The sequence below is a fragment of the Heteronotia binoei genome, chromosome 21 (assembly GCF_032191835.1).
Source record: "Heteronotia binoei isolate CCM8104 ecotype False Entrance Well chromosome 21, APGP_CSIRO_Hbin_v1, whole genome shotgun sequence".
NCBI classification, from domain to species: Eukaryota; Metazoa; Chordata; class Lepidosauria; order Squamata; family Gekkonidae; genus Heteronotia; species Heteronotia binoei.
In genome coordinates, this window is record NC_083243.1 from 169,131,614 (window position 1) to 169,202,928 (window position 71,315).

General features: G+C 45.2%; 2 protein-coding genes across 3 annotated transcripts in view; both read left to right on the forward strand.

Moving 5' to 3' along the window:
- CDK2AP2 (cyclin dependent kinase 2 associated protein 2) overlaps positions 1-4,893 on the forward strand; it is a 6,001-nt gene extending 1,108 nt beyond the window's left edge. For both annotated transcript variants that reach the window (XM_060262100.1, XM_060262101.1), the window contains exons 2-4: positions 3,042-3,142; positions 3,225-3,357; positions 4,307-4,893. In XM_060262100.1, the coding sequence (XP_060118083.1) occupies positions 3,042-3,142; positions 3,225-3,357; positions 4,307-4,374 (302 nt within the window). In that variant the 3' untranslated portion in view covers positions 4,375-4,893. The remainder of the gene's footprint in view (positions 1-3,041; positions 3,143-3,224; positions 3,358-4,306) is intronic.
- Positions 4,894-9,707: 4,814 nt separating this feature from the next.
- PITPNM1 (phosphatidylinositol transfer protein membrane associated 1) lies at positions 9,708-40,599 on the forward strand. The gene is made up of 24 exons (XM_060261697.1): positions 9,708-9,726; positions 14,701-14,793; positions 15,014-15,228; positions 15,362-15,483; positions 15,956-16,177; positions 18,275-18,586; positions 19,843-19,938; positions 20,554-20,661; positions 21,320-21,372; positions 21,960-22,201; positions 22,756-22,945; positions 24,370-24,477; positions 24,812-24,993; positions 27,442-27,641; positions 27,741-27,911; positions 30,373-30,525; positions 31,510-31,658; positions 32,220-32,330; positions 33,775-33,891; positions 35,217-35,365; positions 36,986-37,135; positions 39,378-39,561; positions 39,720-39,848; positions 40,014-40,599. Exons 2-24 carry the CDS (start codon positions 14,716-14,718, stop codon positions 40,266-40,268), a joined length of 3,696 nt encoding a protein of 1,231 aa, XP_060117680.1. The 5' UTR covers positions 9,708-9,726; positions 14,701-14,715; the 3' UTR covers positions 40,269-40,599.
- Positions 40,600-71,315: the final 30,716 nt, after the last annotated feature.

Consider the following 71,315-nt stretch of genomic DNA (forward strand, 5'->3'; position numbering starts at 1 on the left):
GGGTTACGCTGGGATGCTAAATAAATGAGAAATATCAAAAATGTTGCTTAAAAGGGGTAAAACATCAAAGTAATAGTGCAATCCTTAGCATGTCTACTCAGAAGTAAATTTCACATTTCAGTGACACTTATAATTCTTAAACTTGCAAGCTTGGTCTTTCTTTTTTCCCCTTAAGTGAAGGGTCTTATAGAACAGGTTTCAAAAATAAATACTCCAGAAAAAGTCCTCATTGCAGTGAACAACCAACTGTATATACCTGAAGGAGTTGGATTGGAGTATTGGGACCTGAATTCTTTGTCAGAATCACTGGCTGTTGTGGAAGATCCTGGCTTTTGTTCAGAGTCTGAACAAATTCCCTCCTGTTCATTTTCCTACATTGGTTGCTTGTTTTTAATCCTGTTCTTCACACATTCCCTTTTGCTCTATGTCAATCTTCGTATGGTGTTCCTTAATCTTGTTAGCACATTTCTTCATCATAGGTTATTAGTATGGTGTTGGTTTGTGTAATTATGTGTGAAGGCAGGAGGCTCAGTTCTGGGTTCTTGTGACCTTTTGGTTCTTAGCTATCAAGCACCTTTGCAAATTAATAAACAAGTAGGGAGGGGTTTGGAGGGCAGAACTCAGTAGTTCTGAGTTGATTTTCTGACATCTTCTAATTAACTGTAGTGGTTTTATGTGGATGAATGGTCTAACTCAATTCAAGATACTTTCATGTGTTCATATGTGCTAGTTCTTACAAAATATTACTAGCCCATATGCCCATGCAAGCCCACCAGTTATCTGTAGTGCACTGACAGCCTGAACTTTTAAAAGTCTGATTTCCTTTCAGTTTATGAAAGGTTCTCTTTTTGGTCACCTAGGAATTGTTGTTACTTGCCACAGGGGAATGAGTGTTTGCAGCCGAAGATAAGCAGCTTTTTCTTTCATTGTATCTCAAATTAAACTTCCTTGGGGTGAATCCAGTAGTTGCTGACAGTGAACAATTCTCTTCTGTATGTAGTTTAAATCAACTGTAGACTAGTCAGCAGTTTGTGGATTTCATTGTCACTAAATTAAAAGGGCGTGTATTTTTTGTGAACTAGCTTTGGAAGGCTTTGTGAGAGTATTTTCTTGTAACCTTGTGCTAAGGTAACTTCTGCAGTTTGTGTATAGCTACTTAACTTTGAGAGCTGTAATTACATCTGCTTTGCAAACAAAAAAACAGCTAAATGGAGATGAAAACATGGATTGGACTTCACAGAACTAAATAGGGTTTAACCAATAATCTTTAAATGACCCAATCGCTGGTTCAATGAAGTAATCCTCTTAATAAATTAACTACTGGTCCTCTCTTTCTGGACCTGTCAAATCAAGGGAATTGACTTGTTTTCACTCTTCCCACCCTTTCCCCTAGAAGTTAATTTCAAATGCTTCACTTAGACTTATTATTTGCATAATAACTCCCATTCTGTTTCTGAAGGATCTGAAAAGGGAATTTTCTCATTGACGAACTTGCTGTCTACAAGCTTTTTATTTTTAGAAACTTGCTCACTGTTTATTAATTCCAATAGTCTTCAGCCTGATTGGAGCAGCATGCACACACGTCTGTACACTATTAAAATGTTAGAATCATGGCCTGCTGCTGTAGTTTGAATAAATAGGATGAGTGACACAACATGAAGGTGACAGGGTAGATGCTGAGGTTAGGGGCAATGAAAAGTAGCAGTATTAGTGTCTGGAGGTGACTTTCTCATTTTGCCTGCCCCACCCTTCTTCCAAGAGATCTTATATGTTGATTTACAGGAAATTAAGGCAAAACCACCAGCTTCTGTGGTCAAGGCTGACAGAGCCTGGGGAAGTGATATGTGCTCTTATGAATAATAAATTTTCATTGTTCATTCTTTTCTTGTCAATAAGCTTCTTCAATTATAATAGTCTAAAACGAAAGGCAAGCTGGATATTTAACGTGAAGTTTAGAATGGATAGGCTTTTGCTTCAGGTTTAACAAAGAGAACACAGTTGTGAATTCAGAGAGGTACATGGATAATTGTTGTGATGCATGAGCATCAAAAATGAGACAGAATAAAACTACGTTTGGATCTTTACACCAAAACATGGAGTAAATAGCTTTGAAAAAACGTGTGTGTGAAAGAGTTAACTGGTTAAATTTCTTTTTTCATTGCTGTTTACTTGTTCCCCTCTTCTTGTGTTGATCATAAAGTAGACTATATATGCATAATTCTGTGGCATCATTGAGGCTACATTTTTACGAAAAAGTGTTTTATGAACCATATATTTGAATCAAGGCACTTCCTTGTTATTGGTCCTAAAGTGGGATGTGGGTTCCTTTTACACAAATCATAGTTCCTATATGGTCCATGGTAGCAGTAGGATTCACTTTGCTCAGTTCTGTTTGTGAAAATGTTGTCTCCTTTTGTTTCCTTTGTGTGATATAGCAATCTGACAGTTATTTAGACTTCCTGTGTCAGTGGAAAATGTAGTTTGGTCATGTTTGATCTGTCTTGCAATAAAATCTCACAAAGTACAATACCCTTTGCTCCCGAGACAATAGGGAATAAAGGTCTAATTAAATAATACACGGAGCACCAGAAACCAGTCCCTTATTTTGCCAGTTAAGATTTCTGTGACAGGCATATCAGATTGGGTGGTGTAAATGTACCATGCCCAATTTCCTTTCCCCTTTTGTAGATTTGGCAGAGAAATTGCAGTGGAGACATCTTCATTTTTCAGCTGTGTGGTTTATGCCACCTATATTGCACAAGTTCTCAGGGAGAAGCCTGGGATGATCATTTGGGAGGCAGAAATGGCAAATGTTTGCCAAGGATAGTTTGGAAGGTGTTCAGAGCTTTAATACACCCAGTATTTGTCTATTTTCTTGTAGTTCCCCAACTTAATCTCAGTTGGCAGTGGCCTTGATCACATCAGTAAGGGAAAGGTATTTAGTACTGCCTCTTAGAAGAGCCTTATGAGCACTGTGAATCTAATGTGTCAGGGAATCCTTTCTTTTTTAGCTAAAATAACATTTCTTCTGTTACTTTCAGCCACAAGTGTCCCATCTCCATCTGGATCTGTTCCTGGAGCTTCTGCCCCCTTTCGACCTCTCTTCAACGATTTTGGGCCCCCATCAATGGGCTACGTGCAGGTGAGTTTCTCCCTTGCCAGCTATTGAGAATAACAACAGAAGAAAATTGTCTTTGACATTTACTGTGGCCTTGATCTTACAGGCTATGAAGCCACCAGGTGCCCAAGGTTCTCAGAGCACATACACGGACCTGCTTTCTGTCATCGAGGAGATGGGCAAGGAAATCCGACCTACTTATGCAGGCAGCAAGAGTGCCATGGAGCGGCTGAAGCGAGGTAGGAAGAAGCTTCTGATAATGAACTATGGGCACATATAGTAAACCAGTGTGGCTTATAACAGATTTTGGTGCAGAAAAAGGGACTGTCTGGGGCAGTGATGCTCCGTATTCTTGATGTTTGGGAGGCAACAGTGGGAAGGATTCTGGAGTTCTGGCCCCATTAGTGGATCTCCTGATGGTATCTGGGTTTTGACCACTGTGTGACACAGAATGTTGGACTGGATGGGCCATTGGCCTGATCCAACATGGCTTCTCTTATGTACTTACTTATGTACAATTTCCAGTAGATGACTTATTGGTGTTTTTATTGCATCCCCGAAGGCATTAGAAATGACAGTTTCCATGCCAGATACTGCAACTTAATCTTTAGTAGATTGTTGATAAGTTGTGATGGTCATGAATGTTATGATTCATAGCTATGTTTGATAATTATCCATTTTTTTTGGCATATTCTGTCCCTAGTAGAATTTAAAGGAACTTCTGTCAGTGCACAGCATGCAATAGGCAAACATGCCTTCCTAGAATTCCCATCCTAACTGGCCAGTGTTGCAAATGTTACTGGAGCTAGCTGCAACACAGCTAAAACCAGTAGAACCTGCTTGGTTAGAACTGGCATCCCCCAGGGGAATAACCCTTGATTATGCTGAAGAATTGTCCTACTTCTGGGTAGCTAGCTGTTCTTCACTTTTTTTTCTTCTTACAGCTTGCTCCAGCAAGCACTTTATCTGCATGTCCTGATTTACCACTTGTATCTCCATCTTGCCCAATAAAAAGTAATTTTAACAATACATTTATCTTATTTCAGTGCAAGAAAAGCATATGATGGGTGCCCCCCATCAACATGGGTGAAGAGAATACAGTTGTACATTTTGACAAGGCAGCCTGCTCGAATGATTTTATGAAACTTTCTATCCACTATGTTTTAGCTTTGTGCCCTTCCTTCACAGGGATTATCCATGCTCGTGCGCTGGTAAGAGAGTGTCTGGCAGAGACAGAGCGCAATGCTCGTACGTAACAGTTGCTTCCTTCTGGCACCTCCCTGTGGACTTTCTGGCCAGTCATCACCGCTTTGAAATCTGGAGATCTGCCCTTTATCTTTTCTGTCAATCAGTGTTGTACATACTGGAACTACCATTGCCTTCAAAGACCTTTATACCAATTGGCACCTAAGAATCTGAAGCATCTCCTGCTGCATCATAGCAACTTCCCATCAATTGGCATTCTGGGAATTGATGCAAAAACATTTTTGTTTCACACACCTGATCAACCAATGAGAATAATGGCTGGTAGCAAGTCTGTCTTTATAAATTCTTTGGGGGTTATAAATAAAAGTAATGTTTGGAATTGAGATTCTCTTCCCTGTGTGTCTTTAAAATCCCATATGATGGAAAGTAAGACATTGGGGGTCTGTATTGCAAGATGTGCTTCCATAGGAAAGCAGTATGTGGCCCTCTGCCCTGCTTGCAGTGGAAGCTTCAGCGAGGAGTCATTGAGCCAATACTGGAAAACTTGTAATAAAATATTTCTACTCTTATGTGTGTTGCCTGAATTATTACTGTCAGGAACTGGCAATATATTGCTGCTAAAAAGGCATATCCCTAGTATTGATCTTCAAAGAAGAGGTTGGATTGTTACCCTAAACACGTTTCTTTGTTGGGATGGGTTTTTAGGGCTTCTTGGTGTAGGTTACTAAGCAGAGTTACTTTGAAATTTCATAGAGACCTATTTGTATGATTTTAGAACTCAATACCTTTTAATCTCAGAAGAGATGATCTCAGGAACAGGAATGAGACTATCATCAGTGTATTGGTACAGATTTGCCTTTTTGTTCATCTCCTACTTAGGTGGGTTACTACTTTCTGCCCAAGAACTGTCAATGGGACAGAGTATGGCACTTCCCTTTTTAAAGCAATCCCATGTTTGTTTTATTTGTTGCTTATAGTCTCCCTTTCTTACTGAGACTCAAGGCAGATTACACAGTGTAAGTCAATGCAATCAGCATTTACCAACTGGTTCTGTAACCCCTTGCCTGATCTTTCTGTGCTGTGTTTTGCTCAGTCTGTTCTGAGACCACCAATAAACTTTGCAAAACAGAAAAGCCTCTGGGGGAAGCAGATTGCAGGAAAGAATCTGCAAGGGAGCGTGAAACTGTGTTTGCTTATTTTTCCGCTATATGTCTTGTCCCTGTGCTAACATTGGGGATAAACATGATTGTAGGTGTAATCTATAAATTGGCCCTAAAGCCTGCTAAATGATGATTGTTCCTACTATCTCAAGTGAGATGGATATATTCTATATTCCTTAAGAAAACCTTGTTTTCCCCCCATCTTTAAAATCGGGGGAGGGAGTGGTTTCAAGTCATATGTTCCAAAATAATTTATTTTTGTATTTGGTAGAGAAGAAGGGATGATGGGGTGGTTTCAACCAGCTTTTCTTCTGGTGAAAATAGAAGGGATTTCTTTTATCATGGGACCCTGTATGGACAAAAGGCAAGTGGGACAGGTTTATAGTAAGGAGGGGAATTAGGTAACATTGAGTGGGAAAGTTGCCTGGACCTAACCCAGTGATTCCTAGGTCCTCCTAATAATATGCTTATGAGCAGCCTTATGTTCCCAGGCCATGATTATCTGTGGTAGCTTTATTTTTAAGTTTGGTAATTAAGGATTGACTGCTTAAGCCAGTTTGGTGTAGTGGTTAAGTGTGCGGACTCTTATCTGAGAGAACTGGGTTTGATTCCCCACTCCTCCACTTGCACCTGCTGGAATGGCCTTGGGTCAGCCATAGCTCTGGCAGAGGTTGTCCTTGAAAGGGCAGCTGCTGTGAGAGCCCTCTCCAGCCCCACCCACCTCACAGGGTGTCTGTTGTGGGGGAGGAAGGTAAAGGAGATTGTGAGCCGCTCTGAGACTCTTCAGAGTGGAGGGTGGGATATAAATCCAATATCATCTTCTTCTTAATGTTTAGATGAATATGACTGAAATATCCTTTTCTTTTTGTTACTTCTATATTTCAGTTTTATTTATTACTTGATATATGCCAATAAAGGTTGGCTATTGATTGATTATCTACAAATAGTCGAAAGCCAGTGAGAGCTAGGTGCCAGATGTACCTTGACCTCTATTAGGAAGTTAACTTACACTGTAGTATTTGTAGGTATTGGGGATATAGAGCTAGGTTTGGATGTTTGGGCAAAACAGCATAGTAAATTTTGATAGTTCAAGTAAATATATGTAGAATAGGGAATATTTTGCTATTATGTTTGAGTAAATATTAAGTGAACCTTCTTGAAACTCATCCTTCTAAGAGTATGCCCCATTTGAGGTATATTTGATTAGTCCTTGCTGTATTTTCTGAAAATTTGTATATGGTTAGAGATAAATTAAAGCTTTCAAAACTATGCAGGCCTTTATTTAATAATTGCCTGCAATGGCATTTTGGTTTGCTGAAAGCGTATCTTGGATATATTTGGTATTATGTGCATGTCACAACAATTTCAGTATGTTATCTGCCTATAATGGATTTGAGGGGAGGGACAGTAATTGCAGTTCTGTATATAAATTTCTTTTTAAAATATTCCAGTTTAGAAAAGGAAGAGGTCTCCAACTTGCAAAGCGCACTAAATAGCGGAAATATTTGGGCTAGAGCTATGTGTAGTTGGTAGTCATCAAACAAAAGTAGATGTCTAACATTCTTAAGCCTCATTGCATATAGATGACACAGGAGGAATGGACCATTCAGTAGGGAAGTATCACATTTCCTCAGCTTCAGGATATACTTTGAATGTTCAAAAATGTATCTGCAACAGAACTGCAACTTTTAAGAGGTGCACGAACGCAAAAGGTAGTGTGTATCATGCTATATGAAGTCTGAAGAGGAAACAGTTGCATAAAACTGGCCTTTGTGGCAGAGTCTGAAGTTGATAAGAATCGCCATCTGCCTTCATTGACCCTTGGCCAAAAGGGATCAAGCCCGCCCTTCAATTTACAAATAGTTCCTGAGCATGGAATACTTTTGTATAGAGGATTTTATTTTTAGAATTTTAACTAATTTTTTTTTGGTAGTGGAGTAAATTGGTAGTTGAAAAACTTCCATAGAAGAATAGAGACATGGACATGCAATGAATGAGTTACTTGGCTCTATTCCTTGCTGATATAGAAATCTGAAAATAGAGAAGGGGAAATGCAAATAAGAGTTTTGCATTTTTGTATTTGTAGCTATGTGTATGCAACTCCCTGGAACTTCTTTCTGATTAAAGATTGCAAGGATCAAGCTGTACGCCGCTTTGTGAGTTGCAGTGTCGAAATATTTCCAGCTAGTATGACTTTGTACTGCTGTGTGCAAACTTTTTATTCAAAGTAACAAAATGTAGGCCTTACAAAAAAAGAATCATTTGTTAAATCAGAACTCATACATGGAATTATTAGCCCAATATTAGCAATTGGTTCATTAGACTTAGGCACAGAACAAAGTGACCTGCCAAACTCTGTCTTCATAGTGTTATGTGCAAAACTAATGCATATGGGAAAGCGTATGACAAGAGACAAAAGTCCAAAATTGTGCTGTACTAAATGGAAGCTGACTTTTTAGAAAGAGAGCATGTTCCTTTTTTTTCTTAAAAAAACTTTCCTAATTACTCTAGACTGTTGCTGTTGTCCACAATAGAGATTGACCAGTAGAGATAGGTGCAGAGCCTATTTGGCGGAAGCAGGTGGTTTCATGGCCTGCTCCTACAGCAGTGATGAACATTAAATCGGGGAGCCAGCTTAAATGGTGGATGAATTTTGACAGAGGGTACTTTCTACTAAAAAGAGCCCCGTGGTGCAGAGTGGTAAAGCTGCAGTACTGCAGTCGGAGCTCTGCTCATGACCTGAGTTCAATCCCAGCGGAAGCTGGTTCAGGTAACCGGTTCCAGGTTGACTCACTCTTCCATCCTTCTGAAGTCAGTAAAATGAATACCCAGCTTGCTGGCGGGTGGGAGTGTGGATGACTGGGGAAGGCAATGGCAAACCACCCATAAAAAGTCTGCTGTGAAAACGTGAAAGCAACTTCACCTCAGTCAAAAATGACTGGTGCTTGCACAGAAGACTACCTTTACTTTCTCCTGCACACTGCGGCAAGTTTTGTGGAATTTGTTTTGCCAATACTTTACATTGAAATGTAACTGTAAAAAAATTACATTACACACGTCACAATAATTAAAGCAATTTTCCTCTAAAATAGCCCATTTCAATATGAAATGCTTCATGCAGTGTGTTTAAGCAGAGCTTGCGTGTGGTGGGGAGACAAGCTTCTTGGCGATCAGTTCGATTTAATTTATTGGACTGTGATGGAATGCTAACGTATTTGCGCTTTGCTTCCCTCTCTCCTTTTGTTCCAGAGCTGAATATCCAAATGCTTTGCTCATAATTTTGTTCTCGAGGTTTCCTTGTCTGGGACGCTCACGCAGCTGGTCTTGATTCCTTGTCAGCTACTGACGTCCCTAGCATCTGACGTCACCAGTGTTTCCCTGGTTATGGGCTGTGATGTCACAGAAGGAAGCCGGAGAGAAGGCAAAGAAGCTTTGCGGGCGTCGGGGCTCAGTTTCTATGGAAACCGGTTCGACGGCTAAAACAGCCTGGTAGGAGGCCTCCGTTTCCAGCAGTCCTGAATCGAAGCCGAGAGGGAAACCCCGGGGGAAGGGGGTGCAGGATACGGCTCAGTGTCCGCTTCCCTCGCGTCGCACGACGTGGTTTGCACCACCCTGACCCAGCAGTACCTTGAGTTGCCGCCTTCGCCTCTTTACTTTTGGGGTGGAGGAGGCACCCGCAATCTCCATTAAAGATAATAATACATTTGACCCCCGGTCTCGTTCGCTGTCCAGCCCCGAACAGCAGGGCTGCGGCACTGAGAAGGCTCCAGTGCCGCTCATGCAAGCTACGAGGAACTTCAGTAACCCTTCGAGCAACACCCGCTCCACGCACGGAGGCTCGCGGCCCTGCCTTCCCTCGGCGCCCCTACCTCTGCGCTCCTTCACACGAACCGCGTTTCCTTTTCTTGCCCGATCCCCTCCCAGTCACGCTCTCGCCTTCCCCTCCTCCCCCCTCCTGCAAGGACGGCGAGACTGCGGCTGAGCGGGCTCCTCTGCTGTGCTGACGCTGGAGGCAACGGCTCGGCGCCGCTATCTCTTCTCTGTCCCTGTCCGAAGAAGCCCCCGCCGCACCACCGAGACCATGTTCCCGCCGCAGGAGCCAAGCCATGCCATCGCCCAGGCAGTCCCGGACGGCGAGAGGGCGGGAGCGGGGAGGACATAGGGAGGCCGGCGGTCCCCGCGGCTCTCACCGTCGCAGCATACCGCTGCTTGCATCGCTGGCATCCCCACAACGAGCCACAGGTCTGGGCCCAGTAGGTGTGCGCGCACAGCGGTGGGGCCGGCAGAATCGCGGGAAGCATGCACACTGCATGAGCGGGTGGGAAGGCACGGAGTGGGAGCGCGCCGTTGCATGTCAGCAGGAGAGGGAGTGGAAGCGAGGCTGGGCGGGGAGGGGCGTATGAGCTCGGCTTGCAAAGCAGGGGGTGATGATGAGAGGGGCGCAGTATGAGGGAGATGTGCGTAGAAAGAGTGGGGGGGGGGCATTGCAAAGAGACTGATCGACTCGGGGTTTTTCGAAACCATGTGGCCCAGCGGGTCTCCTTTCCTCCCTCGCCTGTGTTCATTCGTTGGCCACCTGTCTTCCTTTCTCCCCCCCCCCCCCTCCTCCTTTTGCTGGTCGGGAATGGGGCTATGTGCCTTGGGATTCCGTTCCCACGTTTTGCTATACCTAAAGTGGCAGTATCTCGGAGGATCTCTTTGAGAGAAGGCATGAGAAGATGTCAGCCCCAGATGATATGCAGGCTTCTCATGTTTCCGAAGGCTATTGCTTTTCTGTCCCCTTAGGGGCTTGGTTAATGAGACCTAGAGGCTTGGTTTGTGTTGGGTTGGGGAGTTGATTGGAGTTCCTTGGACATAGAACTTGGACTTATGGGACCCTTGGTCAGAGAGCGATGTATTTCAGCCCAGTGTGTTATTATTTCCCCCTAAAGGCTCCTATGCCTTTAATGGCTATTCAACAGATATAAATTAAATAGATGAAGCTTTTCAGATCAAGGAGCAGCGATAAGGGAAAACACAGTTTGCTAAAGTTATCTGCCCAGTGTCTTAAGGTGCAAGATTTCTACCTGCAAAAAAGATGGCAACACTTTCATCCAGTGGAACGATATTGGGTCTGAAATGTAATGCATTTTTGGCTGATGAAAATTTAGCTTATCACTTAAGGCCAGTGTGCTTTGCGGATTGTCACTTTGCTGTTTTATCCTTTTAAAAACAAAATATTGGGTGAGGGCTATCAAGTTGTAAACAAAATACTTTATTTCACCTAAAGCTCCAAATGTTAGATACGGTGTACTCAGAAGTATATCCCATTCAGTTTCATCCTAGTTCAGTGTGCTTCAATTTTCATTTATGCAACATAGTATAATGCATGTTTACCTGGAAATAAGTTCAGTTGTGCCCTTGGGGATTATAAAATGAGCATGAAGCCTTAAATGTGTTGCATCTAGTTCACTACCATCCTCTTGCTATTGCTCACAAAGCTGACTATTATTGTTTTGGATGTGAGAGCATTTTCCCTGCAAGAGTATGTGAGTGTGTATGTAGGAATTTGGATAGCTGAGGCTGGAGGAAGAAGGTCTGGTAGAGATGGCATGATGGGGTTATACAATGCACAGCTGAGAGAGACGTGAGAATGTTTGGGCATTAAATTATTGCTGCTGGACATGGCTTTATAAGGGAGTGAAAGTCTGGAATAGCCTCCTCGGTACATTAATGAAAGCAACTGAACTTCATTTGTGTTAAATACGGAATGGTTTATGAAAGATACATATTGTATATGACCTTAAAATCTTGTGAATAGGATAGTTTATATAGTTGGGATTTTTTTTCTTGTTTTTTTGTATGTATGCTACAGCTGGGTGAGAATTTTGTGTGAAGTGAGCATGACATGGTTTGTTCTTTGGTAGTTCTGTGCAGGGCTTTTTTTGGTAGAAAAAGCCCAGCAGGAACTCATTTGCATATTAGGTCACACCCCTTGATACCAAGCCATCCAGAACTGCGTTCCTGCTAAAAAAAAACCCCCTGGTTCTGTGGAAGGGTATTCAGAATTTCGCTGACAGACATATTTGAGCTTGGGAGGAAGTTTCCTCACATATATGATTGGTAGTGGCCTTAGAGTATGTGGTTGAAGCTTCACCTCCCCATATAGTGAGTAGTCCAGCTTGTTTGCTTGAGTTTATCTGACTGTGTTGGATTACACCAATCGTGTTTCTTATATAACAGCTACGTTATTGAACATAAGATAAGCCATGTTGGATCAGGCCAACGGCCCATCCAGTCCAACACTCTGTATTACACAGTGGCCAATAATTTTTATATATATATATATATATATATATATACACACACATACACACACACACACACACACTGTGGCTAATAGCCACTGATGGACCTCTGCTCCATATTTTTATCTAACCTCCTCTTGAAGGTGGATATTCCTGTAGCTGCCACCACCTCCTGTGGCAGTGAATTCCACATGTTAATCACCCTTTGGGTGAAGAAGTACCTCCTTTTATCCGTTCTAACCCGACTGCTCAGCAATTTCATTGAATACCCACAAGTTCTTGTATTGTGAGAAAGAGAGAAAAGTACTTCTTTCTCTACCTTCTCTATCCCATGCATAATTGAGGGGTGTTGGGAGTTAATCCATTAAGAGTGTAAGTTATAAAATCATTTTGTTTTTGCAAGTATCCTTCTAGCACTGAGGTTTCAGAAATGCCAAGAGGGATATGGAGAAAAATTATTCATAAGATCTAACTATATGTGCTATAGTGGCTAACAGTCTGGAAGCTCGTGGTTGAAATCTCACCTGATCCATGAATTCAGTGGGTGGCCTTAGACAAGCTTGTATTCTTACTGTCTGAGCCTTGTATGCATCTATCTCCAATTTTTACCTCACTCTTCTTCCAAAGAGCTCATGTTTCTTCCTTCCTACATTTGCCCTTGAAGAAATCATGTGAGGTAGGTTCGGCTGAGAGAAAGTAATTGGTCCAAGGTCACTCAAGTGAGCTTTTTTGGCAGAATGTGAATTTGAACTTGAGTCCAACATTCTTAGCTGTGCACCACACTGGCTTTGTTCCTGGATAGGGTAATAATATTTTCCAGCTCTGTGGGACTGTTGCATGGATTACTAAAACAATTAGACTTGTGTTGACCGTAATAGTTCATAAACAGGAGTCTTGTGGCACCTTAAAGACAAGTTTTTATTCTTCCATAAGCCTTAATGGACTAGAGCCCACTTCATTGGATGTATATAGTGAATTCTTGCTAGGCAGAAGTTATATATAGCTTTCATATATAATGAGGTTATAAAGAACAGAAGTTGTAAACAGCCAGGTCAAAGTGCCATGAAATGCAGGATGAGAGGGAATTACGCATGTAAAATTCCAGCGTAATCAAGAAAAGTACAGAGCTGTAAATGGTGATAAATGCAATCTCTCTAGTTTTGCTCAGCTTGTTAATATTGGCAAAACTAGGAAAATTGTTATCACTAATTACTGCTACTGTGAATGGCCTCTGTACTTTTCTTAGTTAAGCTTGAATTTTACATAATTCCATTTTACCCTTTACTGCCTTCATTTCATGGCCATTTGACCTTGCTATTTACAGCTTCTCTGTAAGTTATATATAGGCTGTAGTCTACACAAGCTTATATTAGAATAAAAACTTCCTAGCTTCTGAAAGTTTTATAATAAAAACCTATTAGCTACTTTTGCTTTTTTTGCTGTGCCAAATATGGCTGCACATCTGATATTATTACTATTGTGATTATTGAATCCAGATGAGCCACCTTGGTGGGAAGGGCGGGATACAAATCATAAATAAACTAAACTAAAATAAACTAATGCGGGTTGGTACAGAGTGCAAGGTCCAGAAGGCAAAACAGAATGTGTGCATGAAGATAAAACTTTGTGGTAAACATGGGAGGTATATGAAAATAGCCACCTTTAAAGCTGCCTGACAGAGTTTTTTCTCATTATTGCAGTTCTGTGCATGGGGAAGCTGCACCTTTTGAAGTTCTGCCTGTCATGCAGCTGCTTATGGCAGAAGAGGAGGTAGAAAGCAGCCTTAGAAAGCTGGGTGTTGCAGGCAAGTGCAGGGTGCTAAAGACACCATGATGGTGTGGACATAATTTGCAAGATAAATTTGTGGCTTGATGCGGTGATGCGAGTCAAGCTGTATGGCAGCATTTCTCAGCCTGTCCAGACCAAAAACCTGTAGAAGTGGGTTTCAGGCTTTTGGAGTTTTATTGATTTATGCATGCCCTGTTTTTTAAAAAAATGGGTCACCGCCATACCAGGTAAATTTGGACTTGTGGGTCTCACCATACCAGAAAGGCTGAGAACCATAGCTCTAAGGGAAGGTGGCAGTCCCCAGTTGATATGTTTGGAGAGAAGTGAGCCCTGAGCAGTAGCCAATTAAAGTTTCGCTGGTCTAGCTTAGTAATGGATGTAAACACAAACCAAAATGGAGGTGAGAGAACCTGTACCTTGTGCAGGTGGAAAGTAGGTGGAAGTATTAAGAATCCTGTGAGAAGTACTGTGGCAGAGTGTCAGAATAGTGTCTGTTCTCTTGTGTTCTCCAGCCCATTTCCTTTCAATATGCTGAAACTCCCCAGCCACATATTAGCCTACAGTTGCTATGGAAACTTACCCAGTGGGTTGTATTTTGAAATAAGGTCAAAAGGGGATTTCTTCAAAGCTTCTCCTCTTTTGATAGGAAGTGAGCACACAAATATCTTTTGTCAGAGAACAGAAATCAGATAAGCATGAAGTAGTTAATTCAAACAGCCATTTTCTGACTTGAAAAAGAAACAAAGCAAAACACCTTTGTTTGTCTGACGCAAGAAATCAGTTGGGTGGGTAAAAACCCAGTTTTTTTAATATAAAGAGATAACTGTAGTAGTCTGCTACAATCAAAATAACAAAATATTTTAGTGAGGCCTTAAAAAACTTGTGGCATAGGCTTTCATGAGCCAGAGCTTACTGTATTAGATGCACAGAGTGTTACGTTCAGTTGTCATGGGGATTTTTTTTTAGTATGTGGGTCAAAATCCCCCCTCCGCTGGAAGTCCCTGTGTGATGGGTGTTACGGTGTGCATTACGGTCCAGATAGCAGCTATTTTGGGGTAGGTTAACCATCCCTTCTCTGCCATAGACCCCTGCTACTGACTTGACTGCACCCAATTATCCCCTGCTTTGTCTCAACTCCTAGGGCCTGACTGTCAAAATGCTGATCAAGGAATATCACATTCTGCTGCCCATGAGCCTGGCAGAGTACCAGGTGGCCCAGCTCTACATGATCCAGGTAATATCAATATTGAAAAAGAAAGAACAAATTTTGTTAGGTAACAGCACGATGGGTATCTGTGGCAGATATAGTTGTGATGAGATAGGGCTCCTTGGATCATAAGTGTGGTGGGGTCAGAGACTAAGCAAGGTTGAGGGATGTAAAAATGCAAGCAGGGTCAAAGGGTGAGATGTGTTATGGGGCATTGCTGAGCAGCACTGCCTATCTGGTTCCCCAGAAAAAGAGCAGAGAAGAATCAAGTGGAGAGGGCAGTGGAGTTGAGATCCTGGCCAACCGGCCCTACAGCGATGGCCCTGGAGGCAGTGGTCAATACACACACAAGATCTACCACGTAGGCTCTCACATCCCCAGCTGGTTCCGTGCCCTCCTGCCCAAAGCAGCCCTGCAGGTAGAGGAAGAATCCTGGAATGCCTATCCTTACACACGCACCAGGTATTTGCAATGTGGGATGGGAAATAAGAGAAAACCTTGGGAGGGAGAAGCTGAGGGCAACTTGAACCCTGGTGAGGGGATGGGGTTTAAGGTGGGGGGCAGGATTGTCAGTTTCTCTACTTCCACCCTACAGATACACCTGCCCTTTTGTGGAAAAATTTTCCATTGAGATTGAGACCTATTACCGACAGGATGTTGGGAAGCAGAATAATGTCTTCAACCTAAGTGCTGTAGACCGCAGGCAACGGATTCTGGGTAAGTGTTCAGAAATTGATCAGCATTTATTCTTTGTGCTATGTGAAGGATTGTGGAATATATTAACATTGCCATGCTGGGCTTTTAGGCGGTGTAGAATAGGAGAAGCTAATGTGGAATATTGGATACTCTTTTGGGATTCTGAGGTAAGATGTTTTGGGTGGAAATTTGGTCTCCATTGATTCATGGTATCTGTTATGTCTCCCCGGTTGGACTTCACAATTCAGGAACTGAGGAGAAAAGCTTGAGCTTCTGGCCAAGAGAGTCCAGGGGTCTATGAAAGAAATGGGTATTTCAGGGGGGTGGGGGTAGAGGTTCTACATAGACTTTGTGGCATGGACGGGAAAGGCAGCTTGACCGTCTGAATGAAGGAGGGCCATCTCAGATTCTAATGGTGGCAAGAGACTTATTTCCTGTTCAACATGGTGGCAAGGGATTTATTTCCTGTCCAACCATCACTCATCACCCACAGATACAATCGATATTGTGCGGGACCCAATCTCACCCAGTGAATACAAGATGGAAGAGGATCCACGGCTTTACCACTCAGTCAAAACAGGACGTGGGCCTCTGGGAGATGGCTGGTTGGAGAGCATAGGCGATGGGCCTCTCATGTGTGCTTACAAGCTTTGTAAGGTGGAATTTCGCTACTGGGGCATGCAGTCCAAGATTGAACAGTTCATTCATGATGTAGGTGAGCATGCAGGGCTCTTCTCTTTCCATCTGTTCTTCTCCACAGTGCAAATTATTCGGGCTTCAGAGATTAGTTAATTGAAGTTGTACCATAGTTGCAGGCAATGGAATTGTGCAACATGTCTCCATATTGATAGAAGCGCAATACCTACTTTCTCACTGCGGCAATATTATCCTAACCTGTTTTACATATCAGGGCTCCTTCAGTGTGAAATCAGGTTTAATTAATTGCTCAAAGATCTAGCAGCAATTCCCAGCATCCTTTGAAGAGCCTGCATTGTTCCTTTAATGTGAATTGTTTTATGATTTCTGATTGAAAAATAATTAATTAAGTAGCTGTCCTTTGAAATACAGAATCTTGGGTGCATTGCAATTCCTTGAAATAGTGAAGGGTTATTTGAGGGCTGGTGAGTTCACAAAAAATAATTTCCCTAGTGGCACATGTGAAAGTAATTCCAGAGACCTCTACAACTAGCTTGATGATGGAAGCACATTCACTCCCCGCCTGGTAAAAAAGCCACTCTAGTCTGGCTTTGCTAAACATTTACAGCTGCTTTCCATTTCTGGTAGCAGGGACTTAATGAGGCAGGTTCTGATTAATTGATTATTTGGCACGTGAGCTGCATGTTGTTATCTGTGGTTTGTGAGCTGGAAATGTTAGGGTTGGCAACCAAATGAAAGGATGCTCTGAGACAGAGGTACAGGGTGAGACAGGCAACCAGAGTGTGGAGCCCATTTTGATAACAGTGCTCAGGCTGCAAAGGTCTGAGGGAAGATGACAGAGCAGTGGCAACCAAAATAATGGGTGACTACCAAGGTAACCATTTCTGTATAGATTCAGGCGAGAGGAAAAGTGCAGAAGGTAAGAGCTTCACTCACTTATATGCCTCTCAATTCTGCAGTAGCAAAGTTGTAAAGAGTAAATTAAGTGGGAATAGAATTGGTCTTCTGAAAAGAATGTGAACCATGTATATGCAAAGCAGTTCCTAACGTACTGAATTAGTGTCTAATCCTGCACCAGTAAGTCCCAGCCAAGAAACGGAGCAAAGCTTTGCTGCCCCTTGACTTCGCTTGTGTCCCCATGTGCTCTTGCTCGAGTAACTAGTGCTGAGGATTATGACAAAGGTCAGATCCCTTTCAGGCTGTGTATGGTTTTTTCCTCACTTAGATTTGCGCACAGGGCCCTGGGTTTCTAAAACAGACTTCCAGTTAGATTCATTAACTGTGAGACAATCTGTGGAATCTAAATATAAAAGCAGATTTGCCAGAAATGCCATCATTTTCAGTTAACCTTTCATATGGTAGGAGTTAGAATTAGGAAGGAAACTGGGAGGGGAGCAGCTTGCCGGAAGCAGCATGCTCTGTTTCTTTGCTGTTTTTGATGGTGAGAAATGGTTGATGGGATGAAAGGGATCCCATGTTGTTCTTTGAAAAGGGTTAATTTCAGTCTGTCAGTTAGGAGATGAGATTCCTGATTGCTTGATTCTTGCTCACTTTATGAGATTCCTGCTTGCCTGCTCAGGGATATTTTCTGCAAAGTCCATGTGGCGATTGTATGTTGTCTTAGGTCCAATTCATGCTTATAATGGGATCAATGAGATTAGGCTGTAGAGGTCACACGTGTGTAGCCTTTTCCCTCCTTCCTCATGCACAGATTCCTTCTGCCTCTCACTGGTTGGCTTCAGTGTTATGGACAACTATCATCAGGCTGGGTTGAAATGAATGTAGTCACTCTGTTGGAAATCCATAATTAAAAATAGCCTCTCAAAGTGAGTTTAAGAGCATAGCTAGTAGTTGGTTAAACATAATAGCAAAACCAAGTGGAGAAGTGAAAGGTGTACACATGAAGGATGATCCCATGCCTTACTCTAAGTTCTTTAAATCTGCATTGCATTGTGAATCTGAACTGGTCTCTGATGTTTTTCATAGCTGTGGGAAAAACTAGGGAGGAAAAAAATAATATCAGAATTGCCCCCTCAACGTGTTGGGGATGGAGCAAGGCCAGATCATAAATAAAACAAGTAGGAGGGATGAACTGCAGTTTGTATGGGACTTGTAGGAAGATCTGGGCAGTGGTAATTCCTGACATCCTCTGCAGGTTTGCGAAAGGTGATGCTGCGGGCACACCGCCAGGCCTGGTGTTGGCAGGATGAGTGGATAGACCTCACCATGGATGATATCCGGAGGCTAGAGGAAGAGACAGCACGCATGTTGGCCCAGAAGATGGCCAAGTGCTTGGAGCCTGCTCCAGACACAGCCTCACCCAGCCCCGAAGGCCAGGCTGAACCAGGCAGTCGAGAGAACCAGGACAGCACGATGAGCCTGAGAACTCCTGAGACGTCACGAGATGAAGCATTTGCCAAGCAGTGGTCAGCAACTTCTCGCTCTTCCTACTCTTCTCAGCATGCAGGTGAATAATACTTGCAAATATAAGCAAAGCACGGAAAACAGCAAGTGTGTGGGTGGTGGGGAGGTCTTTTCCTTTTTCAAGTCATAAGAACTCTCTGCAGCTGGAAGCAAACTATTGGGCACGCTGGATTTTGTGCTATCATAGCTTAGTTTTTCTTTGCAGTGGAGACTTGCTGATGGCCACATGGAGATTGTGATGGATTCCCTCCCCCCTTTGACTAGCTTGAATACTGGTGCTTGTTTGACTGTTTTTGATTGCAGTATGTGGCTTGCCTCACTTGCTTTTGACTCATCTGGAACACTTTTGTTAAACTATCCTTTGTACTGTGCAAGCACTGGCTTCATGGAGAGCAGCATTTTCATTTTTTTTCTGATCTATAATTTGGATGATGTGATTTCATTTATTGTGTGTTTTTGGCAGAGAGGTTGGGCTGTATGACTTTCTAATAGGTTGCATTCCAGTTATTCTGTTGCCATGTGTCAACAGTAGGTCTTCAGGGAATCAGAACCTGTATTGTAGACCTGTCGTTTACACAGCTGTGAAGCATGCATTTTTGGGGTGGGTGGGTGGGTTGTATGTCTTGCCATAGTTTGGTCAAAGTGCTTTGCAGGTTTCTGTAATGCATGCCATCTGGGAAAATGCATGCGCCCACCGGGAGCAGGATCAGCCCAGTGCCAGTATGTGTGTATATATTTCAGTCTATGGGGCACCTATTGGGTAATGTCCATCATAGTAGCATGCTTTCCCTCTCCCTATCTTGCTGTGCCTGGAACACTTCTGGAAGTGTTTCCTTTCCTTTCCTTTTTTTTTAGTACATTGGATGAACAGGTGTAAAAAAAAGTTGGGGGGGACAAGCCAATATTTGCTTGTGACATTGACTAGATCAGCCTAATTTACTGGGTTAGTCCATTTCACCGTTCACCGGCTTGCTTGGAATAAAGAGAAGCTGCTGCATTTAGAATTGGGGGAAACTGAGAAAGCTTGCTCCCCTCTGCTGTCATATTCGTAGACTATATAGAATGCCATAGTTGCAGAAAGGGAGGTTCAGCTTCTATTGTTGCACAAAACTAGATGCACAAAACATAGATGCAGCCTATGATAAGTCGACTGTTTTGCATGAGAAGTTTTGGGTTATTCCTAAAGGGCTATGCTGGGAGTGAGATAAGCTGACTTTTAATTTGAGGAGAGTGTCTGGTTATTGCTGATCTTTCATAGAATGAGTGCTGTAGATTTCTTTGGTTATGATATCTCTGCAGCTGGAGTGTCTCCTCACAGCTTATCAGAGTGGCGGATGCAAAATATTGCACGGGACTCCGAGAACAGCTCTGAGGAAGAATTCTTTGACGCTCATGGTATGTGTTTTTGGATAAAGAGTTGTTTTGTGGGTGTGTTTGCTTCTGAGAGGTCTCAGAGTTTGAAGAGGACTATCTGTGGGTGTCTGTAGCTGGTGGTTGTTATAGCTGCTGCTACAGGCACCTGTAGGTTTCTTTACATAAATCTTCTGTACCTGTGGTCATAGAGGTGTATGTGAATTGGCCTTCCAGTATGTTGTATGTACAAGTGCATGTTTGGATTTATCTCCCACGTATCCTCTTAGACTTGGTGGAGGGATAAATATAGATATATATGGAGAAGGAAAGATCAAAATCTCCAATTTCTGTTCTTTGTGTATGTTTGTCTGTGCATGCACATACAAATATAGGCTTGAGCCCAGTGCTTTGCAAATCCAATTTCTGCTGGAAAACTGCAGATAGCTAAACTGGGGAAGACTTCTGCCTATGACCCCAGAGATCTCTTGTCTCTTAGAGTGAATAGAACTGGACTAGATTGGTCAATGGTCTGTCTGCCTCATAAGGCAACTCTTCATGTCTGTAAAGACTGTGGATATGGTCAGTCTCTGTGTGTGCGTGTGTGGTATTCACGCTGTCTCCACCATACATGCTTCTCACTGACTTTTCCTTCCCTAGAGGATCTCTCGGATAGTGATGATGTTTTTGCAAAAGAAATCACTAAGTGGAACTCCAATGATTTTCTTGATACTCTGGAGCGGCCCAGTGAGCAGGATGACATTCTTGGTAAGAGAGCAGCTTGTGTGTCCCATCCTAGGGCATTATCTGTAGGTGTGTCCAGCTTTTACCATTTGGAGTTCTAGAAATCTCTGGTTTTGAGATTCTGGACCCTCTGCAAACATGAATTCTATAAATAACATAAATTCTAAAAATAGATCAAATGCATATAGAGAAGTTTCCCCCTCTTCACATAATTGTATTGTGGAAGTGTTATATTAGTGACACATTTAAAACAAAACTATTTGGTGCTCCTCCCCATGAATAGAAGGAAACTGAATTGCTTAGTCTTTTGCCTGTCCCAACTTCCTTCCTTATGGCCACTGAAGCCCTCCTCCAGAATTTGTTGCTTTCTGGGCTCTTTGCAAAAACTGCCAATGTATTTTGAGGTTGTATCTGTTACCATGTGGGATAGAAAGTCACTTTGAACACAGAAACCCAAATACTGAGATTCTCAGGATTCTGCATATGCTGGTGGATTTCATGCAGGATACTGTCTCTGTTCTGCCCTTTGCATCCATCTCAGAGTATGGGGTTCTGGCAACAGAATTCTTTCTCACAGGGGACACTCTTATTTCCTCAGCGGTTGTCACCTTCCATGCCATTTAGGCCCTACTATTGCTTTCATTCTCTGCTCAGTGCCACTCGTGGTTTTGTGTCTTTGCAGCTGACGCAGCTAAGCCAGATAGTGACGGGATCGCTCTGCCAGGCCAACCAGAGGTGAGTTGATCCACCATGCCTTTGTCTTCTCTAGTGCTTTCAGAATCATGATGTAAAACCACAAGAGACAGCTTATGAATGCACAGCACTGTTCTCTGTAAAGTGCCCAGGCTCGCCTACATGGGGCCCAGCTCTGTTCCCCCATTTATTTGTTTATATGAATTACTTTTTTACTCCAGCATTCTCAGGAAAAAAAGTTCTGAGTGGCTTACTAAAATGCCTACAAGGCATACAATAATTAAAGAAACATACAAGGTACAAAAACACTTTTATAATGGTAATTGCTACCAGTCAGAATACCAGTAGCACAGATCAGTTCAGAACACACCCACCCACCCCAGTCAGCAAATCAAAACAGACCTTAGAGAGTTTCCTGAAGATCAATATAGGTGGTGCCCTCCTGACCTCCTCTGGCATGGCATTGCATAAGATTGAGACAGAAATCAAGGAAGCCCAAGACGAGGCTGAGAAAGTTCATTCAATCCTTGAACAGAACCCAATTTCCATGATGGCTGAGATGACAGCAGTTCCATTCCCTCACCCATTGCAGCCACATCCCTAATCCTTCCCTATTTCTCTTTCCTTAGGCTGGCCCAGAAGACCTGTCTAGCACGTGCCGTATCCATGCACTCTTCTTGATCCTGCACAGTGGCAACATCCTAGACCAGGGTGTGGGAGAACCAGGCTCTAAGCAGGCTGATGTGCAGACACTCACCGCCACCTTGGACTCGGTCACCCGCCTGCACTTCCCGGAGGCATTGGGACACATCGCATTGCGCCTGGTGCCCTGTCCGCCTATCTGTGCTGCTGCCTATGCCCTTGTCTCCAAGTAAGAAGCATGTCTGTCAAGCTCCTGAACACCTTGTGGGGCGGGACTGAGAGCTCTCAGGAGCTGTGTGTGGAGGGGGCTCCGTGCAGTGCCTTTCTGGTGCAGGGGATATGGGAGTCCATCACAGCAATGATAACTCTTTAAAATGAGGATGCTTGATGGAAAGGATGTTTATGGTGGGGTACGGATACAAGTGTGCAACTCAGAGTAGGTGATGGTGAGCTATGCTTCGGGAGGAAGGCTGGAGACTGACAGGAATAGCAAGGGCAGTAGCTGCACTGGCTGTCTTCTTCCAGCCACTTGAGCATCAGATTCTGGGGTGAAACACTTGCCATAGCCACCTTTCAGGGAATTGGGACTTGAGGCCTGTTCTTATCCTTTGTTCTGAGAGTGCCACCCTTTCTGATTGGCCATTGGCGTGGTTGGCTGCAGCCCTGTCTTTCTAGAAGATTATTTGGATGATTGTAGCAATGAGCTCTTTGCCAAGACTTGGGTTGTTCGATCTTCAATCTGAAATTGTGTCCTGATCAGTTCTCACATCTCCTTCTTTCTAGACTGAGTCCTTACAGTCATGACTGTGACAGTCTGTCCAGCAGCCAGGACCATATTCCACTGGCTGCTTTGCCACTCCTGGCCACCTCCTCAGGCAGCTACCAGAATGCGGTTGCAACTGTTATTGCCCGTACCAACCAGGCCTATGTTAACTTCATCCACTCTCCTGATGGTGCTGGCTTCTGTGGTCAGGTGAGAGGGCTGGGAATCCTTGGGGCAGACAAGTAAAAGGGGGTGGGTGAGGGAGATCTGGAATACTGTAAAAGAGAACCGAAATTCTGAGACCCAAATGTTTCAGATGGAAAAAATGATACAGAAACCTTTATTTCCTCTGTGGTTCTGTGAAGTTTTACTTTATTTCTAAATAAAAAACAGAACTCTTCTTCTGGGGCAAGGAGACAGAATTTACATGATATATGCCTATAGAAGCAAAGGGACAGGGACCTGCTAAGTGCCGCAAGCTGCTTAAACTTCCTCCAGACAATCTCCTGATTTCTGAGGGTATATCTATACTACAAATTTAAACCAGTGGTTTCCTCTAAAGAACTGTGGCTGTTGTGATTTTGGAAAGTTGCTAAACATTCTATATCAGCGGTCGCCAATCTTTTTGGCACCAGGGACCAGTTTTGTGGACAACAATTTTTCCACGGATTGTGGGGATGGTTTCTGGATGATACAATTGTGCACTTTGTTTTTATTAGTTTGGTGTGGTGGTTAAGTGCACGGATTCTTATGTGGGAGAGCTGGGTTTGATTCCCCACTCCTCCACTTGCAGCTGCTGGAATGGCCTTGGGTCAGCCATAGCTCTCACAGAGTTGTCCTTGAAAGGCAGCTTCTGGAAGAGCTCTCTCAGCCCCACCTACCTCACAGGGTGTCTGTTGTGGGGGAGGAAGATAAAGGAGATTGCGAGCTGCTCTGAGATTCGGAGTGGAGGGCAGGATATAAATCCAATGCCATTGTCTTATTATTCTTATTATCGCTACATTGTAATATATAATGAAATAATTATAGAACTCATGGCCCAGATGTTAATAGGCCACGGACTGGAACCAGTCCATGGCCCGGGGGTTGGGGACTCCTGTTCTATATTACAGATACTTGTCCCTTAAATAAAACTACAGTTCCCAGGCTTCCTTAGTTTGCAGCCATGATAGTTAAAGGTAGGCATTTTTGATGCATGTGTGATTTTAGGCCCCCCCCCCACAGTCTTAAGGGCTAGAAACTTGTTTGCAAAAAGGAAAGCTCAGATTCTTAGGGTTCCTCAGCAGCTGCTTCAGTGAACTACATTGAAAGCATTGTGTTGTGTTCTTTTGCACTTTTGCTTAAGTTGCAGCCCCTTAGGCCACCAGTATTGATCTCTTCCAAACGGAGGACTCTGTAATATGAGGATTTCCCTGCTTGTCTCTTTCATTAGGGAGCCATACAAGTAGGTTAGCATCACAAGCTCTTGAAAAATCCGTCCGCTCTCCCGGGCCCAGTACTTCTTAGTGGAGGGCCTTGCAAAAAAGCAGCTGAGAATGCATCGTTCTAGTTCTCTGGGCTCACTTGCCAGGCTACTGAAGTTTTGCTTATGGATTAGCTACAGGGACAATCTTGTATTTGTTTTCCTCCCATAGGTGCTGCTGATTGGTGACTGTGTTGGGGGAATCCTGGCCTTTGATGCGCTTTGTCACAGTCGGGCTGGAGGGACAGGGAGTCATGGGAGCAGCCGGCGTGGCAGCATGGTCAGTTGCTCAGCCTCGGGTGTGGGGGTGTACCAAGCAAAATGTAATGAGGGTAGCCTCCCACCATTTCTCTAAGGAAAGAAGCGCTTGTAAGGCAAGGGAATGGAGTAGAGGAAGAAGGGACAGGATTTCCTTTTGGACTGCTGTAGTGCTGAACAACCCAAGTATTGTTTAGCTGAGGTTTCCTAGTCTGGTGTGCAGCTATCAGCTCATTTGTCCACCCTGCTTCCATTCGATATGTGGTATACTGCATCCTGCTCACTTCACAGTAGAAAAGGCTTTGAGATCTCTTCAACGTATGTGCATTTTTCTGTCATTCCCCCCCCCCCCCCAGAATGCTGACCTGCTTTCTCCTGAGATTTCTGTGGTGCGAGACCCAATGCTTGAAAAGGCAGAGGTGCTGTGGGGCCGTGCCAGTCCTGAGCCATCCGGGCTCCTGTCTTCCCAGAAACGCAGTGATGACAACGTGGCACCAGAAGGGGATTCTCTGCAACAGCAGCAGCAGTTTTTGTCTAGGTGAGAGGGTATGAGAAGTGGGGCTTCTGACAAGACCGCTGACTGCTGAATTGGTACTAATCAGGGACAGAAGTTTCGTTAAATGTGTGCTAGCCAGTGCTTGATAAAGGCCGCATTAATCTCTAGATAGCTTCTGCAGAACGGGTTGATTTAGCCTCCTACAGTTTTTCCTTTACATAAAATTTAGCATCCTTAGGGGCATGTTACACTGCAGCTGAGTGAAATGAAGCAAAGGAGGGATGGAAAAGAAGAGAGTGCTTCACCCTTCCCTTGCCTGCTGCTTCGACTGCCACTCCACCCTAGTGCATCTTCCCCCCGCCCCCCGCTAAGCTGTTTTTACCCTGTGAAGTTCTGGACTCAAAGGGATGAATTTCAAGAGGAAAATGTCCTGTAAGAGGAGGGTTAAGCATTCACTTCTCCAGGGCAAATTACACCCTCCCTGAGGATATTTTATCATTGCAATGTGATGATGTAGTTTACTCCTCAGCCCTAGTGTGGCTGGCATCACATTTCAGTTCTCCAATGTTCCTTGCTGTCTTCATTGTGATCTTTTTATATGCCATTTGTGTACACTATAATGCTGAAGTTTGTGTCATTGTACCCAGGCACACCCATGTACCCCAGTAAATCAGGTGTGGTGTGTTTAAAAAAAGAGAGAGAGGAGAAAACTTTACCCTAGCTTCGTTGAAGTAACTAGACTCTAGATTATACTTTAAAAAGAAGACAGTCACCCTGATCATGTGAGTAGGTGGTAGTTCTTGGAAAGAAGGTGATGACCACATTTTCTTGGAGAGAAATCTTAGGCTAAGTTATAGCTCTCTTGTGAATTGTAGGATCTTCTTTGAGGTATCTGTGCAGTCCCATACTTGGGTACTGTGCCTCTGCAGGGTCCATCTTGGAGGTTTAAAAAGATTTAATACCATTCTGGCATATGCTTTCCTTAGCTCTGGGGAGCAGGCAGCTGTTGTGCATGCCTGAAGCTAAGAAACAGCACCTCATTAATGATCTGGAGTTGGGAGTAAGCAGTGAAGTGGCCAAGTTTGCAGATGACACTAAATTGTTCAGAGTGGTGAGAACCAGAGAGGATTATGAGGCACTCCAAAGGGATCTGTTGAGGCTGGGTGAGTGGGCATCAACGTGGCAGATGAGGTTCAATGTGGCCAAGTGCAAAGTAATGCACATTGGGGCCAAGAATCCCAGTTACAAATACAAGTTGATGGGGTGTGAACTGGCAAAGACTGACCAAGAGAGAGATCTTGGGGTCGTGGTAGATAACTCACTGAAAATGTCAAGACAGTGTGCGATTGCAATAAAAAAGGCCAACGCCATGCTGGGAATTATTAGGAAGGGAATTGAAAACAAATCAGCCAGTATCATAATGCCCCTGTATAAATCGATGGTGCGGTCTCATTTGGAGTACTGTGTGCAATTCTGGTCACTGCACCTCAAAAATGATATTATAACATTGGAGAAAGTCCAGAAAAGGGCAACTAGAATGATTAAAGGTTTGGAACACTTTCCCTATGAAGAAAGGTTAAAGTGCTTGGGGCTCTTTAGCTTGGAGAAACGTCGACTGCGGGGTGACATGATAGAGGTTTACAAGATTATGCATGGGATGGAGAAGGTAGAGAAAGAAGTACTTTTCTCCCTTTCTCACAATACAAGAACTCGTGGGCATTCGATGAAATTGCTGAGCAGTCAGGTTAAAACAGATAAAAGGAAGTACTTCTTCACCCAAAGGGTGATTAACATGTGGAATTCACTGTTGCGGGAGGTGGTGGCGGCTACAAGCATAGCCAGCTTCAAGAGGGGATTGGATAAAAATATGGAGCAGAGGTCCATCAGTGGCTAATAGCCACAGTGTGTTTGTGTATATGCCACTGTGTGATACAGAGTGTTGGACTGGATGGGCCATTGGCCTGATCCAACATGGCTTCTCTTATGTCCTCTCCCACTCAGTTCCTCTTTTTCTGCTGCACTGTTAGCACCTCAGAGTACTTCGTTGTTCAGATGATGATCTTTAATCCTTTCCTTTGGTAGCTTAGTCTTTAAATCTCTTACTTAGCAGGACTTACTGGTAGTAATGGATCAGAACTGAGCAGGATGGGTGCTGTTCCTTAGCTGTAGGCATGGGCTGCCTAGAGCTAAGAGCTAAGGAAAGCATGCACCAGAATGGCGTTAGAGCTTTTTAAACCTCCAGGATGGATCCTGTTGAGGCGTAGTACCCAAGTGTTTGACTGCACAGACAACCACTCAAAGATCATCAGTTACAGGTAAGTAACTTGTTTCATGCAGGAGAAGTGAGATAAATCATGGACAGATCACAACAGCAAAAAAAGAAAGCTCCTCTAGGGAGATCCTACATTTGCCCTTAAATGGCAAAGTAGTACCTGCAGGGAGACCTGTGGTCCATTTCCCAGCAATGACCAAGACTTCCACTATTTCCAGCCTGCAGGCCAGCGTGCCTGGTTCAGAGGCAGAAGGAGACCCTCGGCGTAGCAGTAATTCTTCATCTTCATTGATAGAGACTTTTGAGGGGACAAACACAGTTGGGAAACTGGAATTCAAAGTGTCTGGCTTCTTCTTGTTTGGCTCACCCCTGGGACTTGTGCTTGCTCTTCGTAAGACAGTGATGCCAGCCATGGATGGTAAGGATCTTCTTTCTCCTTCCCTGTTTCCCCCATCATTTGCTTTGGCTTTCCCCTCAGCTGATGGAGGATTTCACATACCTTCTCTCATCTTTTCAGTGGCCCAGATGCACCCAGCCTGTGAGCAGGTCTACAACTTGTTTCATGCAGCTGACCCCTGTGCCTCCCGTCTGGAACCTCTGCTGGCCCAGCAGTTCCATGCTGTGCCACCTTTTGCCATTCCCCGTTATCAGAAATATCCACTGGGAGATGGCTCATCCACTTCATTGGGTAAGAGGAGACATGAAGGTTAACCTTGGAAGTGCTGGGGAAATTTTGTTTCTTAAAATACTGCCTCGGTGATAGGGTTGCCAATCCCCAGGTGTGGGCAGGGGATCCCCAGGTTTGGAGGCCCTCCCCCCGCTTCAGGGTCGTCAGAAAGCGGGGGGAGGGAGGGAAATGTTTGCTGGGAACTCTGTTATTCCCTATGGAGATTTATTCCCATAGAAAATTATGGAGAATTGATCCACGGGTATCTGGGGCTCTGGGGAGGCTGTTTTTTGGGGGTAGAGGCACCAAATTTTCAGTATAGCATCTAGCGCCTCTCCCCAAAATACCTCCCAAGTTTCAAAAAGATTGGACCAGGGGGTCCAATTCTATGAGCTCCAAAAGAAGGTGCCCCTATCCATTATTTCCTATGGAAGGAAGGAATTGAAAAGGTGTGCTGTCCCTTTAAAGGTGAGGGCCAGAATTCCCTTTGGAGTTCAATGATGCTTGTCACAGCCTTGATCTTGGCTCCACCCCTAATGTCTCCTAGCTCCACCCCCAAAGTCCCCAGATATTTCTTGAATTGGACTTGGCAACCCTACTTGGTGAGGAATACATATGGAGAGGAAACTGCTGCAGTTGCAGTGAAACTGTGGTCTGTAAAGAGGGAGAAAGAACACAGCAAGATCTAGGGAGCACTGAGATGTGATCCTGCATGATTCTGTATTTTCCTAGTGTTGCAGACCACAAGTCTGTTTTTAATGGATTAGAGCTGAAGTGTAAAGAAAAAAAAGGAAGGAAGAAAAAGGTGAAGGGAGGCATAGCAGAGAAGAAGAGCAATACGTGTTGTGGTCTAGGACCTCAAGTGTTATGCTGTAAGAGGTGTGCTTGCTTTGGCAGCACATATACTGTTATGTGGTGAGAGGTGATCTTCTCCCAGATCAGTTTAGAATACGGCTTGCCAATCCGAGCTAGTTTAGAAATAAAGCAGAAAGAAGCTTATTTTTAGGGGTTTTTTTTTAAAGTTCTGAAATTCAAACCCCTTCACTCTGGGGAGAACGAATCTCTGCTGCCAACTACCTCGTGAGCCTCCTGTGCCACTGCTCCTGTTTACTTCCCATTAATCTGGCATTGATAGCAATAGGACATTCTCTTGGGAGGCCTCCTTGTGAGCATGCCTTCCCTGGCACCTGAAGTGCTGCTATGGCAGTATTCCAAGCACTAGGGTTTTTCAAAAATGTCTTCTCAGCATGCCTCAACCCTTTATAGGAACATCAAATTGTAATGGAATTGAGATATTCCAGGGCTTGGCTCTTGAGGCATTGCTGTGGCAGCATTCAAGGCTCCGTGGAGCCTCCAAAGTTATGATGCTGCAATGTCTGCCCCAACACCATAGCCAAGTTAAATGGAAGAGTCAGGCAGAGGGGAGTTCTTCTCCAGTTTGAAGTATGATCTGGAACAGGGAAGAATTCTCAGGACTTTAATGCTCAGTAGAGTTCATAAACTGAACCTGGTGACTGTGAGCTTCAGCAGGTTCATTAGTAATAAGGGAAGCAGCGTGGTGGGTTTGTGTTGAGTACGTCTTCCACTATAGCTGTGCCCATTGTTGTGCTGCAGCGGCAGGAAGACTTGCAGCAGCTGAAGGACTCTTTACTGTGGGTGGAGGTCTTTGTACTCCCCCTCCCAGCTACCTGGAAGGCTTTGCCAGGCTGAAGGAGGATATACTTTTTGCACCTCCTGAAATATAAAGATGCGTGTGTGGTGGGGGAATTTCTCCATGAGTCTTTTCAGCTACTGCCAATACCAGTTAGGAACCTCTGCTCTCTTCCTCTACAGAGGAGGGAGGCATTATATCATAAGAACATAAGGGAAGCCATGTTGGATCAGGCCAATGGCCCATCCAGTCCAACACTCTGTGTCACACAGTGGCCAATATCATGTACTTCATAGTGTTTGTATCACACTTTTCCTCTTTAATTTTTTTAAAAAATTGTTTGCCGTTTTTATTATTTAGAGATTTTATATATTAGATGCTCTTGCAAAAGGCTTTGGGATGACCACTGAACACAGAAACAAATATTTCCCATGGTTCTTTTGTGATTGCATTGTGCTGTATGCTGTACTGACTATGATGTGCACAGCCACTATGTTATCCTACCCTGCAAGGTCATTCAAGTGAATGTTGCCATCACGTTGATGAGGCAGGCCATGTGCATCTTTCCTGTGTAATCGTCACCTGGAGGGAGGATGCTAAATCTGCAGGAAAGACCCTGGCAATTGGCGGCACCTTTACAATCGCATTAATTCACACATATCCCTCTGCTGCATGGGACCTCAACACACTGAAGTGGCATATGTGAAGAGTGCCTAAGCTAGAATTGGTGAACGCAGGATCCATAGACAATGGATATTAAACTAGTGGAGGGCTCAGAATGATTGGCGGGTGTTTTGACAAATAGCTCTGCTTACCTCTCTCCTTGCCTAGCTGAGTCTGTGCAAGCTCACTCTGCTCTCTTTTTGGATGATCTGGACCTTGTGACACCGCCTACCCCGACAGGTGCTTTTGGAGGCTTCTGGAAAGGGAATGAGACATCTACCACTGAAGTACCTGTAGCTAGCACCAGCGAGGTTGTCAAGAGTGAGTGCCTTATTGCCTGTTCCATCCTTTTCTCCTTTTTTATACAGTTGCTTTTTTGGGTCTGTCCTCCGTATCTATTATTTGTCCCAATCTGCAAATTATGCTATCATATGAGACCATTTATGCTCTCTTTCTCAGTTTGTGGGGGTTGGGAATCAGGAGTTATTTGCTTAATGGTTTTGAAATCAAAATGAATGTTAGTTACAATTCATAGCAGTAGATTACAGCAGTGTGTTTTACATGTACATAGGTCTGAAGAATAGTAACCTGTTGCCCCTTCCTTGTATCTTAAGCACTGGCATCTAAAGCAGTATGTCTGTATCAAGAAGTATTCATCGCATGCATCAATGGCCAATTTGGATGGAAACCTAAACAATGATTCTTGTGTGGCTGAAGTCAAAGGAGTTCATTCTGCCAGGGCTGAATGTTTGTTGTACTGCCAAGAAAATGTGTACTCTTTGACTTGCACACCCGAATTCCATAGCTTGGGCACATTGTGCCCCTTTGTGTCGCTTTCAGAATGTGTTCTGGATTCAAGGGCTTCCCCACTCGAGTGGCTGCAGCAGGCCCTTGGCTCTCATTCCGTGTCAGCCATACTAATTAACCCAGCTGCGGTACTGTGACAAGTAACCTCATGCTTCAGTCTCATTGAAGTAAATGAAATTTAAAGAGCCTAATGATGTCCTGGATAGTTGCCAAAGACTGGATACTTAAGCAATCTGTTCAGGTTGCCTTGCTTGGTTTGAAGAGAAGCAGGGCAGGGCACAAAAGGAGGAAAAGGTTTGGGGGCCAGAACTGCTGTTGCTTGTGTGCCCCATTTTTGGGCTGCATATACAGTTGGGCTTTTGTTAAGAAGATGGGCAGGGTGGTGCTGGGGGAGTGAAATGGCATATGTTTGCGTAGTACTAGAATTGAATGTGCTAGCCACGGTTGTACCTGAGTATCGTAGGTACATGTAATGAACCCTCTTCCTTTCCTCTCTAGTTCTGGAGCGCTGGTGGGGTGCCAAACGCATTGATTACTCCCTCTATTGCCCAGAGGCATTGACGGCTTTTCCCACCATTACCCTACCTCACCTCTTCCATGCCAGCTACTGGGAAAGTGCTGATGTAGCTGCCTTCATCCTGCGCCAGGTACGAGGGCTGTTACCTGCAAGATGTAGGAGGGAAGTGCCATTGTCCTGGGGGATGGTTGTGCGCTGAAAGGGAGCTGGCAGTTGAACAAGAGGTTTGGGGAAGGGGCCCTGGTTCAGGCAGGCGACGTGGGAGTTGCACACGAAAGAAGCTGGGGAGGATGAAAGCTTGAACAGATGGCTTTGGCAGTAGGTGAGTGCAACTGTGTGAGAAGGTTACGGAGTGGTTTGGATTTTCAGGATTTTGATAGCTTCTGTGGTCAGCCAGAGACCAGGCCTGAGTTTGTGAGGTGCTCCTAATGGCACTGAGCTGACTTTTTTTTTTGGAGTGTGTAATTCTGTGTAGCAGGAACATAAACTTTGCTTTCAGAAAAATAATCAGGAGTTTTAACAAGGGCCAGAAATAGCTGCCCTCTGCAGCTTTGAGGAGGATGTAAGAAAGATTGGGGGGGGGGGGGGCTGCCCTCTTTAATCTGTTGGGTGGGATGCATAAATGGTTGTACTTGAAAATGTGGGACGTTGCCTGCAAATGACCCTGGCAACTGAGATGTTGCGACTGCAGGTGATTGAGACGGAGCAACCCCAAGTGACAGAGAATGAGGAGAGTTCCATCTACAGCCCAGCATTTCCCCGTGAAAAATGGCAACGCAAGCGCACACAAGTGAAGATCCGGGTAAGCAGCTCGGTCACGCTGATGGCTTCCTTGTCTATATCTTGCGTGTGGGAATCTACTTGGACGTGTGAACTGTGATTTAGGAAAATTGGTATGAGTGGATCCTATTTTTTTTTCAGTTAAAAAAAATAAAGGCAGACTCACAGATAACTGTCTTCCCACCATGTCCCCTTTCTTCTCTTGCCCTTTATCTCTTCTCTCTGTGCTCAGGTAGCCCACAGCACATGTCCACTGATGGAAGGGTGTGTATAGGCGAGTGTGTGTGTTTGCTGATTCCCACCCCCAGCAGATGTCTGACTCTCCGATCATTATGACCTTGTGGGGTTCCCTGTCCCCCAGGAGTAGCATTTCATGGAGCTTCTTGGGCTTTGCATAAGGGAGGGGGAGGCACACTTCACTGATAGAAATCAGCAGTAATTTCCAGTGGGATCAACCCCTCAGATTTCTGCAAGAAGCAACTCTGCAAAAGAGCCAGTCTGGTGTAGTGGTTAGGTGTGCGGACTCTAATCTGGGAGAATTGGGTTTGATTCCTCACTCCTCTACATGCACCTGCTGAGTGACCGCGAGTCAGTCCCCGTTGTTGAAAGAGCTGTTCTCTCTCGAGCAGTTCTTGGAGAGCTCTCTCAGCCCCACCTACCTCACAGGGTGTCTGTTGTGGTGTGGGAAAGGATATTGTAAATCGCTTTTGAGTGAAGGGTGGGGCATCAACCCAATTGCTGCTGCTTCTTGCCATTTTAATTCATGGAGCACACTGAATTTTTTTTTTTTCTGGAGAACTGCATTGTTTGCAAAATGCATGTGAAGAAAAGGGGCTGTGTTTTTGTTGTTGAGAATTTAGTACTGGGCAGGGAGCAGTTATTTCTAATGCTAATGAAGTGCATTCTTGATTTGCCCTGCTGATAGGCAGTTTCCTTCTCTGTGCTAGTGTGTGTACATTTAAGGGGTTATCTGGTGTATTTTAGTTTTATGGAATTAGCTTGCCTTTATTTGATCCAGAGAACAGGGATGTCTAATGGAGGGTTCTTGTCTTCATTCAGGAAGTTGATTGCCGTTGTTGTTTTTAACACACTAATTTTTACACCGTCTCAAAATGAGGAAAGACATCTCTGCAATTTTTCTGTGGTTGCTGATTCTAGAAAAAACACCCCCACATATCCAAATATAGACATAGCTAAGGAAAAGGGCTTTGTTAGTCTGTAATGGAAAAAGTTCTGCTGTTACGTATCTACTACACAGGAATATTTTTCTATGAACAAGTAGTCACAGACTGATTACAGTGACTCACATCATATGAGAGTCTCTCCACCCTAAATAGGAGCTGGAATAGTTGTATTCTCTAATGGGCTGTGTTGCTATAGTTCTGTGTCGAGATCCAGTTCCTACATTTTACTTTTCCCTCTTATAAAGCAAGGATAGTAAAAGCTGCTGATCCTTTGTTTTCCAGAATGTCACAGCGAACCACCGGGCCAGTGATGTCATTGTGTGTGAAGGGCGTCCCCAGGTTCTCAATGGACGCTTCATGTACGGGCCATTGGACGTGGTGGCTCTAACAGGGGAGAAGGTAACCATGGAAGTAGGAGGTGGGGTTAACTGAACATGGGGCCATGGGTGAAAGTCTGTGAGGATGGTATGAACTGGAGCAAGCCACATTACTTGCCATGAGCTCTCCTCAGTCCAGATGGACATCTAAACACTACTCAAGCCCCATCTGAAAATGGCAATAGCACAAAGAACTGATCCAGACAATAGGATTGTGGTTCTCCTTAGTGCACTTTCTGCTGCACAGAAGAATTAATGTCAGGGCCAGAAAGGGAAGGAGTTTTGTGGGGCTAAGGGGGAAGATAGGAGTAAGCAGGCTGAAGATGGGGGAGAGTGGAGTCAAGTGGAATAGCACACACCAGATAAGGTGACAGGTAATAGAACTGATTTTGGATTAGTCAGGAGTCATAGTTTTAAAGTGGGAAAGTAGCCCTAGAGACCAACCCCCTGCTCAGTGCAAGAAATCCAGAGTTAGAGCATTCCCAACTGAAGACTGTCCAGCCTCTGCTTGAGAGCTCCAGTGAGGGAGAGCCCCTTTGCGTAGTTGTTCAGTTTGATTGTTGAGCTGTTCTTAAAAAGGAAGTTTTTTCCTAATATTCAACTTAAATAGAGTTAGCCTTGCCCTCTGTGGAGTACCAGAGAAGTCTCTGCCCTCTTCCATGTGATAGCCCTTTGTGTACTTAAAGAACATGATAATGTATCCCATCAATCCTCCCTTCTCTAGGCAAAACATACTCAGTATGTGCTTTGTTCTTTTATCTGGGTGACCCAAACGGTTAGCAAATGTTAAAAGAGCCTGTTGTAGAACTTGTCTCACTCCGCAGAGCCTCTCAATCTGCCAGATTCCCATTTCTCCCTGTGTATTTCAGAGCTGCACTAAGGATCACCAGGAGGGCAACAGACGATATCAGAGGCAGAAACTAGAGTAGTCCTTGGAAGTGAGAACTGGGGAGGAGAACAGAAATAGGTTGCAGGGGAAGAAGTTCTGGATCAAGATCCAGAATAAATGAGCTGTGAGTTCACAATAAAAATGGAGCAGACATTAATGGTAGGAGGTCTCACAAATCAGTGTTGAAGAGGCAAGGAATGCAGACTGAGGAGGGGTGAAAAAGAGCACAAGCAGCATGTGTATTTAAAAATGAATTATGAAATCATGTAGTGAGATATGTGGGAAGACTATTGTGAACAAGACTTTAACCAGAAGTCCAGAATTAAAGGAGCAATCATGCATTTTCCTCTGTCGTCCTAACACCAGATTGGGACCCTAAGCAATGTAACATCCTTCATCCCACCAAAAGGTGCATGAAACAGAGTAACAGTTTTGCTGTCTTTGATCTCTTCGCACAGGTGGATGTCTATATCATGGCACAGCCACTATCGGGAAAATGGGTGCACTATGGCACAGAAGTGACTAGTGGTAGTGGGAGACTCTCTTATACTCTTCTCGAGGAGAAGATGCTGGGCATTGGCATGTACCCTGTCCGTATGGTAGTCAGGTGAGTGTGTGAACTCTCTCCTGCAGGTTGCCATTTAAGCAGCCTCGTTGGGGCATCGGATGCTCTTTTCTGGTTTACCTGTGCAGCTGAATTAGGTTGGAAATGAAGCAGCCTAGTGTTATAGGAATAGAATGGGCAATACCATTTCAGACTGAGGGTTTAGGTCTACATTTTTCTCTCTTTATTTGTTTTAACAAACATTTTATTGTATAAATAAGGTATTTTCATTAATCAACATAAGAAGTCAGATAAAGAGAGAATATATAACAAATATTGAATGGTACTAATAATATAAGTGATAACTATTTCACAAAAGGTCACAGTAAACATTTTAAAAAGGAAAGAAAGAGAGAAAAAAATTATCACCATAATTGTAGAAATTTAACTGAACTTGGAATTTCTCCCGTATCAGACAAATATTCTAAAATAGGTAACCAAGTTGTGGCAAAATCATAAGGAGAGTAATATCTATTATTTTTGCTAGAATGTAATAATCCCATAATTTCCTATGCCACAAAGATATTAGGACTACATTTTTTTCGAGTTTCCCTATATCAGTTCCCTAACTGCAAAACCAGTACAGCAGCAGGTACAGAGCTAAGTTAGTCACTTTTCTCTATTTGCAGTGAGTTTTTATATGGGGCAGCTGTGATAGCATCATCACATTCATGCACAGTCTGTTGTGGTACAGCCAGACCCGTAGCCATGGGGGGGGCACAGCCTCCCACCAACCCCCCTCCCCTTTGGCCTGTATGGCCCCTCCAGGCAGCCCTGCTGTCCTCGCTGCTCTGGTGGCCCCCACCCCCTTTCACAGTGCCTCCCCCGTCCCTCCCATCTACCCACCCAGTGAAGCGCCAGCTTGTGGGGCTCTGTCAAGCCCCCCCCCCACACACACACACTGATCAGCGGGAAAAGCCACACCGTGGCCAGCACTCCTATGTCGGCCTTTAGGCACTCTCCAGACCAGCAAGCCACTGAAAAAGCGCCCACCACCTCTGCTCCCTTTCGGGAAGGGGAGTAGGGAGGAAGCAGCGGTGGGCACTTTTTCAGCGGCTTGCTGGTCCGGAGAGTGTCCAAAGGCCAGCATAGGAGCACCGGCCTTGGTGGGGCTTTCGCCGCCGATCTCCCTGCCAGAACAGCAGGGAGATCAGGGCGAAGAGAGCAGGGGCCATCAGAGCAGGGGCCCCCTCCACTGGAAATTTTATTCCATAGATTTTCTGACTACGGGCCTGGGTACAGCCCATACTTCCCCCTCAGAATTCTCTAATCTCATTTTGTTGCAAGTGTACATCAGACCTTATTGCTCTAGAGATCTTGGCACTCCTGTTACGACTGGACAGTTCTATTATTTTCAGCCAATTCAGTTATTGTACTATGTTTTCTGTCAATAAACAAATGCTGCCTTTGTATGTTCTTTCTAAGGATGGCCTTTGCAGTATCTCTTCTGCTAATAAAACAAGAACTGAATTGACTGACATGCTCCTTCCCTTCATTTTCTAAAGCGGCACAGGGGATCGCCTGGCTATATGCTGATGATTCAAAGAAGGTGGGGTTATCTACTGGTGGACTGGCATGGAGAGACATTTTGAAGAAATAATTCCATTTTATTTCTTTCCCCAGAGGTGACCACACCTATGCTGAATGCTTTCTGACTGTGGTAGCCAAATCCACACCTTGTGTTGTCTTCAGTATTGACGGCTCCTTCACAGCCAGTGTCTCCATTATGGGCAGTGATCCTAAGGTGCGCGCTGGTGCTGTTGATGTTGTGAGGTAAGCAAGGCCCTCTCTGGGGATTCCCATACTTCTTCCTGGCATCAACCACTATTATTACTAAGTGGATGTTCGGTAATAGGTAATAAGCCCTTCGATTCTCAGTGGACTCTGTTATTCCTGGTAAATTTCTTGTCCTCCAATTTACCAAGGTTTCTAAGGGACATTATAAGTGACATGAGCTTCCAACATAGTTGGAGGAATGAAGGACAATTTGCTTGGGATGTATGTCGTTCTCTAAGCCATAACCCCTAGGTCAGTGATGCAAGTTACACCCTATAATAAACACCAGTACACCCTATAAAAATGTTAATTGTTTAGATGTTAATTGTTTAAATGTTATTGTTTAGATTGAAATCAAAGTAAGACAAACAGCAATGTTGTTAGTAAAGTCTTATGGGGAGGGAAGAGAACAATGGGGTTGTCTTTCACTGAAAGGACTGTCCTGGATGGAGCCACCTCCCTGCGCTCCATCGCTTCCTGCCAGTGCTGCCAGGGATTTTGTCAGAGACCTTCCCTTTTGGTGTAAGTTAGGGGCTCCGTCTTAAGCTGCTATTTCCCCAAGAAAACTCACCTCCTTTCCTTATGGCTTGCAAGCCTGCTGCAGTTTGGGGGTGGGGGGTTGTAAGCCTGCTTGGGGGGGGGTGTCTAAAAAAGGCAATCAGGAGACAGCACGAAGCTTTGTAGAGAGGGAGAGGGGATGCCACCAAGTGCCCACCCTCTGACCATCCTCCATTGCACTCTCCCTTCCTGGTGCTCTGCAACTTTGTTTGCAAGCCGAGCAAGTGCGCTGCAGACTCCTGCCCTCGATGTCTGGGCAAGTCCGCCTCTGGGAGTGGTCGCAAGGTGCTGCAGCTGCTCTGGTGGGCAGGCAGTCAGGGAGACACCTGCGGCTTACATGCAGTGCTCCTTGTTCATTGCCTGGGTTGTCTTCTCCTCCCCCAGGCTTTGAACCTTTTGTTCTGTCAGGTTTGGGAAGGATGCAAGCTCCTATGTCAGGAAAAATCCAGGGGGAAATTGGCTCAGGCTCTCCTTTGGAAATTGGCAAGGCATCCTGAGCTTTTGGAGGTGAGGTTAATAGCTCTGGTAATGGGTGCAAAAAAGGGGGAGGGAATTCTCTCATAGCTGAGGGAAGCAAAGATGCCGAGCTACCAAATGCACTGAAAGCTGGGCGGGAGTGGGAGGGAAAGTGTGTGATTCTCTTTCTCAAAACATCGCTACCCGCTGCTGCCCAACTCTCCATAGCTGCCCACGCGCTACAGGACCCACTGGGAATCCTACCCCCACTGCAAATCTTCCTACCCTGGCCTGCCCAAGCAGGCCCTCCATTGAAGTTTCTCGTCATGTGGTCCTTGCTCCTCAGCCCAGCATGCAGATCTGACTTTTTCCGAGCTCGTGCTGGACCAGAATGATTGGGGATGGCGGCGGCAGCCAGCCTCGGCTGGCCAGCCCCTCCCTGATTGGTCAGCTCTCCCGCGCTGAGCCTGAATAGGCTCTCCCCCACCCTTGTGATTTCATCTGAGGGAATGGGAGGCGGGCAATTGCCGGTGGCTGTGCAATAGCCTCCACCGGTTATGTTAAGGTTGCCTTCCCATTTCTGGTTTCTCCAGTAAACTTGGGTTGGTGCTGGTGGCCACTAACTTGGGTTTTTAACAGGATTAGCCAAATTTATCAGGGTACACCTATCAGTGACCATTAACTAAATAGAACCTCCATGTTCAGAAGTGATGTGCCCACTGAGTAAAATGCTGGGCACAAGAGTTGGGTGCCACCTTTCATTTCTTCCTGGTGAGCTTCCCAGAAGCACCTGTGCATCCCTGGCTGGGCATAGATTGCTGGCCAGGATGGCTCTTCTGGTCTGATCCAGCAAGACAGTTGTTACTCACTCAATGCACAGCAGCCAAGAAGGTCAGAGCGCCTGCTCCGGCTGCAACTCCACTGAGGATGTTCTCCGCAGCTGAGAACGAAACGTCTGGAAGGAAAACTTTCTCCAGTAGAACACGGCACTTGAGCCCGAAAGATTCTACAAACCCTAATGATGTTACCAGCCGTGAAAACCTGAAATCTTTGTTACTGTTTTGTTTTGATTTGATTTTGATTAGTAAGAACCATCAATATCCACTAATGTTCTGGATCGCCTCCCTTAGTCAACACCTTTCCCAGCTCAGTGGTCTAGCTGCAGTCAGGCACCTGTGAATGAGCAAATCCAGATCCATAAATCATCTCTTCCTTCCTCTGGTAGGCACTGGCAGGACTCCGGTTTCATGATAATCTATGTGACTGGACGTCCAGACATGCAGAAGCATCGTGTGGTGGCCTGGCTTACCCAGCACAATTTCCCTCATGGCATTGTCTCTTTCTGTGATGGTCTTACCCATGATCCCCTCCGCCAAAAAGCTGCTTTCCTGCAGGGCCTGCAGCAGGAGGTATGTGACAGTTCCCCTGCAGCTATCCACATGATTTGTTTTGGGATGGATATTGGCACAGTTGGGAGTGGTGAATGTGGGAGGAGCTGAAACAGTAGGGCAGAAAAGAGGGAAGTAGGAGAGTAAACATCACAGGTATTTTCATCCTTTTATTACAGGCAGAAGTCAACATTGTGGCTGGTTATGGATCCACCAAGGATATCTCTGTCTACAGCTCCTTAGGGCTCCCTCCAGCCCAAATCTACATTGTGGGCAGAGCTGTGAAAAAACTGCAAAGCCAGTGCCAGGTACAGAGTCACCTTTACTAGGATACGCCAGCTCAGGTTCAGTCGTTCCTTGGTGGGCTGAGGAGTTTGCTGTGGTGTTGATTGTATTGCGGCTCATCAAGGGGTGGACTAGAGCACGCTTAAGTCAGAGCAAACTTCAGCTGCTTCTAATCTCTCTTCCTGCAGTTCCTGTCAGATGGCTACGTTGCACACCTTGCTCAGCTGGAAGCGGCCTCCCTTGCCCACTCGCCAAAGGGAACAACAAGACCCACCCTGGGCAAAGGCAGTTATGGCTGCCCTGCTCCTGTTGACTTCCTGCGCAAGCAGAGCCAGCTGTTGCGCTCAAGGGGGCAGAGCCAGGTAGAACGAGAGGGATCAGGAAGTGCCCAGCCCCGGGCGAAGACACGCAGCGTCAGCCTCAAGCTGGACAGTGAGGAGTAAGCCTATGTGGGGAAAGCCTTCACATTGTCTGAGTTACAGCGGCTGGTGCCAAGGGTGGGTCTGTGACAGGAAAGAGTCAAGAATGCCAGGTGCAGAGGAAGAGGAAGAAAGAAACCACTCTGCCTAGCAGAGGCTGCAAGCTGGTGTATGGTGCCATTTGAACAAGGAGAGACTTCTACGTAACCCCAGAGGTTCCTTCCGTCATATCAAGCCCAACTTCCTGCTGTTCTGTTTGTGGTCCCCTTTGACCCACAGTTCAGCCAACATCCCTCAGCTCACTTCTGGGGAGTGGAGCAGGGAACCTTGACATAAACTGTGTTTGTGAACTGACTGTTTGCATTCTCCTTTTTCTGGTTTTTGAGGGCTGGGGGTGTATATGTATCCCAGTCTCCCAGTTTGATGCCAAGTGAGCCAGTAGTGGTTCCAACCCGCCCCCCTCACCTGCCAATCTTCTGTCTTTTCCAGGTCTTCCTATTTCTGTCTGTGGCTTAAATGGGGTGGATAGTTACGGAAACAAAACCTGCAGGGGTTTTGTCCCTTTTCTTGCCTCCAGCCCCTCATGCAATCTTCAGCCCAGTCCTGCCTGTGCCCTGGTCTTTGGGTGTTTGCATGATATTGCCCCACTGTGCATATATTGTGTCTGGTGTGAGAGCACAGGGTATTCAGGACCAAGGAGCAATCTCTATTCCCTTCAGATGTGGAAACAACTCAGCTAAGGGTTTAATATTTTGTTCTGTCAGAATTGCTGGGAAGTGTGGAGTAGAATTTTGTTCTGGAGGATTTGCAAAGGTTTTATATTACTTTTAAATGTGTTATAAAACAAAGAGGAGGAAATAAAATGGTTTTAAGAAGTGAATGTGTGTCTCAGAACAAGCAATCAAGAGCTGGATGAGACTTCTCATTCTAATACCCATTTTTAGTCAGTCAGTTTATTTACTGTCACAGACCAAGTAGAAAACAAGATTATAAAAACTTCAACACAGATATAATAAGTATTAGAATGGTCAGTTGTCTTAATATGTTCGGTATAAAAAACTACATCAAGACACAAGTTAAAACAGAATCTTAAAACTAAGAAGTAGTAAAACGAGTCTTTCAGATGCTATAACAGGCAGCACAGAATTTAGCAACAGCTTCGGAAATGAGCTGGTTTTCATCCGAAAGTATGAGATTAAGACATTCTGATTCCAGCAGCCCAGAATTTGCCCTTAATATAGGCTCTATATATTTCACACAGGCCTCTTTATACCAGGAACACCTAAGAATTGTGTGCATAGTGGATTCAACTTCCCCTAAACCACAGTGGCAAAGTCTTTGTGCAGAAGGGGATCCTCTTATAGCTGCCCTCGAGAACTGCTGAGGGAAGCGCTGAGCATCTGGCCAGAGTAAAAGCTTTTTTGAATTTATGGACATCTAGGTGGTAGAGATAGTTTGAGTATCCAACCCAATATCTTGTCTGCTCTGGTGATCTAAAGGCTGGGTATCTGGCAAGATCAGACTGCCTCTCAATGCCCTTAATTCTACCCTTCACATTTTCCTTGGCCTGGTTCCAATTCAGAGCCAGAATGGTTTCAGGGGAAAAACCAAGAAGATGTAATTTGCAAAGAACAGCTTTCAGCCAATTTGACTGAAAGTTGTCTGCAAGTACCATATGCACAAGACCACGTGGATGAAAGTTGATCCTAAGCCAGTATCTAAGCGAGTTCAGGGTGATACTGGCAGCCGTTGTCGGCATGCCTGTTTCCAGATGAATGAAGGAATTAGGCACACACTTACGGACCTGCAACACAGCTCTTAGAAATTTAGACATGACCCTTGGTGGCATATTTCCCAATTAAACTGTGTAAGGTGAGACAGTGGTCAAGAGTGGAACTATGCTTTCTAAAACCTGTCTGCTCTGGGGCAATCACATTTTCAAGGACCAGCCAAGTGAAAAATTTATCTAAGAGGTGTTTAGCATACATTTTGCTACAGATGTTTAATAGGCTGATCAGACAGTAGTTGGAGGGTTGGTCTCTTTTGCCTTTCTTAAAGAGAGGCACCACAATAGCTGTCCTCCAAGCAGTTGGAATATGCCCAATAGAGTCGATGAAAGTAAACAAGGAGTGTTTCTTTAAAACACTCCGGAGGTATGCTATCAGAGCCAGGTGCCTTACCTTATTTTATCTGATCAATGTGGGATTTAATTTCATTAGGGGTGGCAGGAGGCTACTCTGCCAAGCTCGCAAAGTCGGAGGACCTAACTGGAAAGGATGGAGTATCATGGTATAGCTGATAACTCCAAATATGCAAACTACTTCACAGCGCCTTTACCCTCCAATTTTGCCTGATAAATGGATCTCCTTTTTCCATTCTCTATACCCATTTTTAGACAACATCAACTGGCCCTTTCCTGAAGAGATCTAGAGCAGCACTGACAAGGTAGCCCACAGGTATCCTCCAGAGAGCCTGTGGGAAGGAAGTGGACTGGAAACGGCCGTAACTAATTGGTCCAAGGTTGTTTTGCTGTCAACCATCAGCTCCTCCCTCTCTGTTACTGTCTGTGAGCAACAGAGTCAGTACCTCAGAGGTTTGGCTGAAATCTGGCTGGGGATTTGGGCTCCAAACAAAATAATTGTTTGGTCTGTGCTCACCAAAGTCAAGGACAGGGTGACTGTGGTTTCATAACCCCTTCAACACTAGCCTGTGCACTGTATGCTCTTTCAAGAACGACATCTTTTTTCTTGGCAGCAAAGCAAACCGCTACCCCACCTAACAAAGGCAGTTCTACAACAGAGTTTGAACTCCACTCTAGCTTACACCTTCCACATTTCTGGACAGACATGGGGGAGGAGGCAAGGCGAAATTAATGTTCCGACATTAAGAGAAGCATTGTCTGTAGCCAGGTGAATGAGATCCAGATTTCAGAAAGAACAGAAGAGGACTGTGAGGGAGAAAAATCCTTGGCCTAAAGCGCACTGAATAAAATGGGGCTTACTTTTGAGTATACCTGCTCAGGATTGCTCCCTCAGTGTCATTTCCATAGCTCCATATGAGAGCCAGTTTGGTGTAGTGGTTAAATGTGTGGATTCTTATCTAGGACAACCGGGTTTGATTCCCCACTCCTTCACTTGCAGCTGCTGGAATGGCCTTAGGTCAGCCATAGCTCTCTCAGAGGTTGTCCTTGAAAGGGCAGCTGCTGTGAGAGCCCTCTGTCCCACCCACCTCACAGGGTGTCTGTTGTGGGGGGGAGAAGATAAAGGAGATTGTAAGCCGCTCTGAGTCTCTGATTCAGAGAGAAGGGAGGGGTATAAATCTGCAATTCTGCTGGTTCTGTTGCTGCTTCTTCCTCTTCCTCCTCCTCCACTACTACTGTGAGGGAGAAAAATCCACACCCAGCCCTACTGATCTGCAGTGCTTCTGTCTCTGTTGAAACAGCACTAAGAATTTGACCATGACAGGGCTTTGGTGGAATGTTCAGTGATTAGCTTGGGGGGTTACCTTGGTTCTGTGTGACACGAGAGTTCATGGAAGCAAATGTTACTGCAGAAAACCAGAATTATTTTTTTAAGGAGACAGGCTCTCAGAGCAAGAAAGGGAAAGCAGAGAAAGTTTTCCAACCTTGTTTTGTGGAGCTGTACACTGTTGTTTATTTAACATAAGTAGGTGCTTTACAAAGATTTAAAAAGAAAGCAAGCCCCTCGTGGTGTTAAGAAAAGCATGGGTTGATGTTTGAGCAATACAAGTGTAACGTACTCGAAGCGGAGACGAGAGTAGGGCAACATGGTTTATTAGGAGCACGTTGCAAGAGAGCGAACACGCGGGCCGGGTCCCGCTTATGTACAACCCCGGGTACAGCCTACTGGGTTGGTTGGGCCAATCCAGCCCCGTTGAACTTCCCGCCACAGCTGGAGATAGGCGGGGACAGGCTCCCGGCGCTGGGGCTCCTGGGACTGCCCAGTTGCCCCCCCCGTCGGGTCGCATGACATTTCTTGATACACTACACCCCTCCCCCCCTGGTTAATGTACAAAGTCCTGTAAGTATGCGGGGGGCCGGCGCTCCCGAGTGGACCGTCTGGGGGGTCCCGGTGGCGGCGGCGCGGCCGCCGAGGATGGTGCCTCGGTAGGTCCTGGAGTGGACGGGGGCGGCCCGTCCGGTTCCGCGGATCCCTCGGTTTCGGTCGGTTCCGGTACCTCCGGCGCCCGCATCACGGATGTTGGGATCGCGTCATCTAGGCGGTCTCCGTTAGGCTCCTCGCTGGATATAGCCTCGTCCGTGTCCGTGGGGGCCTCCGGAAGGGTGCGGCGCCTCAACTGATCAATGTGCCGCCGTAGTACCTGGCCCCCCTCCGTTGATATGTCGTAGTGGCGGGACCCGGTTACCCTCAGTACCCGCCCCGCCACCCAATCGGGGCCCCTTGCATAGTTTCGGGCGAAAACTGGGTCGCCCGCGAAGAAGCCCCGGGCGGCGTCTCGGACTTCGGGGCTCCCGCGGGTGTCTGAAGCCCGGTCGGGATGCAGCCGGTCCAGCCGGGTAATGAGTTTGCGTCCCATGAGGAGCTCAGCCGGGCTGACTCCTGTGACCGGGTTAGGGGTGATCCGATTATCGAAGAGGAACGCGGCCAGCCTGTGGTCCCAGTCCCCCTGTACAATTCGGCCGAGGGCCTCCTTTGTTGTGCGGACCATCCGCTCCGCCTGGCCGTTGGTGGCCGGATGGAAGGGAGCCGACCTTATGTGCCTGATCAGGTATCTTTGCAGGAACGCCTGGAAGTCGGCTGAGGTGAAGGCGGCCCCGTTATCAGAGACTATGGTGTCCGGGATGCCATGTGTGCATAGGACCCTGCGCAGAGCTCTGATCGCGGCTGTGGACGAGGTGGACCCTACGGGGATGACCTCCAGCCATTTGGTGTAGGAGTCCACTATTATGATGAAGGTCTGCCCCTGGAATGGGCCCGCAAAGTCGATATGGAGTCTCGACCATGGTTTCCGGGTGGACTCCCACCTAGTGACGGGGGCGCTGGGCGGCTCGGGCCGGGATTCCTGGCAGGTCTGGCACCCGCGGACCCAGCCCTCGATCTCCCCGTCCATTCCCGGCCACCAGACGTAGCTCCTGGCCAGAGCCTTCATTCGCACTATGCCGGGATGAGTCTCGTGTAGGGATTCTAGAACACGCTTTTGGAGCGGAGGTGGAATCACTACCCTACTGCCCCAAAGTATGCAGCCCTTGTGTGCGGCTAATTCCTCCCTCCTCGCCTTGTAAGGCTTGAATTCTTCCCCCATGTTTCCCTCTGGCCACCCCCTCACCACCCAGTCGAGCACCCGTGCCAGTGTCTTGTGTTTCTGGGTGGCCTTGGCCACCTCCGTTGCGTGGAGGGGCGGCTCTGGGAGGCTCTCTATCATCATGACCTGGTGTGCGGGTGCGGGGTCCGGACCCGTCTCCGGAAGCGGCAAACGGCTAAGCGCATCCGCGTGTCCCATAGCCTTGCCGGCCCTATGAACCAGTGTGTACGTGTATGAGTTGAGGAATTGGTTCCACCTCAACACGCGCTGTGAGAGTATTTGGGGGGTTTGTCGGTCTGGGGCCAGTAGGCCTAAGAGGGGCTTGTGGTCCGTGGCAATGGTGAACCTTCTCCCATATAGATACTCGTGGAACTTTCGGACCCCTGCCACGATTGCCAGGGCCTCTTTATCTATCTGCGCGTAGTTGCGCTCGGCTGAAGTGAGCGTGCGGGAGTAATATGCGACCGGTACCTCCCTCCCGTCCGGAAGCTGGTGCCCCAGGACTGCTCCCACCCCATACGGCGACGCATCGCAGGCCAGGATGACGGGGAGGGCCTCGTCAAAATGGTGGAGCACCGCATTGGACACCAGGACGTCCTTGACCGCCTGAAACGCCGCGGCCTGTCGTTTGCCCCAAACCCAAGGGGCTTTTTTGTCCAGCAGCCGGTGAAGGGGCTCCGCCAGGGCTGCCTTGTGGGGGAGGAAGGAGTGGTAAAAGTTGAGCACCCCCAAGAAGCTTTGGAGCTCCGCTTTACAAGTGGGAGCCGGGGCTTGCACGATGGCTCGGGTCTTTTCTTCCGTGGGGTGGATTCCCGCTGCGTCAACGGCGAACCTCAGAAACTCTACCCGTGGAACCCCCAGCAAGCATTTCTCTCTCTTGACCTTGAGCCCCGCTGCCTGGAACCGGCGGAGCACCTCTCGAAGGCGGTTGCCGAATTCATCGGGGTCCGGGGCGGCGACTAAAACGTCGTCGAAAAACGGCTGGACTCCTGGGATCCCTTTAAGGAGAGCGTCCATTAGGCTCTGGAAAATCCCCGGAGCGACGCTAACCCCAAACTGAAGCCTCTTTACCCGGAAAGCCCCCCTGTGGGTCACGATCGTTTGGGCCTCCGCCGTCTTATTGTCTACTGGGAGCTGCTGGTAGGCCTGGGCCAGGTCTAGCTTCCCAAATATCCTAGCCCCCGCTAGGGCGGCCAGGACATGGCTCACCACCGGCACTGGATAGGGGTTGTCCTGTAGTGCCTTGTTTATGGTGCATTTATAATCGGCACAGATCCGCACCTCCCCGTTTGGCTTGATGGGGGTAACGATGGGGGTTTCCCAGGTGGCGTAGTCCACCGGCTCCAGGACGCCTTGTGCCGTGAGGCGGTCTAACTCTGCCTCGATCTTAGGTTTCAAGGCGAACGGAACCCTCCTGGCCTTGAGCCGAATCGGTCTGACCGTGGGGTCTAGGGGCAGGGAGATGGGCGGCCCCCGGTAGCTCCCTAGGGACCCATCGAATACCTCGGGGAATTCCTTGCAAATCTCCCCGAACCCCCGGGGCGTTATGGTCTGGCCCACCCCCTCCACGCGGATTCCCAAGGGTTTGAACCAGGCCAGACCTAGCAGGGTGGCCAGCTGGCGCTTAACCACCAGGATGTCCAGCGGGCCGTGGAAGGACCCCCGCTCGACTTGTACCCGCGCCCACCCCGCAATTTGCACCGGGTTCTTCTGGAAGTCCCGGAGTATGAAGTCTGCCGGCCGAAGTTGCAGCCGCTGGCGGGGACACAGTTCTCTTAGGGTTTCTTCCGCAATAAGGGAAATGGAGGACCCTGAGTCCACCTCCATTTGGCAGGGGTTCCCCTCTATAAGGACCGCCACTTTGATTTTATCGGGGGAATCGTGGGGCAAGTTCAGTACCTGTAGGGACGTGGAGTCTACCGCGTGGGACTCCGCGGACTCGTGGTACGTGGTCGGCTTCCTGCGGTTGGGCTTGGCTCGGCAAGCCCTGGCAATGTGGCCGGTCTTTCCGCAGCTCCTGCAGTCCCAGGTCCGGTATTGGCAGTCTCTCCGCTCGTGGGGGCCGCCGCAGCTGGCGCACTTGGTGGCCGGGGCTCTCTCCGACGCTGGTGGTCGGTCGGTCGCTCGGGGGCGTTGGGTCGCTCTGTTGGGTGGCCCGGCTGGGCGGCGTAGCTGATGGGCTTCCTCCTCCTCGGGGCCGTCTTGGTCCAGCTCTCCGTGATGGGCAGCTTCCATCTTGGCCCGGGGAAACGTTCGTGCGGTTCGTTCCCATGCCACCGCTTCGCTGAAGGCGGCCTGGAGAGTAAGCTCTTCTTTGGCGAAGAGCTTCTGCTGGAGCCTCTCGTTGCGGAGGCCCCACGTGAATCTGTCCGCCAGGGCTTCCTCCAGTTGGGGGAGGTTGCAGTTCCCGGCGAGTTTACGGAGGGCCGCCAGGTAGTCTGCGGCGGACTCGCCCGCGATCTGGTCCCGTTTGTGGAACAGGAACCTGCGAGCCACCCGCGAAGGCTGTGGTGAGAAGTGTCCCGTGAGGAGTCGGATGATCTCGTTGTAGGATTTCTCTGCCAGACGGGCGGGTGCCGAGAGACCCTTGGCGATCTCGAACGTGGCAGGCCCGCAGACGCTCATGAGAACGTCCCTCTTCGCTCCGGCGTCAGTGATCTTGTTGGCCCGGAGGTAGAACTCGACCCGCTCCGCGTAGGACTCCCATCCCTCTGGATTGGTCGGGTCGAAGGGCTCGAGGTAGCCGGTGATTCCGCTTTGGTTGGCCATGATGGCGGCGACAGTCGCTTGTTGCCCAGATCTCCGTCGTAGCCGCTGCGGCTAGGATCCCATCCTCGTCGCCAGTGTAACGTACTCGAAGCGGAGACGAGAGTAGGGCAACATGGTTTATTAGGAGCACGTTGCAAGAGAGCGAACACGCGGGCCGGGTCCCGCTTATGTACAATCCCGGGTACAGCCTACTGGGTTGGTTGGGCCAATCCAGCCCCGTTGAACTTCCCGCCACAGCTGGAGATAGGCGGGGACAGGCTCCCGGCGCTGGGGCTCCTGGGACTGCCCAGTTGCCCCCCCCCCCGTCGGGTCGCATGACATTTCTTGATACACTACAACAAGACCAAGGAGTGGCAGCATTGTGTCATCTGCAGAGAAAAAGGGAACATGAATTCACCTTAAGGATTGGGGGTGTGTGTGTGTGGAAAAGAGCCCTACTTATTGGGGGAGTGGTATAAGATAATGAGAGAAACTTGTCTTATTGGGAGGGGGAATTTTCTGCAGCTCTAAATTGTAATATTTTTATGCTATATCCAATTGTGACATCTTGTCTTTTTTATAATTCATATGCCTAACAAGATTTGGGGGTAGATGACTGAGAGGTGTTGAAGCAAGGTCATGTTAAAGATCCTACAAGTAGGCTTCAGCAGTATGTCGATTGGGAACTACCAGAAGTTCAAGCTGGGTTTCGGAGAGGTAGAGGAACTAGAGATCAAATTGCCAACATTCGATGGATTATGGAGAAAGCACGGGAGTATCAGAAAAATGTCTATTTCTGCTTCATTGACTATGCTAAAGCCTTTGATTGTGTGGATCACAACAAACTGTGACAAGTCCTTAAAGAGTTGGGAGTACCAGACCACCTCACATGCCTCCTGTATAAGGGTCAAGAAGCAGCTGTCAGAATGGGATATGGAACAACTGATTGGTTTAGAATAGGAAAGGGGGTTCAACAAGGATATATATTGTCACCCTGCTTATTTAATTTATATGCAGAATACAGCATGTGGAATGCCGGCCTGGATGAAGCACAAACCAGAATTAAGATTGCCGGGAAAAACATCAACAACCTTGATAAAAACCAGGAAAAACATCAACAACCTTGATATGCAGATGATACCACTCTAATGGCATTTAAATGCCCCCCCCCCAAATACTACAGTCTCATCTGAATTGAACCCCTGTTCTGAACTCATAGTGCCTGTCTGATTGAGAGTCTTCATGTGAGCCTTGTGTTGGATACAAGGGCATTTGGAACATATAATCAGCCCTCAGTAATCCTTACAGTGACTTTGTAAGGCAGGTCAGGTTAATAAGTGTTCCAGGTGTGAAGATGGAGTTGTGGCTGAGGCTGAAAGCTAGGAATTTGCCTGGAGAGCTTGAGGATGAGGTGAAATGTGAATCATGGCCTCCCCCCCACACACACAATAAGAAGACGATGACTGAAGAAGATAAGATATTGGATTTATATCCCGCCCTCCACTCCAAAGAGTCTCAGAGCGGCTCACAATCTCCTTTACCTTCCTCCCCCACAACAGACACCCTGTGAGGTGGGTGGGGCTGGAGAGGGCTCTCACAGCAGCTGCCCTTTCAAGGACAACCTCTGCCAGAGCTATGGCTGACCCAAGGCCATGCTAGCAGGTGGAAGTGGAGGAGTGGGGGATCAAACATGTATGAAAGACTCCCTCAGCCACAGGTACCTTGTGTTTGAGGTGCTATTAGGAGGCTTGGAAGCTGTGATCTGTGATGGTATTTTCATGCATGCAGACATTGCAGTTATCAAGGAGGGAACAGCAATGTGGGAACACAGCCTAATGGTCCCAAAGCAGGGCTGGAACAAACATGATACAACAGCCTTACTGCTAAACAAATCTGTATCTGATCTGCACCTGCAACAGCATCTCACGGACACTATGCTCTGTAGCACACAAGGCATTCCTAACTTTCCATCAAAAAAGTTGCTATTGTAAGTGTTTACAGCGGAAGGGGCAGAAAAGAGGCTTGTGCAAGAGAGTGCAGAACAGAAAAGTGGGAGTTCAGGTGCCTTCAAAGGCCTACGAGTAACAGGGTGTGTCTATCATCATGCATCATTCATAATTAAATTAGTTATATACAGGGGTTGTTTTGTAGAAAAATAGGTGGTGGAGCTCATCTAGGGATTGTTACGCAGCTGCACCTACTATTCAATGGACAAGGTGGGGAGGAAGAGGGGGAACCCTCAGAAAGGTTCAGGAGCTGCGCTCCCATGAGCTCCTGTTGAATCTGAGGTCTGGTTATACATGATTCTAAAGAAATAATTGTCCAAACAACCTTTATGTTGAAAGCAAAGCACAACAATGTTCTTGACAGTCCTCAGACCTGAGCATTCCTGTGGTTCCCGACTCTTGGAGGGGGGGGGGGGGGGAGGAATCTCTCTTTGAATGATAACTTTCCCAATGGCATCATCAACTATTCACTTATTCATTTAACCCGCTACAGTGTTGAAGTTTTGTCTTGATTTTCACTAGCATCCTAATACCAAAAACTATCCAGAACAGCTTGAGTTTTCCCCACTCTGGAAAGAAGGCCAAGACCAGTGTCATGCGACTAGTGCTGCATATTTCTTATCCTATCTTTTCATCTGCTGGTTGGGTGTGCTCCTGGATTGTACGTTAAAATGGGGGTACATTATCATGTGCTTCATTTTTGCTATTGCTTCATAAACATCATGCAACAGACACAAAATAAGGAAGGAAGGGAATGTGAGTGGAGAAAGGTGAGAGGAAAGAAACGATGAAAGGGAGGACATGATACCAGTGAAGGTCAGCCCATATGCAAAGGGATAGGACTGTTATTAATTCCCCTGCTCACTTCATATGTGAACAAATATGTGAACATCAAACATGGCTGCCACTGACACTTCTAGGTTGGTTCATAAGTTTGGGTAAGGCTGGAGTGTTTTTAATCCCGTAGGTAAAAGCAACCTAAAGTCAAGAAGATCTCTATGGGCTTGGATCACTCTCCATATGAAACTCAAACGCTAGGCATCCTATGAATAATCCTGAAGCTTTTTTTAATATCAAAGGAAAGAATCTGGATTCATCCATACCACACACACACACAGAGCAAGAGAGAATCCAGGAACTGGCTTTTTATATGGTTCAATAGATCTGCGATAGTCTGCGGAAATCATTCCATTAGACAGGAAAGGAACGATATATTTGGTTAAAAGACCACTGTGTTTCAAATATGGGATGAAAGCTTGCTGCAGGGTTAATCTGAACATTTCTACCAAATCTAATATCAAACATATTCCAGCTAATTCACAAAGACTGCTGAAGATGTTAACCATATGACTGTAGCCTAGAAAGAGACAGAAAGGTTCTGCTTAACATATAAAATAAGAGGTGCTGGGGCCAAAAGTCTGCCCAAGAACCTCATAATTGCTGCATTAAAAAACCATAAACTGGAAGCCCAGGGAAAGAGTTGGATTGTAGAAAGCATGACTGGTACATGGTAAAGGGCACTCTTTCCTTTGTATCCTGATCCCAGAAGTGAACAAAACATGCCCAACACAAATGTGTAACTGTAGAGGTTCTGGCTTCCAGAGTTTGACTCTGATTCTTCTGAAAGAATGGAGCCCCATAAGATTAGTATGCAGGCCACGTGGATGGACAGTCAAAACTGTCAGATTTAGTTCTGCATAAACCAGTACTGAAGACTTCTGATCAGTGTTCACTCTAAGCTGCGTTAGTGTGAGCTAGCTCACATATTTTTAGCCTCTGGCTCACACATTTTTTTCTTAGCTCAGGAAGGATGACCCTAGAGCACACTAATTTATGCAGTAGCTCACAACTTTAATCCCAGTAGCTCATAAAGTAGAATATTTGCTCACAAGACTCTGCAGCTTAGAGGGAACATTGCTTCTGATTATAAGTACTTTTAATTAAAAACTGATGACTCAGGGACCAGCCTAAGAACACTTTTAGTTCAGGAGCAGAAGGGAATGAAACATCCAACACAACTGTTCTTCTTTCCCTCTCCGAGTAGTAATAAGTGTTTTCCTCATCCCCCACCCAAAAATATAAGGAGTTGTTTTTTAAGATTTTGTCTGTCTGCATATCTGATGCATGGAGTGTTTTCCGCATGGACTTGTGTGATTTCCCCATTGCCAGTGTGGCTGTCAATGCAATGCAGCAGCAGTGAGACTCGGGCTCCCCACATGTCAGGTCTCCCACAGCAGCCATTCTCCCCTGCCATTGGGAGGGCCTTTTTCTTTCTTTTGAAAAATCTGCAATTGGCATATCCTTATAGTGTTACAACGATGTCTGTCTCAGCGTCTCTGAATTTCCATCTTTCATTTCAAAACAAGTTAAGTCTCACGCGCCTTTCATTGTGGAAATATTCTTTTCCTTGTGTATCTGAACAACAAAAGGGGCTAGATACTGTTTAAAAAACAAAAGCTGGGAATCCAGAAACCCTGAGAGACACATTGTTATAAAATTATAATGCTATAAAGGTATGTCAGTTGCTTGCTTGCTTGTTTAAAAGCCCTCCAATGGGAGCAGGAAATGGCCCCCACAGAGACTGGAGCAAGGGAAAAGGTGCCAATGGGAGTGTAACCAGAAAGATCTAGACTTCCGAGTCTATATGAATGTCAAAACTCCTGCAGCATAACAAGTTCAAGACAGATCACTTGAAAGATGAGGAAAACCCAGGAGATGCACAGAAGCCTCATAGGGCTGTGGGGAAGTAGGGAATAAACCCACTTCCCAATAGGCCTTCTTGTTGGGGTAAATAACCCTTGTGTAAGTGCCCAGTGTCATACGTCCTTAGATATGTCTTGTAACTTGGGTTCTTGTGTATCATTACAGAATCAATCACCTTGTACAACTAATTCTATTGAGTATGATTTGGTAGTCAGCGTATACAAATACTAGACTATTGGTCCAATTCTGTCTGACTTCTCCAAGATCTCAAACAGAGAACCCTTTTTATCCCTGTTACTGAAACTGCCTTTAAACGGGACATGCCAGGGAGACACCTGGGAATTTCAGCATGTATTCAGCCACAGCCTTATGACCCCTTGTTCCTTTTTATTCCCAGGTACTTGTTCTGAAGGGAAGGAATGAACTGTTTCTCAGCAAACAGAAATAGAAGATAAATTAATCCAGAAGTTTTTCAAAAAATCTCCAACATGGTGGCTCCACTGTAAGAAAATTAAAGATGTAACACATAACAACCAACTAAGAACAATGCAACCTAGTTAAGAATTGCTTTTCTCTATCTGTCGATGGATGGCCAGCTGGACTCCACCCCAGATAATCTGGACAGGGCATTAGGGGCTGTGGCTGGGTGGCTACAGCAGAGCTGGTTGAGATTAAATCCAATGAAAACAGAGGCCCTGTATCTGAGTTCTGGGGGCTTTGGATCAGGAATCTGGCTCCCAACACTTGGTGGGGGCCCTCTGATACCAGCACTGAGGGCAAGGAGATATGGGGTGATCCTGGATGTCTCATTTTCAATGGAGGCCCAGGTCACCACTGTTGCCAGGTCTACTTTTTATCATCTGAGGCAGGTCAGGCAACTTGTTCCCTAGCTCTTGGATTACTGTAATTTGCTCTACACAGAGCAGCCCTTGAACTTGACCGAGAAACTCAAGCTAGTGCAGAATGCAGCAGCGTGCTTGCTGATGGCATCGTCTGTGCAGAAACACATTCAGCCAGTGCTATGCCAACTGCACTGGCTACTGGTCGAGAACCAGATCTGCTTCAAGGTTATGGTGCTGACCTTTAAAGCCCTATGTGGCTTGGGACCAGCATAGCTTCAGGACCGTCTCACCCCATATGTGCCCCAGAGAGCCCACCGACCAACATCTACTGGTAGTCCCTATTCCAAAAGACATCCGCTTAGCCCAGGGTTGTATCTAGGATTTTAACTGGAGGTGGTGCTGGTGGATGCTAATTTAATTAATGGAGCATAAAGAAGATGAGAGGGGTGTTGGGGTACCAGAAGGTGTGGCTATCAAATTTGGGAGGGGATACTGCCCCCACAGCTCCTGCCTAGTTATGGCCCTGGCTTAGCCTGAACCAGGGCCGGTTGAACTGATCTCTGTCGCTTGAAGATCAGTTGTAATAGCGGGAGCTCTCCATCCACCGCCTGGTGGTTGGCAATCCTAACTCACATTTATCTGTCACATTTAAATTTTAGATCTTTAGATGTATACTAACAATGTATGCAGAAGCTCTAATTGTACAAATACGGTGACAAGAGACAAGTGTAGCAAGTTCAGAACCACTGGAAGAGCATCTTATTATCTAGAGAATAATAAACCAGCTTGTGTGAGAGAGCTTGAGCTCTCTTGCATGATTATTCTGTGGTCCCTGAAAAACTAAACTGTTAGGAGTTTACAACAGCCCCCATTTAATTGGCTCAAGAGTAGCCAAAATGGTTTTATTTTCTATCATAGTCTTCCTGGGGACTGAGAATCCTAGTACATGGCTGAGGCACACAACAGAAGCTCTGTATTGTCCTTCAACAGCACCAAAGGTCTAACTGCACCTTACATGGAATTTTCAGAATCAGATGGTTCATATTTATTTTGACATTAAAAATGCAGCCCCCATTCCATTTCCCCAGCAGAAATCACACCCCAGCGGGAGTGGGGCTCGATACTCCCTTAGCTCCAAGCTCTGTGGCGTTTTTCTCAATTGCCCTTTGGCTGCTTTTTAAGCACTAAAGACAACTTTGGGAGATTAATAGTTGCAATCCTAGACAGAGTTACACCAGTCTAAAACCAACCTTTTTCACTTGAATAATTTATAACAAGATTCTCTCCAAAGCTCTCTCTGCCTCCACTCTTCCTCCTCACCTTCTCTAATTTTGCCTGTAAGTGTTTCACATATATGAAGAAGCAAGCTCTCACAAAATCTCATATTGAAATAAATATTTTTAGTCTTTACAGTGTCCTAGCCTAGACAGCCCAGGCTAGCCTGATGCAATTAGTTCTCAGGAGCTAAGCAGGGTTAGCCCTGGTTAGTGTTTGGATGGAAGACCATCAAGGGAATACCAAGGTTATTATTCCTAGGAAAGCAATGGCAAGCCATTTCTCAATATCTTTGACCTTGAAAACACTTCAGGATTGCCATAGGTTTACTGCGACTTCATAGGAAAAAGGAGAAGTCTTTATGGCGTCACTAGATTATTGTTTTATAGGATTGCAGTGAAAGATCTCCCATGTGTCATTTGACCTGAGGTACTATTGGAAACAAATGAAAGTAACAGGGCAAATGGCACTGCCCTGTTATTTTTCTCTGAAAAAGGAATTCTGAATTGTAGTTAAGAGTACCATGCAAACAAATATATTTCTGTAGAATAACAGAATCAATACATATTACCCCATTTCATTTCTAGTTGTATATATCATGACTGGAAGTTGAAGAAAACCCAGGCCGAGCTACTCAGTGCAATGAAGGATAGTTTTCTTGTGGGGTGTGTGTGTGTGTGTGAAATCACAGAAGCAAAAAAAAAAAAAAAATCCTTTTAGTAGTACAGACCATCCTTGTTATGTAGTCTGTGAGTTTCAGGCTTTACAGAACTCTTTCTCAAGCTAGATACCAAGGACAAAGATTAATAAAGGAATTTAAAAAGACATTTCTGTGTTATGATGATACGCCATGTCTGCAGTTCATTTCAGTCTTAAGATAGAATGAGGGAAGTTCTTGCAGATGAAAGTTAAAGAACTCTGTTTAGAAGATATGAAGTTATTCAGATACTAGGAAGCAAACAGAAACTTTTATTTGAAAAAACAAAAATCATAATTCACTGAACTGTCAAGCGTGCTCATTTCTGTAACCTAATTTTCCCTTAGACAAAGACACAGAGCAGGTCACCAGCTCTCCTCTGCTCCCCCCTTATTTACAACCATTGGGCAAGTAGTAAATCCATCTGGCCCAAGGATGTTTATGCTACAGCCTGGCTGCTATTACTTTCAAGTCACCTCTCCCACAGATTCACACAGACAACTCTTATCTTCTTCCAGCATAGTGTGAGGATGGTTGATATTTCCAAATAACCTAAATTCCTTAGCAGTAAAATAGATAGTTGTGTAGCAACCTTTGAACCCATGACTCAATGACGCATCTGTATGGTACCCTTTGATGATATCCTATATAGCAATTGTGTAACTTTGTATACGTCATTACTCCCAAGGCTTGCGTCCTTGGTACAGCTCCTGAGTTTCTAACAATAAAACAGCTTTGATTTAAAACAAAAGACTGCTTATTGAGAAATATCGGTGCTTGACACTAGCACTACTTGCAACTCACTATCAAGGCAGAGAATGGGAGTTACATTCGGCATTACATGTGACATTTAGCCCACACTAAACCATCCCATCATTACATGGAAACAAAAGGAAGGAAGACAAAATATACTCAAAAATTCAAACTGGGTTTGTAAGGTGAGGTCACACAAAACAGAGCATGGCAAAATTCCACTGTTTATTCACTTGGAGGGTTGAGAGCTGTTTGTTTCCACGAGGGAACATCTATGTTGAAGTTTCATTGGGGGCTGAGGATTCAGGCCCAGCAGCAACAGATTCTGGTCGACTCTCTCTGTTGGCTTCAGCAGAACTGTGAAAATCCTCTGAGACAGTAACAGTCTGTGAAAGAAAGTCAGAGCTGCTTTTGAGCATTAGCAAGTCATTCTTGTTCTCATACATTTTCCCATATGTCCCTGCCACCTTCCTTTGTGCCTGACTCATAGGCTGTTCCAAAAGTTATAGCCTATGAAAAGTGCTTCACACTGGCAGTACTCCATGCCACAGGTCTCACTTCAATAAGCTTCTTCTGCAGAGCATCAGTCAGCTCCAGGCTGGGATATTCCAGGAGGCTTGGGGGTGGAGCATGGGCAGGGCAAGGTTTGGGGAGGGGAGGGATCTCAGCAGAGTGTTATGCCGGGACTCTACCCTTCAAGACAGCCATTTTCTCCTGTTGTCTGGATATCAGTTGTAACTCCAAGAAATCTCCCGGCTCCACCTGGAGGTTGGCAGGCCTAGCCATATACATGTAACTTCTCCATGCATTGCTGGCCTATGGTGGCAGTGCTAACAGAAATGCCACGTGCATGTGGACTAATGCACAAAATAAAAGATTTTTACATGCTGTGTTCATTGTGGGAAATCAATTTGCTTATGAAAAAGTACTTTCAGCAAGTCTGTTTGCAGGGACAACTAAAGTGTCTAAATTAGCCCTTTGTGTTGCCACTTCCTCTCACAATATCCAACCATTTCACCTACACCGCTCTATTTATTTAACTATTGTCCTCATTTTCTCCTCATCATTATCCACTGCCTGCCTCTCTCTGTTCTCTTCATTTCTGGGTAACCTTTGTTATCTAGATAAGTACTTTTAACTAACTGTCTAATGTGTCACCTGCTGTATGAACAGACAATGGTAGAATTAGGAACAGTCTTCAGTGGGGTTGTGGGGCTGGGTATTCAGGCTAGATTTCTGTTTCTGTTCTCTAACTCCCCATTTTCTACATTCTTGCTGTTCCCCCTAACTGGCCCTCATCCCTTTCTTCCCATAAATTGCCTTCCTTCCATAAGTACCAGTTCATCATTTGCTGTCTTGCGACAGACGGCTTTGCATCCAAAAGCTGCCATGGAAATGCAAATGAAGAATCCAAGGGAAGTCAGAACCAGGACAATGCCACGCATGCCTGTGCAATAGTGCTGAAAAATAGAGCAAGAGACACAGAAAATTAGATGGATGTTTTGTTGGCCTCTCCGCAAAGAAGCTGAATAACTGGTCCTCTTAGAGAAGTTAATAACTTAACTCAAGGCTTGTTTACTTAAATGGCAAGGCTAGGGGAGGCTGAAACACAGGAGTCAAAGGCTGGGCACATGTGGGAGAGCTTCCAACACTCACAGAGCAGGTGGCAAAGAAACAAGCTTCAGTGACAAAAAGCCACAAAAACAGTAGTTACTCCAACTGAAATTTGAGTAGTTTCTATGGCTGAAAGTGCATTGGCATCACAGACTTAAACTTAGCAGTCATTTTCCTTTCCCAAGCAACCTTAAGAACTGTAATTCTGGTATTCATCGTATCCACACCAAACAATAATTCTCAGGATTCTTTAGGCCAGGAGTAGTCTTAACAGCCCCGTGGCACAGGGTGGTAAAGCTGCAGTACTGCAGTCGGAGCCCTCTGCTCACAACCTGAGTTTGATCCCAGCGGAAGCTGGTTCAGGTAGCCGGCTCCAGTTTGACTCAGTCTTCCATCCTTCTGAGGTTGGTCAAATGAGTACCCAGCTTGCTGGGGGGAGAGTGTAGATGACTGGGGAAGGCAATGGCAAACCACCCCGTAAAAAGTCTGCCGTGAAAACGTTATGAAAGCAACGTCACCCCAGAGTCGAAAACGACTGGTGCTTGCACAGGGGACTACCTTTACCTTTTTAGTCTTAACAGTTAAATTAATAGGACTTGAGAATTACCTGAGAGGAGCCCACTCTGTCCAAACTTTCTGCCAATGTAACTGTATTTGCACAGTATATCCAGGAGGAGGCTGAAGCTGGTTCCTTATTTGCAGTTCTTTATTCATTCCTTATTCACAAATAAGTACTTATTCGTTACTTATTTGTGAATACAACCAAAAACACCGAGGAGAGTTTGAAAGCTCTGAACCCTTATTTGTTACTTATTCGTGAATACAACCAAAAACACTGAGGAGAGTTTGAAAGCTCTGAATCCAAAAATAAGGTCTAGACTGCAATATATCATGCACCCCAATGTTCAGGGAACTCTGCCCTTCGAGATGTCATGTGCTGCCTCATGGTTCTCAAGCCAGCTGCTCCAAAGCAAGATGCCCCCAGGACACTCAAACTGGCAGACACTGGGGCCAGGCTGTACCCCAAAACAATATTTGGACCACCCCAAGAGACACATTACCATGCTTGGGACACTGCCCCCTTCAAGAAGACATGCAGTGGTGCCCAGTCAAAACACTGGTTCCAGTGCAGCAAGCTTCCAATTGAGGTGCCACTTAGAAGCCTGTATTCCAAAGCAGATTTGATTAAGGAACTACTTTGACTGCTTGCCCTCTGCACCCCAAAAAGCAATATGGACCACCACATGCCATACACCCCCACATTCAGGGGGGTGCCTCATGGTCCTAAGTGCAGTTTTCGTGCCAGCTGCTCCAGAGAAAGGTGCTCCCAGGACATTCAAACAGGCAGACACTGTTGCCAGGCTGCACCCCAAAACAATATTTGGACCACCCCAAGTGACACATCCCCATGCTCGGGACACTGTCTCCTTCAAGAAGACATGCAGTGGTGCCCATTCCAAACACTGGTTCTGGCACCACAAGCTTCTGTTTGGAGTGCCACCAAGAGGCCTGTATTTCAAAGCAGGTTTGAATAAGGAACTATTTTGACTGCTTGCCCTCTGCACCACAAAAAGAAATATGGACCACCACATGCCATACACCCCCCAGTTCAGGGAATTCTGCCCTTCAAGAGGACATGTGTTGCCTCATGATCCAAAGAATGGTTTTCATGCCAGCTTGCAGTGGCCTTGACTGCCATCCCATAGGTTCTCATAAATGACCTATAGGATGTTCTTGTCACTTTGTCGCGGACATGCCACCACTGCCTCTCTAGTCATCTCAGCCCCTGTTTCATTAGCTGTAGCTCTGGGGTATACCACGGCACCAGCTTTGAGCCGGGGTGGAGAGGGTGCCTGGAAGCAATCTCATCAATGGCCGTGGAAAGCCTGTTATGCCAGGTCTCCGCAAGCTCATCTGTTATGCCAGGTCTCCACAAGCCAGAGGGCCAGGGATCTCGCAGAGCCATCTGAAGCCGCATGGGGTCCATTTGGTCCTATAAGGGAGCTAAAATATGCTCGCCATCCAAACAGGGTTGGAGTGGAACATTCGCACAGGTCTTCAAGGCATAGTGGTCTGACCATGATACTGCATCAGCAGTAATACGGTCCACTGTCACTCCCGCTGCAAAGACCAAATCCAGCATGTGCCCAGCCTGGTATGTGGAGGTTGTAACATATTGAGATAGTCCCAGTGCCGCCATGGATGACACCAGGTCCGTTGCTTGAGTGGAGCATGCGTCATCAGCATGAACGTTGAAGTCACCCAAGACCAAAGCCTTGGGTGTTCCAACGCCCAGCCTGCCACAGCCTCCAGAAGGAATGATATGGCGCTGGTCGGTGTGTTGGCTGGTCAGTACACCAGCCAGACAGCCAAATTCTCTCCCACATCACACACCATGCCAACACATTCAATGCTGGTGATCTCTGGAGACGGAAGAGCCTGGAAGGAGTAAGCCTCCCGAATGAATACCGCCACCTCTCCTCTCACCCACTAGTCCATGATTGGTGAAGGACTAGAGAAACCAGGTGGAGCTAGCTGGGAGAGAGCTAGCTGGGATATTCTTCTTGAAGAACTCAGGCTTTGATGCAGAATTTGAGATTTTGAATGCGTAGTATATATGCCGGACCTGACTCAAAAAGAGAATGAAAGCCCTGTGTTTTGTTGGTAATGTGCATTTCCCCAGCTTCAATCAGCTTTTAGTAGTGGCTGTTCTGGAGTGGTAATCATGGAGTCAACAAGACTCTCATACCAGGAAGTACTCACCAAAATTTTTTGGAGGCTTTTACAGTAAGCCTCAGTGATAGGACATCTGATGTTCCGGAGATTTGGCGCATACACTAAATCTACCAAGTAGAAAACATTGACCACAGCCACCACCACTGCACAGATAATATAGATGACAAGGCAGGCTTTCACCTGCAAGAGAAATGAGAATGGTGTCAGTGTCACTGCTGCAATTAGGGTTATCACATTGTTGTTGTACTCCACTTGGGGTAGGGATAGGCTGGGGCGGGGGGGGGGTGGCAGCTGTACAGCGGCGTCGCCCGCTCCAAGACGGGGCGGCTCGCCACACTCCCCGGCACCGTTTCCCCCCTCCCCCTAGCTCCACCCCAGTGTCTCCTGGCTCCACCCCCAAAGTCTACTGGCTCCACCCCCAAAGTCCCCAGATATTTCTGGGATTGGACTTGGCAACCCTAGGTAGGGATGCCAGCCTCCAAGTGGGACCTGAGGATCCCCTGGAATTACAGCTCATCTCCAGACTACAGAAACTAGTTTCCCTGGAGAAAATGGATGCACTGGTGGGGGGACTCAGTGGCATTGTACTCACTGAGGTACCTGTCTAGCATAGGCTCCCCAGGCTCCAGGAGTTTCCCAACTTGGAGCTGGCAACTCTACCCCCCCCCCATCCACTGCTGGTGGTGGCGGCGGGGGCGTGAATACCCTAATTGAGACTACCCTTTAAGTGTGTTTAGAAACTGCAGCTAGTGCAGAATGCTGCAACTAGACTGCTGGTTGGGGCCAGCTGTTGTAAGCATGTGCCTCCACTACTACAGCAGCTACAGTGAATCCAGGGTATCCAAAAGACCATTTTCTCCCCTACAATTCTGCCTGGGAATTAAGATCACATGGAGAGGCCATCCTGACTGTCTTATCAAAGAAGTTCATTTGGTGGTACACGAGAGAGGGCCTTTCAGGGGCAGCCCCACAACTGTGGAACAGCCTCCTCAGGGAGGTGCACCCGCCCCACTCACTTTCAGTCTTTAGGAAGCAGTTGAAGACGGTTCTATTTAGAACCAAATTTGATTGAGTTACTAGCAGTCCTACATTGAGATTTAAATTATTAAAATGTATTTTATATAGTATGTATTTGATATATATCATAAGCCTCCTTGAGCTCTGTAAGGAAGAAAGGCAGCTAATAAATGTTTTAAATAAATAAACCACACTAGGACTTCCCCCTCCCACAGATGATAGATGCTTGTGAAAATGGAAAAGGATGTCTAGGGAACACTGCCACACTGTGGTAATCACCTGTTACAACAAGGGATTGGCCTTTGGAAACACTTAACAGTACTTCAGATTTGTAAAGGCACGACTGACCCCAGCCATAAGTAACGTTCAGTTACCATTTAAGGAAAAATAAGCTTTGACCATTAGAATGGAGGTCAGCCCCTGTTGCCTTCCTGATTTCCCCAACATTAGGATTACTGATCCCTGCTGGCTCCTGTTTGTCTATTCAGACTGAGTCAAAGTAGATGAAACAGAGATCATAGATCTTCGCTCATCTTTAAAAGCTAAACTACATCTGTGCAAGGCCCCAAACTGGGCCATAATGAAAGCCTTTCAGCCAACATAGATGGTGCTTAACCCCTACATCTCCACACAGTTTTGCTAATATCTTGCCAGCTGTACAACATCCCTGCTATGTTTTTGTCTTGCCTGCATGAGCTGAAGGGACTACTGGACCTTAGCTCTTAGTTGGTGGCTTGCAGCCTGGAGGCTGACAATAGCCAGCCTACTGAAGCAGGACCAGCCAGGATACATTTGTTTCTGTTATTTGAATTCTATTGTTTAATTCTGTTTGGAAATTTGGTTCCCTCAGGAGAAAAGCAGGTTGCTTTGGTTCCCTCAGGAGAAAAGCAGCCCAGAAATATCTAAATAAATGAAATAATTAAAAACATCTCTACTGCAGTGTTATTAGAGCAGTAAAGAACAACCATCTTCCTTATCTTCACACCCATTCCAATCCTCCCAGCAATCAACACAGAACAATGGCCACATTCCACAGCCAGTTTCCTTATCACTACCCTTCCAGGAAGCCCCACCAAACAATGGGCACATCCACAAGCCAATTGCCCTCTCACCACACCCCCTCCAGCCTAGAAATAGCAGCTCTCCAGCAGCCCTGGCCTCACTCAATGCACAGCAGCCAAGAAGGTCAGAGCACCTGCTCTGGCTGCAACGCCACTGAGGATGTTCTCCGCAGCTGAGAACGAAACGTCTGGAAGAAAAACTTTCTCCAGTAGAACACGGCACTTGAGCCCAAAAGATTCTACAAACCCTAATGAGGATGCCAGCCGTGAAAACCTGAAATCTTTGAAAAAGATTTGCATCTATCTTGATTTCTTTAAAGGACTAATAAGAGAGCTTGTGGAAGGGATTTGTGTTTCAGTTAGTGAAACCATATGGAAGTGAAATTCCTTCTTTCTCTGCCTGGCCCCACAGAGTTGTAGTTTACCTGTTAAAGATTAATGGAGGTCTATAATCTCCATCTCATCTATGCTGACCATTCGCAACAGAAGCTCTGTACATAGGACACACGTTGGGAGAAGCCAACTGAACAGAGGAGCAGGACTGAGTGGAAGAGCTGGCCCCTCCCTTACTTGTGACTGAGTACACAGTAAACCTCTGCATATGTGTGGCTTGACAAGCAGTGCTCTCAGACACTGAAAAGGAGTCTTGGCACTCTGTCCATATCTGGGCAAAAGCAAACAGGCACGAGTGGAGCCAGCACACTCTCTCCTGCTCCTCCATCACTTGGCTGGCTTGTCCCTCCGAATCTTGTCTGTTCAGAACTAGAAAAGCTTCCTCAAAGAAATTACAATCCAAATGTGAAATGCTTGTCAATAATTTCTTAAATGGAAATATTAAAAGATCAATGGTTATAATGGTTAAGCCTCCAAAGCAAAATGCAAAGACAGTAATAATTGTTAAAATAGAGCAGTAATTACTATTACAACAAGAGAATGGATTGGATCCAGCCAGCTCCTTCACTTATACTTTCCTTAGTCCCCTTCCTTACTATAGACCACATAAAATGGTAAAGGTAAAGGTAGTCCCCAGTGCAAGCACCAGTCATTTCCGACTCTGGGGTGATGTCACATCATGACGTTTTCTTGGCAGACTTTTACAGGGTGGTTTGCCATTGCCTTCCCCAGTCATCTACATTTCTCCCTGAGCTAGCTCGGTACTCATTTTACTGACCTCGGAAGGATGGAAGGCTGAGTCAACCTTGAACCGGCTAACTGAACCCAGCTTCTGTTGGAATTGAATTCTGGTTGTGAACAGAGCTTGGACTGCAGTACTGCAGCTTACCACTCTGCACCATGGGGCTCCTACATAGCCCGTGCTTTTTGCCAGTGCAGGTTGCATGATCTCCAACATACTCATTTGGTGGTCAAAGAAGACCTTTTCTTGTGCACAGATAGCCCCTAATCTTAAACTTCTCCTCATCCCCAATAATACAACATCTAATTTGAACATGGGGAGAGCAATGCGCACGCGCTAAGACTCGGACGCCTCGTCCCCACTCTCCCTAAGAAAACAAAGATACAAGCTGTAAAACAACGTAATTAAAAGCGGGAGTCATCGAAACTGGCTGCGAGACGTCTAACATACGGAGGAGCAGAGTGAAAAGATAAGTGGCTTAAAGATAAGCAAGCTTAAATAAGCAATAATATCAAAGAAAAGGAGGGGAGGTTGAGGAAGCTGAGATAACATGGCGGTCACTGTGAAAAGCCTCTCAGAGCAATTAGCACAGTTCCAGACTTTAATGCTTGAATCTCAAGCTAAAGTACATGCAACGTTGGCTGACTTAACAACACAGATGCAGAGCTTAGGCACAGAACTTAAGGCAGTCGCTGGCGTTGCGACAGAAGCAAAGGCTCTTTCACTGCAAAATAAAGGGGAAATTGACCTTTTGAAAAAACAATCCACAGAACTTTCAGACCGAAGCAGGAGGAAGAATGTTATCTTCTTTGGCATTTCAGAAGAAGTTAAGTCTTGCGATTTAGAGCAAACACTGGTGGATTTGTTATTAGACCAGGGCATGGAGATACAACTAGAAGAAGTAGAACGTGCTCACAGACTTCAAACAAGAAGGCAGGGCGGGGCGCCCCGCCCAGTTATAATGAAACTAGCAAGAGAGAAACTGCAGCAAAGAGTCCTCAAAACACTTAAAAAAGCTAAAGACTTAACTTTTAAAGGCAGAAAAGTTTATGTGAAAGAAGACTTTTGTAAAGAAACATTACACCAAAGGTCTCAAATGAAACCCTATGCACAGAAACTTAATCAAAGCGGCATTAAATTTAGCTGGGCATATCCAGCGTCTTTAGTTATCTACCAGGAGGGAAGAAGACTTTGTGCACGGCACCCTGAAGAGGCACGGGAGCTATTAAAGACATTGGGAGCAGATGAGAGGAGCAGTGAACCAATGCCTATGGAGGAACCTCACCAACCCCAGTCACAGGAGCAGGACCCAGAAGAAGGAGCATCCACTCGATCGGAGAAAAGGATAAGACTGTCTCGAGACTGAGACATATTAAGGGAAGTATCCAAATAAAAACAAAATGGTTAAATAAGTAGTAACATAACCCGGGAGGGGGGGGAGTGCGCTTGCTCAAGGTGTAGAGAAGGGATGAGTGATCATCCTCAGTCTATGGCTCTACACAAAGGGGGGGGAGAGATGGGGAAGGGGAGGGAAGAGGTATTTGGGAATGGGAAGGGGTACAAAAGTAAACTAGGTATTCAGCCAGGGGTACAAAAGAATGGTAGTTTTCGATCTAAATATGGATAAAACATTAAGGATGCTGACACTGAATGTCAATGGCTTGGGATCAGACTTAAAGAGATACAAGCTCTCTAGATTCCTTAAACAACAAAATATAGACATAGTTTGGCTCCAGGAAACTCATAAATCTAAAAGAGATAAAAGACCCTTGATTAGTGACCCAAATTGGGAAATTTTGGCAGAGGCACGGGGATCAAATAAAGCAAGGGGGGTAGCAATCCTAACCCATAAAAGGTATGATATAAAAACAATAGAGGTGATAAGAGATGCTGAAGGGAGATTTGTCATGGTTAAGTGTTTGATTGAAAATAGGTTAACATCATTGATAAATATATATGCTCCAAATACAGGACAGAAAACCTTTTTATTAAAAGTTCTAAAAAAAGCTAGTAAATTTATTGAAGGGGAGGTGATATTAGCGGGGGACTTTAATAAGGATGTTAATAAGGATAAAATAATAAATTGGAGACAATGGAACTTTATTGAAGTATATAAAGCTCTTAAATTGGTACCTGAACCCACATACTTCTCAGGGAGATATAAAACGACTTCATGTTTAGATTATGTATTAATTAATAGAACATGCAATTGGGAAATTAAAAAAGTTATTACCCACCCAATATGGATATCGGATCATGCCCCGATAAGTGTAGAATTTAAAACAACACATAAGCAAACCAAAAGAATATGGAGATACAATAATATGGTTATGGTTAAGGATAAGGATAAAAAACATATTATGGAACAAACGAAGCTATTCTTTCAAGAGAATAGAGGTACAGTGGGAACAAATATCTTATGGGATGCAGCTAAGGCGGTGATCAGAGGACAATGTATTATGAAAGAAAAGGAGATAAAGAAAAAATGGTATGCAGACAGAGAAGGCAGGCTTCAAGAATTAGGTAAACTGCAAAAAGACCAAGCTCAGAAGTTTTGCCCCATTAGACACAAGTTAATTAGGGATTTACAGAAAAAACTAGATGATCTAGACTCTATGGCATTATGGAGGAAACAGGTCATGGTAAAAAATGAATACCAGAGAAATACTCTTAACTCAGCTAAGAGACTAGCAAATTTTCTAAAAAATAAGAAACAAAGGCAAAGTGTGACAAGTATCAGAGTGGATAAAAAGCTAACACAGAATTCAGAGGAAATAAAAGCAGCATTTGAGACTTTTTATAAAGATTTATATGGAGAAAAAGGAGTGAAAGATTTTGAAGAAGAGATAGGAGTAAGGTTGACAGATACAGAGCAGAGAGGATTAGAGGACAATATAACAAGACAAGAGATTGAAAGAGTGATAGATAGTTTAAAGGTAGGAAAATCTCCTGGACTGGATGGATTTTCAGCAGAATTTTATAAGGAAATGAGAGAAATATTAGTACCAGAATTGCAAGAAGTATTTAATAATATACTTAAAGGGGGCATAGCTCCAGACACATGGAGAAAGGCAGAAATCACAGTGATTTTAAAACCCCAAAAGGATCCTCAAGAAGTAGGATCATACAGACCAATTAGCCTATTGAATCAGGATTATAAAATTTTTGCCAAAGTAATGGCCAATAGGCTTAAAAATATTATACAAAAAGTTATAAAAGAAGATCAATATGGTTTTGTAGAAGGTAGGAACATTGCACATCCAATCCGAAACATAATAAATGTTTTGAGCCATAACAAGTCCGGGAAATTGGCGTTATTGAAGTTAGATGTCTATAAAGCCTTTGATACATTGTCACATAATTTTTTGTGGACAGTTATGGATAAATATGGGATAAGTCAATCAACAATAAGGGTATTTAAGGAGATATATAGAGAAGGTACAGCTGTAGTTAGACTTAATGGAGAACACACGGCACAATTCGCAATCCAGAGGGGAGTTAGGCAGGGATGCCCGATCTCCCCCTTTTTCTTCATAATGGCAATGGAACAGTTAGCCCAACGTCTCAGAAATTCGGGGAGAATTGAAGGATGTCATTTAGGCAAGGAAGAAATTAAGTTGAACTTGTTTGCAGACGATCTGATTATAGTCATAGTTAATCCAAAAGAAGCAGTAAAGGAGATACAGATTATATTAGAGGACTTTGAATCAAACTCAGGACTAAAAATTAATATGGCAAAATCAGAAATAATGTACATTAATGTAAAAAAAGAGGAAAGGAAAGAGATTCATGAACGAACGGGGATAGGACTAGGGGTCAAGAAAATCAGATATTTAGGAATAGACTTAGTCAAAAATGTTAAAAAGTTGGTAGAAAAGAATTATAACAGAATATGGAGTACGATAGTAAAAGATATGAAGAGATGGGGCAAGAAGATGTTAAACATAACAACCAAGATTAATATAGCGAAAATGTTTTGGACTTCGAAACTACTGTACTTATTCCAAACGATACCTTTAGAAATTAAAAAACAAAAACTTGATAGTTGGAACGCAAAAATAAAAGAATGGATATTCGGTAGCAAAAAAAGTAGAGTTTCAAGGCATTTCATATATGCGCATAATACAAACATGGGTTGGGGGGCCCCAGATCTGAGGAGTTATTATGAGTCATTTCAATTAAAAGCATTAATGGAAATAGGAGAGGAAAGGGAGAGGAAGTGGGTAAGAGTAGAGAATGAGGCAAATAATGGAATAGGGAATTTAGGGGTTTTCACTGGACGCAAGATCAAAGTTAACATATTAGAAACAGGACCGAGGAAAACAGCACTAATGATTTGGAGAAAATGGCAATTAAAATGGTTAAAGGGAACATCTAAACAAACCCCATTAGAGGCCTTGGATGAAAACAATGACGATAAAGGATGGTGGAGATTACTCAGTAAAAAAGGGTATAACAAGCTACAAGATATGTTAGTTGGGCAGACACTCAAACCATTGCAAACGCTATACGATGAAATAGGTAGGAAATATTGGCTGAAAATAACAGGATTATATAACAGAATTAGGAAGACAATAGAAGACAGATTGGTGACTGAAGGAGAACCAATGGAGGAGTTGTTAAAAGGGATGATAAAAACAAAGAAAGGGACAGTAGGAAGGATATATAGGAAAATGACGACGGATAAGGAGGAGATAAAAAATTTAGTTAAAAAAAAATGGAGCTCTGAAACTAACTTAGCAGATAATGTATTTGACAGTCTCAAGAAAGGTATACATCAGCTCAAAACGCATAAATTTAGAGAACTGGAGCTAAAGTTCCTCACAAAATGGTACAGAACACCAGCAGCATTAGCCAATATGTTCCAGGGTTTGAATTCTAACTGTTGGCACTGTGGAAAGAAAAAAGGATGGTATTCCCACATGTGGTGGGAATGCTCAGAAGTTAAACCCTTTTGGGAAAAGGTAATAGAGCATATCCATAATTTTTTTGCTATAAGACCAACGATAGATCTAGATTTAATGTTCGGGAGCATACTAAATAAATACGGAATCAATAAAGAAGGGCTGGATCTATTCAAAGCAATGGTGCTAGCTGGCAAGGCTGTAATAGCCTTTGGCTGGAAGGATAAAACCAAATGGACGGAGCAAAACTGGCATAATTATTTATTTGAATATGTTCAGTCGGACATTATAGCCATGCTTAATCGTGATGAACAATGGGGGTCAAAAACAAAAAGGATAAAGGAGAAATGGTTTCCATATTTAAAGTGGTCACTAGAAGGTCAACGGCGGGACATTCGGTGGAAGCTTCTTAATTTGTGCCCCTGGCTAGAAAGTTGAGCACGCAAGGGAGGGAGGGAGGGATTAGGGAAGAGAAAAATAGATTGATGAATGTGATAGGAAATCAAATCCTATGTATTAAAACATTCTCATCCCTATCGTCAGGGCAGGAAAAGCTCGGAAGTGACAAGAATATGAAGGTGAAAGAGAAAATGGACTTAATAAGGCCTAGAAGGAGAAGATTAAAGAACGACGGTACTACTTGGAAGCAAGAAGACCTCAATATGGACTGATATAAGAACATTTAAACTAAAAGGACCGAGCAAGAATACTTTGTAAAGGGAGATAGAGATTCAGATGTATACTCTGTATGAGAAAAAGGATAAGCTCAATGTAAATGACTAAAACAATAAATATATTCATATATATTTGAACATGGGCACTAGTATCACAGCTTGCAATAAACCCAGATGCCAACTTTGCTGCCACATAATACACAGATAACACAATCACTGGATCTAACAACATCAACTACACCATTTCAGGCACATTCACTTGCTCATCTTCTAACATTCTATACTCCATAAATTCCAACAATGCCCTTCCGTTCTCTACATAGGGCAATCAGGTCAAACCCTACACCAAAGGATAATGGATACAAATCTGACATCGGTAATCACAAAATTGAGAAACCTGTTGGAGAACATTTCAGCCTCCCAGGGCACACAATGGGCAACCTCAGTTTTATTGCAAAGGAATTTCAGAAAAAGACTGGAATGGGAGATTGCTGAATCACAAGTTATTACAACACCCAGGTGTTAACAGAGATACTGGGTTTGTATCTCACTACACATGTAAAGTCACTCAGTTCTCTCATACCCAGGATTAAATTTTGTTGGTTTTAAAGGTACCACTGGACTCAAACTTAGTTCTCACATCTGTTTGTTAATTCTTTTATTATCTATATGCTAATTTGCTGCTATTCACAGGTCTTACCATTTTAATCCAATCTTAGCTATGCTCAGCGGTCATTTTGTAGAAAAATAGGTGGTGGAGCTCATCCAGGGATTGTTATGCAGCTGCAATACTATTCAATGGACAAGGAGGTGGAACTCTCAGAAAGGCGCAGGAGCTGTGCTCCTATGAGCTCCCACTGAATCTGAGGCCTGGCTATACTTATTACTCAGCTCAGAGAATGAGGCTGGTCAGGCAAAAGCCTACTGAGCCTTTAAGCAGTGAGAAATCATGGGGTAAGACTGTTTCTATGAGTGTCCCTGCTGCTAAGGACAGCCCAAAGTTGACACCTCAAAGTGGCTTATGTTATCATTGCAAATCATCAAATCATCTTAGGAAGAATTGTGATTTATGGAAGGTTTCTAGGATGAATGTTCCTGCTGTGAGCACCCCGAAGGTGAGAGTAATTCAGTGCCAGAGCAGAGGAATCTTCTGGAAGCTGAAATGTAGAGTGTTAACATGTTACAGCTGGCTCCACTTCTTGAAGTAGAATATCTGCCTGTTGCCATGACTGTTTACAGAGTGGCCTTGCTGGACCGGAAGCAGCTGGAATGGTCGCAGTGAGATTTTGGACACCCTGTGAAGATTAACGACTGTCAGATGATGGCACTCAGAGACACTGGGAGCGAAATGTCCTCTGTGCATAAATCTCTGTTGTCTCCAGGGCAGCTAATAGAGCGGGAAGTTGTTAAAGTGGCCCCTTATGGGGCTGCTCCTATAGAAAGACTTTTGGCCCAGGTTTACCTGGAGTATAGTAACTTTAAAGGGACTGTACCTGTTATGGTTCATGATGAGGTTGGTTCTACAGCTGTGATTTTGGGAAATGATATTGTTTTTAATTGTTATGAACTGGCAAAGAGTGAAAGCAATGGCCCAGAATTGTGTGCTGTGGAAAAGTGGGAGAA

What these genes read in the sequence shown, in the direction of transcription:
- PITPNM1 (XM_060261697.1), top strand. Translation starts at nt 14,716, where the DNA reads ATGCTGATCAAGGAATATCACATTCTGCTGCCCATGAGCCTGGCAGAG. An exon ending in TGAGCAGGATGACATTCTTG is followed by an intron (nt 20,662 to 21,319) that starts GTAAGAGAGCAG and finishes GTGTCTTTGCAG; the next exon opens with CTGACGCAGCTAAGCCAGAT. An exon ending in GCCTATGCCCTTGTCTCCAA is followed by an intron (nt 22,202 to 22,755) that starts GTAAGAAGCATG and finishes CCTTCTTTCTAG; the next exon opens with ACTGAGTCCTTACAGTCATG.